The sequence below is a fragment of the Durio zibethinus genome, chromosome 1 (genome assembly GCF_047325235.1).
Source record: "Durio zibethinus cultivar Kanyao isolate XHJ-2024 chromosome 1, ASM4732523v1, whole genome shotgun sequence".
NCBI lineage: Eukaryota > Viridiplantae > Streptophyta > Magnoliopsida > Malvales > Malvaceae > Durio > Durio zibethinus.
This window is the reverse complement of record NC_143162.1, coordinates 15,490,980-15,563,068: the sequence shown is the minus strand read 5'-3', so window position 1 is coordinate 15,563,068 and position 72,089 is coordinate 15,490,980.

The window sequence follows — 72,089 nt, the reverse complement described above, 5'->3', positions numbered from 1 at the left end:
ATTCCCAGTCTAAGCATACGGAGTTCATTTCCAGTCTAAGATTGAAACTGGACTGAGGGTTGCGGCAGCACATGCTGGGCCCGGCATGTGCTGGTGCCGTATTTTTCTTCTTCGGGGCACCATTGTTGGAGCATCGTCGGAGAACCTGAACGACGGCATTGGGGTTCCGACGATCGGGTGGGCCGAGGGGGTGTTCACACATGATGTACGATGGGTGCTGGTACTTGGCCCATATATTGGCCCCTTATCCCTCATCAAACCTCAAGAACTCACACCCCCTTAAAGAGCATTTGAGATTTTACAGGTTTGCTGCCAGTAGCTATTAAACTGTCTGAAATGGGGACACTTTTTTCAAATGGTTAGAAAATCTTGTACACTTCGAGTTTCTAGCTGAATTTTTTTGTGCATGCCAATAAAAATACAAGGATCACGTCTACCAAGTTTGGGGCCAAAAATCTTTTCGAAAAAATTTTAAAACATCCCAAACCATAAAAAGTTTCGAAAATCGTGAAAAATAAAAAATGAGTGTCTTGCCATGAAACTTCACGTGAAGGCTTGAGGGACCATTGTATGAATTTTCAAGCCATAAAAATGGCATTGGCATGTAGAAATATGAATATGTGCCTAAACCCTCATACCACCCTATAGATCCATGGCTTGCGCATCCCGTCTCTCTGGCCGGCGTACTACCCGCCTGCCCGCCCGCTCGTTTCATCGATTGGCTTAGGCATATGAAGTTCATTCCCAGTGTAAGATCAGATCGGACTAAGGGTTCCGGCAGCAGGATTGGCAGCACGTAGAGGGGCACCCGGTCGATCCCCGGCTTGTGCATTCTGCCCCTCTGGCCGGCTGAGTGCCCACACGCTCATTTCGTGGGTTGACTTAGGCATACGGAGTTCATTCCCAGTCTAAGCATACGGACTTCATTCCCAGTCTAAGATCGAAACTGAACCGAGGGTTGCGATAGCAGATGCTGGGCTCGGCATGTGCTGGTGCCGTATTTTTCTTCTTCGGGGCACCATTGTCGGAGCATCGTCGGAGAACCTGAACAGTGGCATTGGGGTTCCGGCGATCGGGTGGGCCAAGGGGGTGTTTGCACATTATGTGCGATGGGTGCTGGTACTTGGCCCTTATATTGGCCCCCTATCCCTCATCAAACCTCGAGAACTCACACCCCCTGAAAGAGCATTTGAGATTTTACAGGTTTGCTGCCAGTAGCCATGAAAGTGTCTGAAATGGGGATACTTTTTTCAAGTGGTCACAAAATCTTGTACACTTCGAGTTTCTAGCTAAATTTTTTTGTGCATGCCAATAAAAATACAAGGATCACGTCTACCAAGTTTGGGGCCAAAAATCCTTTCGAAACAATTTTAAAACATCCCAAACCATAAAAAGTTTCGAAAATCGTGAAAAATAAAAAATAAGTGTCTTGCCATGAAACTTCACGTGAAGGCTTGAGGGACCATTGTATGAATTTTCAAGCCATAAAAATGGCATTGGCATGTAGAAATATGAATATGTGCCTAAACCCACATACCACCCTATAGATCCATGGCTTGCGCATCCCTTCTCTCTGGCCGGCGTACTACCCGCCTGCCCGCCCGCTCGTTTCATCGGTTGGCTTAGGCATATGAAGTTTATTCCCAGTGTAAGATCAGATCGGACTAAGGGTTCCGGCAGCAGCATTGGCAGCACGTAGAGGGGCACCCGGTCGATCCCCGGCTTGTGCATTCTGCCCCTCTGGCCGGCTGAGTGCCCACACGCTCATTTCGTGGGTTGACTTAGGTATACGGAGTTCATTCCCAGTCTAAGCATACGGACTTCATTCCCAGTCTAAGATCGAAACTGAACCGAGGGTTGCGATAGCACATGCTGGGCTCGGCATGTGCTGGTGCCGTATTTTTCTTCTTCGGGGCACCATTGTCGGAGCATCGTCGGAGAACCTGAACAGCGGCATTGGGGTTCCGACGATCGGGTGGGCCGAGGGGGTGTTTGCACATGATGTGCGATGGGTGCTGGTACTTGGCCCTTATATTGGCCCCCTATCCCTCATCAAACCTCGAGAACTCACACCCCCTGAAAGAGCATTTGAGATTTTACAGGTTTGCTGCTAGTAGCCATGAAAGTGTCTGAAATGGGGATACTTTTTTCAAGTGGTCACAAAATCTTGTACACTTCGAGTTTCTAGCTGAATTTTTTTTTTGCATGCCAATAAAAATACAAGGATCATGTCTACCAAGTTTGGGGCCAAAACTCTTTCCAAAAAAATTTTAAAATATCCCGAACCGCAAAAAGTTTTAAAAATTGTGAAAAATAGAAAACAAGTCGTCTTGCCATGAAACTTCACGTGAAGGCTTAAGGGACCATTGTATGAATTTTCAAAAATAAAAATGGCATTGGCACATAGAAATATGAAGATGTGCCTAAACCCAACTACCACCCTATCGATCCATGGCTTGCGCATCCCGTCTCTCTGGCCGGCGTAATGCCTGCCCGCCCACCCGCCCGATCGTTTCGTCGGTTGGCTTAGGCATACAGAGTTCATTCCCGTCTAAGATCCAACTGGTCAGAGGGTTGCAGTAGCAGGATCAACAACACGCAGAGGGGGACCCGACTGATCCTCGGCTTGCGCATCCCACCCCTCTAGCCGACTGAGCGCTTGCACGCTCATTTCGTGGGTTGACTTAGGCATACGGAGTTCATTCCCTGTCTAAGCATATGGAGTTCATTCCCAGTCTAAGATCGGATCGGACTGAGGGTTGCGACAGCACATGCTAGGCTCGGGCAAGTGCTGGTGCCGTATTTTTCTTCACTGGGGCACCATCGCCGAAGCATCACCGGAGAACCTAACCGACGGCATTGGGGTTCCGACGATCGGGGGGGCCGATGGGAGTGCGCGCACATGATGTGCGATGGGTGCTGATACTTGGCCCTTATATTGGCCCCCTATCCCTCATCAAACCTCGAGAACTCACACCCCCTTAAGGAGCATTTGAGATTTTACAGGTTTGCTGCTAGTAGCCATTAAAGTGTTTGAAATGGGGACACTTTTTTCAAATGGTCCGAAAATCTTGTACACTTCGAGTTTTTAGCTGAATCGAGTTTTTAGCTAAATTTTTTTGTGCATGCCAACAAAAATGCAAGGATCACATCTACCAAGTTTGGGGCCAAAACTCTTTCTGAAGAAATTTTAAAAAATCCCGAACAGCAAAAAGTTTCAAAAATCATGAAAAATAGAAAACGAGTCGTCTTGCCATGAAATTTCACGTGAAGGCTTAAGGGACCATTGGATGAATTTAGAAGCCATAAAAATTGCAATGGCATGCAGAAATATGAAGATGTGCCTAAACCCACCAACCACCCTATCGATCCACGGCTTGCACATCCCGTCTCTCTGGCCGGCGTAGTGCCCGCCCGCCCACCCACCCGCTCATTTCGTCGATTGGCTTAGGCATACGGAGTTCATTCCTAGTCTAAGATTGGACCGAACCGAGGGTTGCGGTAGCAGGATCGACAGCACGGTGAGGGGGACCCGATCGATCCCTGGCTTGTGCATCCTTCCCCTTGGCCAGTTGAGCGCCCGCACGCTCATTTCGTGGGTTGAGTTAGGCATACGGAGTTCATTCCCAGTCTAAGCATACGGAGTTCATTCCCTATCTAAGATCGGATCGAACCAAGGGTTATGGCAGCACATGCTGGGCTCTGGCATGTGCTGGTGCCACTTTTTTCTTCACTGGGCACCATCACCGGAGCATCGTCGGAGAACCTGATCGGCGGCATTGGGGTTCCGACATCAGGGGGGCCGGGGGGTGTGCTCACATGATGTGTGATGGGTGCTAGTACTTGGCCCTTATATTGGCCCCCTACCCCTCATCAAACCTCGAGAATGCACACCCCCTTAAAGAGCATTTGAGATTTTATAGGTTTGCTTCCAGTAGCCATTAAAGTGTCTGAAATGGGAACACTTTTTTCAAATGGTCACAAAATATTGTTCACTTCATGTTTTTAGCTGAATGTTTTTGTGCATGCCAACAAAAATACAAGGATCACGTCTACCAAGTTTGGGGCAAAAACTCCTTCCGAAGAAATTTTAAAAAATCCTGAACTGCAAAAAGTTTTGAAAATTGTGAAAAATAAAAAACAAGTCATCTTGCCATGAAACTTCACGTGAAGGCTTAAGGGACCATTGTACGAATTTACAAGCCATAAAAATGGTATTGGCATGCACAAATATGAAGATGTGCCTAAACCCACCTACCACCCTATTGATCCACGGCTTGCGCATCCCGTATCTCTAGTCGGTGTAGTGCCCGATCGCCCGTCTGTCTGCTCGTTCATTTCATCGGTTGGCTTAGGCATCGGAGTTCATTCCTAGTCTAAGATCGAACTAGACAGAGGGTTGCGGCAGCAGGATTGGCAGCACGCAGAGGGGGACCCGATCAATCCCTGGCTTGCGCATCCCGCCCCTCTGGCCGGCTGAGCGCCCACACGCATGTTGCGTGGGTTGACTTAGGCATACGAAGTTCATTCCCAGTCTAAGCATACGAAGTTCATTGCCAGTCTAAGATTGGACCGGACCGAGGGTTGTGGCAGCACATACTGGGCTCGGGCATGTGTTGGTGCCACTTTTTTCTTCTCCGGGGCACCATCACCGGAGCATCGCCGGAGAACCTGACCGATGGCATTGGGGTTCCGATGATCGGGGTGCCAGGGGGTGTGCGCACATGATGTGCAATGGGTGCTGGTACTTGGCCCTTATATTGGCCCCCTACCCCTCATCAAACCTCGAGAACTCACACCCCCTCAAAGAGCATTTGAGATTTTATAGGTTTGTTGCCAGTAGCCATTAAAGTGTCTGAAATGGGAACACTTTTTTCAAATGGTCACAAAATCTTGTTCACTTCGAGTTTTTAGCTGAATGTTTTTGTGCATGACAACAAAAATACAAGGATCACGTCTACCAAGTTTGGGGCCAAAACTCCTTCCGAAGAAATTTTAAAAAATCTTGAACCGTAAAAAGTTTTGAAAACTGTAAAAAATAGAAAACAAGTCGTCTTGCCATGAAACTTCACGTGAAGGCTTAAGGAACCATTGTATGAATTTACAAGCCATTAAAAAGGCATTGGCACTCACAAATATGAAGATGTGCCTAAACCCACCTACCACCCTATCGATCCACGGCTTGCGCATCCCGTCTCTCTGGCCAGTGTAGTGCCCGCCCGCCCGCCTGCCCGTTCGTTTCGTCGATTGGCTTAGGCATACGGAGATCATTCCCAGTGTAAGATCAGACCGAACCAAGGGTTGCGGCAGCAGGATTGACAACACGCAGAAGGGGACCCGATCGATCCTCGGCTTGCGCATCCCACCCCTTTAGCCGACTGAGCGCCCGCACGCTCGTTTCATGGGTTGACTTAGGCATATGGAGTTCATTCCCTGTCTAAGCATACAGAGTTCATTCCCAGTTTAAGATCGAATCAGACTGAGGGTTGCGGCAGCACATGCTGGGCTCGAGCAAGTGCTGGTGTCGTATTTTTCTTCACTGGGGCACCATCGCCGAAGCATCACCGGAGAACCTAACCGATGGCATTGGGGTTCCGACGATCGGGGGGGTCGAGGGGAGTGCGCGCACATGATGTGCGATGGGTGCTGGTACTTGGCCCTTATATTGGCCCCCTATCCCTCATCAAACTTCGAGAACTGACACCCCCTTAAAGAGCATTTGAGATTTTATAGGTTTGCTGCCAGTAGCCATTAAAGTGTCTGAAATGGGACACTTTTTTCAAATGGTCACAAAATCTTGTACACTTCGAGTTTTTAGCTAAAATGTTTTGTGCATGGCAAAAAAAATACAAGGATCACGTCTACCAAGTTTGGGGCCAAAACTTCTTCACAAAAAATTTTAAAAAATCCCAAACCGCAAAAAGTTTCAAAAATCGTGAAAAATAGAAAATGAGTCGTCTTGCCATGAAACTTCACGTGAAGGCTTAAATGACCATTTTATGAATTTACAAGCCATAAAAAAGGCATTGGCATGCAAAAATATGAAGATGTGCCTAAACCCAGCTACCACCCTATCGATCCATGGCTTGCGCATCCCGTCTTTCTGGCCGACGTAGTACCTGCCCGCCCGCTCGTTTCGTCGGTTGGCTTAGGCATACAGAGTTGATTCCCAGTCTAGGATTAGAGTAGACTGAGGGTTACGGTAGCAGGATCGACAGCATGTAGAGAGGGACCTGGCCGATCCCTGGCTTTGCTCATCCCGCCGCTCTGGCTGGCTGAGCGCTCGCTCGCTCGTTTCGTGGGTTTACTTAGGCATATAGAGTTAATTCCCAGTCTAAGCATACGGAGTTTATTCCCAATCTAAGATCAGACCAGATCGAGCATTACGGTAGCACAGCTGAGCTTGGGCATGTGCTCGTGTCGCTTTTTTCTTCACCGGGGCACCATCGTCGGATCATCATCGGAGAACCTAACCGGCGACATTGGGGTTCCGACGATTGGGGGGGCTGGGGGTATGCGCGCATGATGTGCGATGGGTGCTTATACTTGGCCCTTATATTGGGCTCCTATCCCTCATCAAACATGGAGAACTCACACCCCCTTAAAGAGCATTTGAGATTTTACAAGTTTGCTACCAATAGCCATTAAAGTGCCTGAAATGGGGACACTTTTTTCAAATGGTCACAAAATCTTGTACGCTTCGAGTTTTTAGCCAAATTTTTTTGTGCATGCCAACAAAAATACAAGGATCACGTCTACCATGTTTGGGGCCAAAACTCCTTCCAAAGAAATTTTGAAAAATCCTGAACAGTAAAAAGTTTTGAAAATTATGAAAAATAAAAAATGACTCGTCTTGCGATGAAACTTCACGTGAAGGCTTAAGGGACTATTGTATGAATTTACAAGCCATAAAAATGGCATTGGTATGCAGAAATAAGAAGATGTGCCTAAACCAACCTACCACCCTATCGATCCACAGCTTCTGCATCCCGTCTCTCTGGCCGACGAAGTGCCCGCCTGCCCGCCCGCCCGTTCGTTTCGTCGGTTGGCTTAGGCATACGGAGTTCATTCCCAGTCTAAGATTGGACCAAACTGAGGGTTGTGGCAGCAGGATCGGCAGCACGTAAAGCGGGACCCAGACGATCCCCGACTTACGCATCCCGCCCCTCTGGCTGACTGAGCGCCCGCACGCCCGTTTTGTGGGTTGACTTAGGCGTAGGAGTTCATTCCCAATCTAGGCATACGGAGTTCATTCCCAGTCTAAGATCGGATCGGACCGAGGGTTACGGCAGCACACGCTAGGCTCGGGCATTTGCTGGTTTCGTATTTTTCTTCGTCGGGGCACCATCGCCAGAGCATCATCGGAGAACCTGACCGCGACATTGGGGTTTCGGAGATCTGGGGGGCCGGGGTAGGTGTACACAGATGATGTGCGATGGCTGCTGGTACTTGGCCCTTATATTGTCCTCCAATCCCTCATCAAACCTCGAAAACTCACACCCCCTTAAAGAGCATTTGAGATTTTACAGGTTTGCTACCAGTAGCCATTAAAGTGTCTCAAATGGGGACACTTTATTCAAATGGTCGCAAAATTTGTGCACTTTGAGTTTTTAGCTAAATTTTTTTGTGCATGCCAACAAAAATACAGGGATCACATCTACCAAGTTTGGGGCCAAAACTCCCTCCGAAAAAATTTTAAAAAATCCCGAACCGTAAAAAGTTTTGAAAATCGTGAAAAATAGAAAACGAGTCGTCTTGCCATGAAACTTCACGTGAAGGCTTAAGGGACCATTGTATGAATTTACAAGCCATAAAAATGGCATTGGCACACAGAAATAAGAAGATGTGCCTAAACCAACCTACCACCCTATCGATCCATGGCTTGCGCATCCCGTCTCCCTGGCCAGCGTAGTGCCCGCCCACCCGTCCGCCCGTTCGTTTCGTATGAATTTACAAGCCATAAAAATGGCATTGGCATGCAGAAATATGAAGATGTGCCTAAACCCACCTACCACCCTATCGATCCACGGCTTGCGCATCCCGTCTCTCTGGCCGGCGTAGTGCCCGTCCGTCCGCTTATTTTGTCTGTCGACTTAGGCATACAGAGTTCATTCCCAGTCTGAGATCAGACTAGATCGAGGGTTGCGGTAGCAGGATCGGCAGCACGTAGAGGGGGACCCGGCCAATCCTCGGCTTGCGCATCCCGCCCCTCTGGTCGGTTGAGCTCTCGCACGCTCGTTTCGTGGGTTGACTTAGGCATACGGAGTTTATTCCCAGTCTAAGCATACGGAGTTCATTCCCAGTCTAAGATCGAACTGGACCGAGGGTTGCGACAGCACATGCTGGGTCGGGCATGTGCTGGTGCCGCATTTTTCTTCGTCGGGGCACCATCGTTGGAGAACCTGACCGGCGGCATTAGAGTTCTAGCGATCGGGGGGGCCGAGGGGGTGTGCACACATGATGTGCAATGGGTGCTGGTACTTGGCCCTTATATTGGCCCCCTATCCCTCATCAAACCTCGAAACTCACACCCCCTTAAAGAGCATTTGAGATTTTACAAGTTTGCTGCCAGTAGCATTAAAGTGTCTGAAATGGGGACACTTTTATCAAATGGTCACAAAATCTTGTACACTTCGAGTTTTTAGCTGAATTTTTTTGTGCATGCCAACAAAAATACAATGATAACATCTACCAAGTTTGGGGCTGAAACACCTTCCGAAAAAATTTTAAAAAATCCCAAACCGAGAAAAGTTTGAAAAATCGTGAAAAATAGAAAACGAGTTGTCTTGCCATGAAACTTCACGTGATGGCTTAAGGGACCATTGTATGAATTTACAAGCCATAAAAATGGCATTGGCACGCAGAAATATGAAGATGTGCCTAAACCCACCTACCACCCTATCGATCCACGGCTTGCGCATCCCGTCTCTCTGGCCGGCGTAGTGCCTGCCTGCCCACCTGCACGCTCGTTTTGTCGGTTGGCTTAGGCATACGGAGTTCATTCCCAGTCTAAGATCAGACCAGACCGAGGGTTATGGGAGCAGGATCGGCAGCATGCAGAGCGAGACCCGCCCGATCCTCGGCTTGCGCATCCTACCTCGCTGTCCGACTGAGTGCCCGCATACTCATTTCGTCGGTTGACTTAGGCATACGGAGTTCATTCCCAGTCTAAGCATACAGAGATCATTCCCAGTCTAAGATCAAACCAGACTGAGGGTTGCGACAGCACATGCTGGCCTCGAGCATGTGCTGGTGCCGTATTTTTCTTCACCGGGGCACCATCGTCGGAGCATCGTCGAAGAACCTGACCGACGGCATTGGGGTTCTGACTATCGGGGGGTGTGCGCACATGATGTGCGATGGGTGCTGGTACTTGGCCCTTATATTGGCCCCCTATCCCTCGTCAAACCTCGAGAACTCACACCCCCTTAATGAGCATTTTAGATTTTACAGGTTTACTGCCAATTGCCATTATAGTGTCTGAAATGGGGACACTTTTTTTTTAAATGGTCACAAAATCTTGTACACTTCGAGTTTTTAGCTGAATTTTTTTGTGCATGCCAAAAAAAATACAAGGATCACATCTACCAAGTTTGGGCTCAAAACTCCATCCGAAAAAATTTTAAAAAATCTCGAACCGTAGAATGTTTCAAAGATCGTGAAAAATAAAAAATGAGTCGTCTTGCCATTAAACTTCACGTGAAGGCTTAAGGGACCATTGTATGAATTTACAAGCCATAAAAATGGCACTGGCATGCAGAAAATATGAAGATATGCCTAAACCCACCTACCACCCTATCGATCCACGGCTTACGCATCTCGTCTCTCTGGCCAGCGTAGTGCCCACCCGCCCACCCGCACGCTCGTTCCATCGGTTGGCTTAGGCATACGGAGTTCATTCCTAGTCCAAGATCAGATCAGACCAGGGGTTACGACAACAGGATCGATAGCACGCAGAGGGGGACCCAGTCGATCCCCGGCTTGTGCATCCCACCCCTCTGGCCGGCTGAGCGCACGCACGCTCATTTCATGTGTTGACTTAGGCATACGGAGTTCATTCCCAGTCTAAGATTGGACCAGAACGAGGGTTATGGAAGCACATGCTAGGCTCGGGCATATGCTGGTGCCGTATTTTTCTTCACCGGGGCACCATCACCAAAGCATCGTCGGGGAACCTGACCGGTGGAATTGGGGTTCCGACGATCGGGGGGGCCGGGGGGGTGTACGCACATGATGTGCGATGGGTGCTGGTACTTGGCCCTTATATTGGCCCCCTATCCCTCATCAAACCTCGAGAACTCACACCCCCTTAAAGACCATTTGAGATTTTACAGGTTTACTGCCAGTAGCCGTTAAAGTGTCTGAAATGGGGATACTTTTTTCAAATGGTCACAAAATCTTGTACACTTCGAGTTTTTAGCTGAATTTTTTTGTGCACGCCAATAAAAATACAAGGATCACATCTACCAAGTTTCGGACCAAAAATCTTTCCAAAAAAATTTTAAAAAATCCCGAACCGCAAAAAGTTTCAAAAATCATGAAAAATAAAAAACGAGTCGTCTTGCCTTGAAACTTCACATGAAGGCTTAAGGGACTATTGTATGAATTTACTGGCCATAAAAATGGCATTGGCATGCAGAAATATCAAGATGTGCCTAAACCCACCTACCACCCTATCGATCCAAGGCTTGTGCATCCGTCTCTCTGGTCCGCATAGTGCCCACCCGCACGCCCGCCTGCTCATTTCGTCAGTTGGCTTAGGCATACGGAGTTCATTCCCAGTCTAAGATTAGACCAAACTGAGGGTTGTGGCAGCAGGATCGGCAGCATGCAAAGGGGGACCCGATCGATCCCTGGCTTGCGCATCCCGCCCCTCTGGCCTGCTGAGCGCCCGCACGCTCGTTTTGTGGGTTGACTTAGGCATACGGAGTTCATTCCCAATCTAGGCATACGAAGTTCATTCCCACTCTAAGATCGGATCAGACCGAGGGTTGCGGCAGCACATGCTAGGCTCGGGCATGTGCTGGTGCCGTATTTTTCTTTGTCGGGGCACCATCACCAGAGCATCGCCAGAGAACCTGACCGACGGCATTGGGGTTCCAGAGATCGAGGGGCCGAGGGGGGGTGTGCGCACATGATGTGCGATGGGTGCTGGTACTTAGCCCTTATATTGGCCTCCTATCCCTCATCAAACCTTGAGAACTCACACCCCTTAAAGAGCATTTGAGATTTTACAGGTTTGCTGCCAGTAGCTGTTAAAGTGTCTGAAATGGGAACACTTTTTTCAAATGGTCCCAAAATCTTGTACACTTTGAATTTTTGGCTGAGTTTTTTTGTGCATGCAAAAAAAAATACAAGGATCACGTCTACCAAGTTTGGGGCAAAACCACCTTCCGAAAAAATTTTAAAAAATCTTGAACCATAAAAAGTTTCAAAAATCATGAAAAATAGAAAACGAGTCGTCTTGCCATGAAACTTCACGTCAAGGCTTAAGGGACCATTGTATGAATTTACAAGCCATGAAAATGGCATTGGCACATAGAAATATGATGATGTGCCTAAACCCACCTACCACTGTATCGATCCACGGCTTGCGCATCTCATCTCTCTGGCCGGCGTAGTGCCCGCCCGCCCGCTCATTTCATCGGTTGGCTTAGGCATACGGAGTTCATTCCCAGTCTAAGATTGGACCAGACCAAGGGTTGCAGTAGCAGGATCGACAGCACGCAGAGGGGGACCCGACCGATCCCCGGCTTGCGCATCCCGCCCTCCTGGCCCGTTGACCGCCCGCACGCTCGTTTCATGGGTTAACTTAGGCATACGGAGTTCATTCCCTGTCTAAGCATACAGAGCTCATTCCCAGTCTAAGATCGGACCAGACTGAGGGTTGCGACAGCACATACTGGGCTCGGGCATGTGTTGGTGTCGTATTTTCCTTCCTCGGGGCACCATCACTGGAGCATCACCAAAGAACCTGACCGACGACATTGGGGTTCCGACGATCGGGGGCAGGGGGTTTGCGCACATGATGTGCGATGGGTGCTGTACTTGGCCCTTATATTGGCCACCTATCCCTCATCAAACCTCGAGAACTCACACCCCCTTAAAGAGCATTTGAGATTTTACAGGTTTGCTTCCAGTAGCATTTAAAGTGTCTGAAATGGGGATATTTTTTTCAAATGGTCACAAAATCTTGTACACTTCGAGTTTTTAGTTGAATTGTTTTGTGCGTGCCAACAAAATACAAGGATCACATCTACCAAGTTTGGGGCCAAAAGTCCTTCCGAAAAGATTTGAAAAAATCCCGAACCGTAAAAAGTTTCAAAAATCGTGAAAAATAGAAAACGAGTCATCTTGCCATGAAACTTCTCGTGAAGGCTTAAGGGACCATTGTATGAATTTACAAGCCATAAAAATGGCATTGGCACGCAAAAATATGAAGATGTGCCTAAACCCACCAACCACCCTATCGATCCACAGCTTGCGCATCAGGTGTCTATGGCTGGCGTAGTGCCCGCCCGCCCGCCCGCCTGCCTATTTCATAGTTTGGCTTAGGCATATAGAGTTCATTCCCAGTCTAAGATCAGACCTGACTGAGGGTTGTGGTAGCAGAATCGACAGCATGCAGAGGGTGGCCCGATCGATCCCCGATTTATGCATCCCACCCCTCTGGCCTGCTGATCGCCACACAATCATTTCGTGGGTTGACTTAGGCATACGGAGTTCATTCCCAGTCTAAGCATACGGAGTTCATTCCCAGTCTAACATCGGACTGGACCGAGGGTTGCGACAGCACATGCTGGGCTCGGGCATGTGCTGGTGTCGCATTTTTCTTCGTCGGGGCACCATCACCGGAGCATCACCGGAGAACCTGACCGACAGCATTGGGGTTCCGACGATCGGGGGGCCGGGGGTGTGTGTGCACATGATGTGCGATGGGTGCTGGTACTTGGCCCTTATATTGGCCCCCTATCCCTCATCAAACCTTGAGAACTCACACCCCCTTAAAGAGCTTTTGAGATTTTGCAGGTTTGCTGCCAGTAGCAATTAAAGTATCTGAAATGGGGACACTTTCTTCAAATGGTCACAAAATCTTGTACAGTTCGAGTTTTTAGCTGAATGTTTTTGTGCACGCCAAAAAAAATACAAGGATCACGTCTACCAAGTTAGGGTCCAAAACTCCTTCCGAAAAAATTTTAAAAAATCCTGAACCACAAAAAGTTTCAAAAATCGTGAAAAATAGAAAACGAGTCATCTTGCCATGAAACTTCACGTGAAGGCTTAAGGGAGCACTATATGAATTTACAAGCCACAAAAATGGCATTGGCATGCACAAATATGAAGATGTGCCTAAACCCACCTACCACCCTATCGATGCATGGCTTACGCATCCCGTTTCTCTGGCCGGCGTAGTGCCCACCCGCCTGCTCATTTTGTCGATTGGCTTAGGCATATGGAATTCATTCCCAGTCTAACATCAGTACGGACCGAGGGTTGTGGCAATAGGATCGACAGCAAGCAAAGGGGGACCCACCGATCCTCAGGTTGCGCATCCCGCTCCTCTGGCCGACTGAGCGCCTGCACGCTCGTTTCATGGGTTGACTTAGGCATACGAAGTTCATTCGTAGTCTAAGCATACAGAGTTCATTCCTAGTCTAAGATCAGATCGGACTGAGGGTTGCAACAGCACATGCTGGGCTCGAGCATGTGCTGGTGCCACATTTTTCTTCACCGGGGCACCATCGTCGGAGCATGGTCGGAGAACCTGACCGGCGGCATTGGGGTTCCGACGATCGGGAGGGCCGGGGGGATGTGCACACATGATGTGTGATGGGTGCTGGTACTTGGCCCTTATATTGGCCCCCTATCCCTCATCAAACCTCGAGAACTCACACCCCCTTAAAGAGCATTTGAGATTTTACAGGTTTGCTGCCAGTAGCCATTAAAGTGTTTGAAATAGGGACACTTTTTTCAAATTGTCACAAAATCTCGTACACTTCGAGTTTTTAGCTGAATTTTTTTGTGCTTGCCAACAAAAATCCAAGGATCACGTCTGCCAAGTTTGGGGCCAAAGCTCCTTCCAAAAAAATTTTAAAAAATCCCAAACCACAAAAAGTTTTGAAAATTGTGAAAAATAGAAAACGAGTCGTCTTGCCATGAAACTTCACGTGAAGGCTTAAGGGACCATTGTATGAATTTACAAGTCATAAAAATGGCATTGGAATGTAGAAATATGAATATGTGCCTAAACCCACCTGCCACCCTATCGATCCAGGGCTTGCGCATCCCGTCTCTCTGGCCGACGTAGTGCCCGCCCGCCCGCCTGCCCGCTCGAATCGTCGATTGGCTTAGGCATACAGAGTTCATTCCCAGTCTAAGATCCGACCAGACCGACGGTTGTGGCAGTAGGATCGACAGCACCCAAAGGGAGACCCGACCGATCCGACTTGCGCATCCCGCCCTTCTGGCCGGCTGAGCGCCCGTACGCTCGTTTTATGGGTTGACTTAGGCATATGGAGTTCATTCCCAATCCAAGCATATGGAGTTCATTCCCAGCCTAAGATCGGACCGGACCGAGGGTTACGGCAGCACATGCTGGGCTCGGGCATGTGCTGGTGCCGCATTTTTCTTCGTCGGGGCACCATCGTCAGAGCATCGTCGGAGAACCTGACCGACGACATTGGGGTTCCGACGATCGGGAAGGTCGGGGGGGTGTACACACATGATGTGCGATGGGTGCTGGTACTTGGCCCCTATATTGGCCCCCTATCCCTCATCAAACCTCGAGAACTCACACCCATTTAAAGAGCATTTTAGATTTTACAGGTTTACCGCCAGTAGCTATTAAAGTGTCTGAAATAGGGACACTTTTTTTCAAATGGTCACAAAATCTTGTACACTTGGAGTTTTAAGCTGAACTTTTTTGTGCATGCCAACAAAAATACAAGGATCACGTCTACCAAGTTTGGGCCAAAACGCCATCCAAAAAAATTTTAAAAAATCCCGAACCGTAAAAAGTTTTGAAAATCATGAAAAATAGAAAACGAGTCATCTTGCCATGAAACTTCACGTGAAGGCTTAAGGGACCATTGTGTGAATTTACAAGCCATAAAAATAGCATTGGCACGTAGAAATATGAAGATGTACCTAAACCCACCTACCACCCTATCGATCCATGGCTTGCGCATCCCGTCTCTCTGGCCGGTGTAGTGCCTGCCCGCCTGTCCGCTCGTTTCATCAGTTGGCTTAAGCATACGGAGTTCATTCCCAGTCTAAGATTCTTCCAGATCGAGAGTTGCAGCAGTAGGACTGGTAGCACACAGAGGGGGACCAGGTCGATCCCCGGCTTGCGCATCCCGCCCCTCTGGCCGTTTGAGCCCCCACACGCTCGTTTCGTAGGTTGACATAGGCATACGGAGTTCATTCCCAGTCCAAGCATACGGAGTTCATTCAGTCTAAGATCGGACCAGACCAAGGGTTGCGGCAGCAGATGCTGGGCTCGAGCATGTGCTGGTGCCGCATTTTTCTTCGCCAGGGCACAATCGTCAGAGCATCGCCGGAGAACCTGACCGATAGCATTGGGGTTCCGACGATCGGGGGGTCGAGGGGGAGTGCACACATGATGTGTGATGGGTTCTGGTACTTGGCCCTTATATTGGCCCCCTATCCCTCATCAAACCTTGAGAACTCACACCCCATTAAAGAGCATTTGAGATTTTATAGGTTTGCTGCCAGTAGCCATTAAAGTGTTTGAAATGGGGACACTTTTTTCAAATGGTCCCAAAATCTTGTACACTTCGAGTTTTTAGCTGAATTTTTTTGTGCATGCCAACCAAAATACAAGGATCATGTCTACCAATTTTGGGGCCAAAAATCCTTCCGAAAAAATTTTAAAAAATCCCGAACCGCAAAAAGTTTCAAAAACCATGAAAAATAGAAAACGAGTCGTCTTGCCATGAAACTTCACGTGAAGGCTTAAGGGACCATTGTATGAATTGACAAGCCATAAAAATGGCATTGGCATGGAAAAATATGAAGATGTGCCTAAACCCACCTACCACCCTATCGATCCACGACTTACGCATCCTATGTCACTGGCCGACGTAATGCCCGCCCGCTCGCCCGCCCGCTCATTTCGTCGGTTGGCTTAGGCATACGGAGTTCATTCCCAGTCTAAGATTGGATTGAACCGAGGGTTACTGTAGCAGGATCACCAGCATGCAGAGGGGGACTCGACTGTTCCTCAGCTTGCGCATCCCACCCCTCTAGCTGGCTGAGCGCCCGTACGCTCTTTTCATGGGTTGACTTAGGCATACGGAGTTTATTCCCTGTCTAAGCATATGGAGTTCATTCCCAGTCTAAGATCAGACCAAACCGAGGGTTATAGCAGCACATGCTAGGCTCGGGCATGTGCTGGTGCTACATTTTTCTTTGCCGAGGCACCATCGTCCGAGCATCGTCGTAGAACCTGATCGGAGGCATTGGGGTTCCAATGATCGGGGGGGCCAGGGGGGGTGTACACATATGATGTGCGATGGGTGCTGGTACTTGGCCCCCTATCCCTCATCAAACCTCAAGAACTCACAACCCCTTAAAGAGCATTTGAGATTTTATAGGTTTGCTACTAGTAGCCATTAAAGTGTCTGAAATGGGGACACTTTTTTCAAATGGTCACAAAATCTTGTACAGTTCGAGTTTTTAGGTAAATGTTTTTGTGCATGCCAACAAAAATACAAGGATCACGTCTACCAAGTTTGGGGCCAAAACTCCTTTCAAAAAAATTTTAAAAAATCTCGAACCGTAAAAAGTTTTGAAAATCGTGAAAAATAGAAAACGAGTCATCTTGCCATGAAACTTCATGTGAAGGCCTAAGGGACCATTGTATGAATTTACAATCCATAAAAATATCATTGGCATGCACAAATATGAAGATGTGCCTAAACCCACCTACCACCCTACCGATCCACGGCTTGCGATCCCGTCTCTCTGGCCGGCGTAGTGCCCTCCCGCCCGTCCGCCCGCCTGCCCGTTTCCTCGGTTGGCTTAGGCATACGAAGTTCATTCCCAGTCTAAGATGGGACAGACCGAGGGTTGTAGCAGTAGGATTGGCAGCACACAGAGGGGCACTCGGTCGATCCCCGGCTTGCGCATCCCGCCCCTCTGGCCGGCTGAGCGACCGCACGCTCGTTTCATTGGCTGACTTAGGCATACGGAGTTCATTCCCAGTCTAAGCAAACCGAGTTCATTCCCAGTCTAAGATCGAACTGGACCGAGGGTTGTGGCAGAACATGCTGGGCACGGGCATGTGCCGATGCCGTATTTTTCTTCGTCGGGGCACCATCACCGGAGAACCTGACCGACGGCATTTGGGTTCCGGTGATCGAGGGGGCCGGGGGGGTGTGCGCACATGATATGCGATGGGTACTGGTACTTGGCCCTTATATTGGCCCCCTATCCCTCATCAAACCTCGAGAACTCACACCCCCTTAAAGAGCATTTGAGATTTTACAGGTTTGCTGCCAGTAGCCATTAAAGTGTTTAAAATGGAGACACTTTTTTCAAATGGTCACAAAATCTTGTACACTTCGAGTTTTTAGCTGAATTTTTTTGTGCATGCCAAAAAAAATAAATGGATCATGTCTACCAAGTTTGGGGCCAAAACTCCTTCCGAAAAAATTTTAAAAAATCCCGAACCGCAAAAAGTTTCAAAAATCTTGAAAGATAGAAAACGAGTTGTCTTGCCATGAAACTTCACGTGAAGGCTTAAGGGACCATTGTATAAATTTACAAGCCATAAAAATGGTATTGGCACGTAGAAATCTGAAGATGTGCCTAAACCCACCTACCACCCTATCAATCCACGGCTTGCGCATCCCATCTCTCTGGCCAGCGTAGTGCCCGCCCGTTCGTCTGCCCGCTCGTTTCGTCGGTTGGCTTAGGCATACGGAGTTCATTCCCAGTCTAAGATCCGATCGGATCGAAGGTTGCGGTAGTAGGATCGGCAGCATGCAGAGGGGGACCCGACCAACCCTCAGCTTGAGCATCCCAGCCCTCTGGCCGACTGAGCGCCCACACGCTCATTTCGTGGGTTGACTTAGGCATACGGATTTCATTCCAAGTCTAAGCATACGGAGTTCATTCCCTGTCTAAGATCGAATCAAACCGAGGGTTATGGCAGCACATGCTGGGCTAGAGCATGTGCTGGTGTCGCATTTTTCTTCGTCGGGGCACCATCGTCGGAGCATCATTGGAGAACCTGACTGGCGGCATTGGGGTTCTGACGATCCAGGGCCCGGGGGGTCTGCGCACATGATGTGCGATGGGTGCTGGCACTTGGCCCTTATATTGGCCCCCTATCCCTCATCAAACCTCAAGAACTCAGACCCCCTGAAAGAGCATTTGGGATTTTACACGTTTGCTGCCAGTAGCCATTAAAGTTACTGAAATGGGGACACTTTTTTCAAATGATCACAAAATTTGTACACTTCGAGTTTTTAGCTGAATTTTTTTGTGCATGCAAAAAAAAAAAAAACAACGATCACGTCTACCAAGTTTGGGGCCAAAACTCCTTCCGAAAAAATTTTAAAAAATCCCGAACCGAAAAAAGTTTTAAAAATCGTGAAAAATAGAAAACGAGTCGTCTTGCCATGAAACTTCATGTGAAGGCTTAAGGGACCATTGTATGAATTTATAAGCCATAAAAAATGGCATTGGCATGCAGAAATGTGAAGATGTGCATAAACCCACCTACCACCCTATCGATCCATGGCTTGCGCATCTCGTCTCTCTGGCTAGCGTACTGCCCGCCTGCCCGCCTGCTCGTTTCATCGGTTGGCTTAGGCATACGGAGTTCATTCCCAGTCTAAGATTGGATCGGACTAAAGGTTGCAACAGCAGGATCGATAGCACGCAGAGGGGGACCTGGTCGATCCCCGACTTGCGCATCCCTCCGCTTTGGCCGGCTGAGCGCCCGCACGCTAATTTCATGGGTTGACTTACGCATACGGAGTTCATTCCCAGTCTAAGATTAGACTGGACCGAGGGTTGCGGTAGCACATGCTGGGCTCAGGCATGTGCTGGTGTCGTATTTTTCTTCACCAGGGCACCATCGTCGGAGCATCGTCGGAGCATCGTCGGAGAACCTGACCAGAGGCATTGGGGTTCTGACGATCGGGGGGGCCGGGGGGTGTGCGCACATGATCTGCGATGGGTTGTAGCAGCAGGATTGACAGCACATAGAGGGTGACCCAGTCGATCCCCGGCTTGCGCATCCCACCCCTCCAGCCGGCTGAGCACTCGCACGCTCGTTTCGTGGGTTGACTTAGGCATACGGAGTTCATTCCCAGTCTAAGATCGGACCTGACCGAGGGTTGCGACAGTACTTGCTGGGCTCGGGCATGTGCTGGTGTCGTATTTTTCTTCGTCGGGGCACCATCACCGGAGCATTGCCGAAGAACTTGACCGGCGGCATTGGGGTTCCGACGATCGGGGGGGCCGAGGGTGTGCGCACACGATGTGTGATGGGTGCTGGTACTTGGCTCTTATGTTGGCCCCCTATCCCTCATCAAACCTTGAGAGAATAGGGACGTATAGAGAGCTAAGAAAAGGTTTAGGAGTGTTCTAGGAGTGAGAAGAAATTTTTTGAGAATTTTTGGCGATTTTTTTTCTGGGAATTTCTGGAAAATTCCAGATTTCAGTGAATTTTTTGATGAAGATTGGATTTTTTGGTGAAAATTCTGGCCAACCTTAAAGTTTCTGGCGATCTGCTCAGTTTCCAGCAAAGAATCCCAGAAACCAGTGATCTTCTGGTGAACTTCTGGTGAAAAAACCCAGATTCCGATGACAAAACCCAAAATCTGGTGAATCTTCAACCGGAGTTCTTCGGCCTTTTAGAGAGAAGGGAGAGGAAAAAGGAAGAAGAGAGAGAGAGGGGAGGAGCGTTCTGTCGAAAAATAGAGGGAAGTGCCTTTTATACCCTCTCAAAACGACATCATTTTGGCCTTAAGTAACCCAGAGGATCCACGCGTTTTACCGTGACCCAACCCGACCCGAGTGTCGACCCGCTTTCTGACCCGCGCGTGCCTACCCCTCCAAGCCGAGCCGAGCTGAGCTCCAAGCCGCCCCCTGAGCCGTTTCTCTTCCTTGAGCCGAGCCGCGATCCGAGCCGCTCCAGGTTTTTTTTTTCTTTTTTTTTGAATTTTTTTTATTTTCATTTCTTTGTTTATTTGTTTATTTATTTATTTATTAGATTAGGTTTATTTAATATTCTTTTTATCTTTATTTTATTTTCATTTTTGTTTTACTTTTCTTTATTTTTTTTATTTTTATTTATTTTTTTTATTATTCTGTTTTCTTTAAATAAAAAATCAAAATTTCCAGAAAAAAATATTTTTAGGGAAAAGTTGAAAGTATCAATTTTCCTTAAAAATAAGTTTAAAAAAAAAGTATTTTTGAGGAAAAGTTGAAAGTATCAATTTTCCTTAAAAATAAATTTTCAAAAAAATATTTTTAGGGAAAAGTTGAAAGTATCAATTTTCCTTAAAAATAAATTTCCAAAAAATACTTTTAGGAAAAAGTTGAAAGTATCAATTTTTCCTACATAAGAACAATTATTCTTCCCTTCCTTTTTATTTTGATTTCGACTTTATTTTTCTTTAAATAATCCGACGATGAAGCCTCTGCAAGTGAAACAGTAGTTTTCTTGCATACTCCTGAGGTGAGGGAATTTTCTCAAATTTTTGCTAAAAGTATTAGAGTCAATTGAGAATAATTTCCAACAATTAATTACTTGGTAAATTTTAAGGCTTTTTGGATAACACAAATTTTAGCTGGTACCATCTTTTGATGGGCGTTGTGAGGGTGCTATAACCTTCCTTACACGTAACCGAACTCCCGAATCCTATTTTGGTTAGTAGACCTGAACCTATTCTTTTAGGGACCCTTAAACTTAGGTGTTCCCTAAAAGGACAGATTTTTTAGGTGGCCAATCGCACCTAGATAAAAAAGATTGATGGCGACTCCCTAAAGTCAATGTCTAGTGATAGATCCCCGGATCTAGACGTTATGACAGCCTGGCAACTCTGCTGGGGACGTCTGAGAGTCAGGCCAGCAAATAAATCTGTGTTATCCAAAAGCCTAATAAAATTAAACCTTTTGTATATATGTATTATTATTCATTCATGTTTATTTACTTTGTTAATTATGTCATTCATATGCATGTGGATAACATGAGCTCTACACCCGAGCTCCGTCCCTCTAGGAGGGAGTAAAGTACCTATTGCTTTCATGAGGTCTAATGCCTCTGCAGTGGCTAGCGAAATACTCCCACTCAAATTGAACCTTTTTCGCTTGTAGCCTGTAATGGGCGAGGATTAGGGTGCCTTAGTAGTCTGTGATGGACAAGGATGTAAGGAACAATTTGAGGACCTTTAGACTTTGACCCTAAAACCGCATATAGTGAACTTTAAGAGTGCCTAACCTATAGATAGAGCCATCATTTTTCCCTATTAGAATTGACCAAAAGCATAGGATTCATCCCTTTTACTTTGTGTGATGTTTAAATTTACTTAGTCATTTATTCTTTTTCTGGGTATACTAACCTTTTTTTCTTTTGCATTGGTTTATGTGCATATCATAAAGTTGCATAAAGAACATTTGCTTGAAAAATGCTCTTCAACAAATTTTTTTCATGGACACCAATGAACGCTTAGTCTGTTCTTCATCAGTATTAGCACCTTGTGGGACACCCAATAACGTAAGGGCCCAATCAGAAAAGACTCAACTGAAGATGGGAGATTGCTTGCCAATTGTGTATGAGTCTACTCTGTCTCAAGAAACATCTATCCTCCTCAAACAGAACAATTTAGAAGATTTGGTGGATATCTGGAAGAAGATGAGTCCATCAAAACAAGAGCAGTTTTGTCAGAAACATGGGCATATAGCACACCTTCTAGCAGTTGTTGTTGATGATCAACTAATTAGAGCTACAACATAATTCTGGGATCCTATATACAAGTGTTTCATCTTTAATGAAGCTGATATGACTCCCACCATCGAAGAATATTCGATCTTGGTAGGTTTGCATCTCAAGACTCCTAACAAGATATATGTCAAAAAGCATAAGTCAAGATTTCGTAAAAGTCTGGCTCAACTCATGGGGATAGACAAGGAAGTTGTGGATTCTCATACAAAGAAGAAACAGGAACAGGTTTGCCAACCTTGGAAGTTCTTTCATGAGTTTCTGATGCAACACGCCAATGAAGAACGGGGGTTAGACATATTTGCCCTGGCTATATATGGACTGGTAATCTTTCTAAAGGTTTTGGGACATATTGAGATAGCGGTGGTTGATTTCTTTGAAAGTGTGATTAATGGCTATAATCCTTCAATGGTAATATTAGCAGAGACTATCAGATCTTTGAGTTATTGTCGTCGAAATGGAGGGCACTTCATAGGATGCATACCGTTATTGTACGTGTGGATGAAAAGCCATTTTGAACAAGGAAATGGTGCTTTCTCGAAGATTTATATTCGTAATCGCTTTCCAATCAAGGAATTCTATGAAAGTGGATGGTCAAAGCGGAAGCCTAAACAAGAATGGATAACTTTCTTACAAAAATTAGAAAGTGCCAGGGTGAGATGGTTGGCCCCATGGATGAATCGTGAGCCTATGTTATACCAATGTGGGGATAGTACAGTGGTTTCACTTCTGGGTTTATGGGGAGACGAATTATGCACCACTCCTAGTGAGAAGGCAATTAGGGGGAGAATAGTTCATTCCTATGACCTATGGGCTTCATCAGTTAGATTTCTCTTACAATGAGCCTAAAGCATTTCAGAGGACGAATGAGATGATCAAAGCATGGAAAAATCCCTAAAGAGTGAGTCCTGGACCATTCACTGAAAAAGTCACCCCTGGTTACTTGGTTTGGAGAACAAAGAGAAGACAAGAAATGGTATTCACTTATGAAATCTCTCAACCACCAACAGAAGAAAAACTTGAAGAGACACCATCAGAGTTAGAACTGGCAACAAAAGAATTTGAGTTTGAAAAGACCAAGTTAAAGAAAGGGATTCAAGAACTTCAAGAAGAAAAAGCCCAGTGGAAAGGTAGAGCTGAAAGTTATGAAGTTAAAGTTCACAAGACTGCTAAAAAATGTGATACAGCTACTGAAGATCTAGCAAAGTTACACCAGGAGCATAAGAGGCTATGTGTGAGAGAAAGAGCCAAAGAGATAACCATTGTTGAGCTGACTGAGGAAAATACAAGACTAAAACAAGAGTATGCCGAGTTGGAAGAAGAAAATACTAAAGCACAGGCAGAAATTAACATGTTAAACAGTTATTTGAACAGGTTAAGTCAAAGGTTGAATGAACAAGGAGACCACATCACTGCATTGGTTAGAGAACATAGAGAATTATCATACCAAGTCTGGTGTGGTAAAAGAGAGAACCTAAGAAGGCAGAAATACATTGAGCACTTAACAACCCAAATTCATAAAGGGGTATGTAAGGCAAGAGAGATGGTGGAAGAGGCAGAGGCATTAAGACAAGTGGTGGCCCCAGTAGGAGAACATGGACAGCGTCTCTTGAACTTCATAGAAGAAGCCAAGGCCCAGTATGAATAGATCAAGCGATTTTATGGCTATAATTCTAGGATAATAAACTCAATGTAGATCAAAGTTTTTTGGAATAAATGAAATTTTTTAGTTAAATACCGTTTTAAGGCAAATGTTCTTTGTATACATGCATTTTTCATTCATTGCATTCTCATTCATTACACTTAACAAAGTAACCATGTGATGATCATGCAAATTTATTAATTCTGAGATATGGTACTCAAGGTTCCAGGATAGCTCTATCTAGCAAAAACCCTGCTCATCCATACAACACAAGATCCAAAGCAAGGCAAATGGAGGAGGAAAGTTCTCATAGATTTGAAAAGCTAAAAAAAGCTCAGGAGAAGATTGAAAGTGAACTAAGAAAGATTCTGGAGGCCCTTAATAACATGAATAAAGGAAAAAAAGTTGAAGGAAGTACAAGTCAGCAAGAAGTGGCTGACCTTTTGTACCCTCCAAGTTTTGGCCCACCTCAAGCCCAGTCTACCCAACAGGTCCCACCACAACATTTTGCATATCCAACATATCCTAGAATGTCATCAGCTTTCAACCCAGGGCAGTATAATAGCTATATAAATCCTGTCTTCACTGAAAAGGTAGCAGAACCAATTCCTGATCCAGATGATTTAAAAGAGAAGGAGAAGGAAAAGATAAAACGTGAAAACTGAGGAAAGCTCCAAAATTAGCATGCTAGAGCAGAGGCTACGGGCTATGGAAGGATTTAGCTTTTATGGGTCAATTGATGCTACTGGGCTCTGCCTAGTTCCTGATGTGGTTATCCCCCATAAGTTTAAAGTACCGAAATTTGAAAAATATGATGGTACAAAGTGCCCCAAAACCGACATCACCATGTATTGCAGAAAGATGGCAGCTCATGCACATGATGAAAAACTCTTAATGCATGTCTTCCAGGATAGCCTCACTGGTTCTGCTGCCAGGTGGTATGTTTAGTTGGATAGGACCCACATTCACTCTTGGAGTGATATGGCTCATGACTTCATCAGTCAATATCGACATATTATCAATTTGGCTCCTGATCATTTGTCTTTACAAAATCTAGAGAAAAAGGCAAATGAGTCTTTTAAAGAATACGCCCAGAGATGGAGAGATATAGCTTCACAGGTACAACCTCCACTGACAGAGAAAAAGACCACAGTGCTGTTTGTTAGCACTTTAAAACCTCCCTATTATGAAAAGATGATAGGGAATGCAATAAAAAATTTTACTGACATGGTAATCTTTGGAGAAATTATTGAAAGTGCCATAAAAAATGGCAAGCTGAAAGGAAGAGAAACCAAGAAGGCATCAAAAAAGAAGGAAGCTCAAGCTCAAGCTGTGAGCTTTGATAGACAACAATTTAAGGGTTATCAACCCTATCCATCTCAAGGTTACTCTCCATACTATCCTACTGTGAATAATGCCTCATCCTACCCATACCAGCTAGCTCCACAACCACCTTATTCATCCACTTATCAATCAACTATTAGCCCTCAAGATCTTACATACAGCTTCAACGTTCAAGCTCCTGTAAGAACCCAAGTTTGCCCTATTAACCCAGCAAGTGGTTCACGAGAACAACGAACTACTCGAGAAAAACCTGTATTTGATCCAATCCCTATGACTTATACAGAGTTATTTCGAGAACTCTATAATAGCCATTTGATTGCCCCTAGCCATGTGGAGCCGCTTAAACCACCTTACCCAAAGTGGTATGATCCTACAGCCCACTGCGACTATCACTATGGAATTACTGGCCATTCTACTGAAAATTGCACTACTTTAAAGTATAAGGTGCAACGGTTGATCAATGATGGAATGGTAAGTTTTGATCAAGGAAAAGCAACAACATCTAATGTTAGCACTCTGAGTGAAAGTCAAGAACAGAAAAGGTCCGGAGAGTCACAATGAATTGAGGGGCAAGATGTCAATAAAGATTCTTCACCTGATCGCATAGGGCGACAATTTTAAAATAGAGATAAGGCTGGTTGAAGGTTTCTTCTGTCATTTTAGGATTTCTTTTCAAATAATGTTAGATTTCTTTTTGCAATGTGACTTCACTTGTTATCATTTTAATAAAGGCAAGTTAATGCATTTCATTACATTTTTCTCTTTCACTTGACCATTACTCCATGCTCTGTTACCTTTCATAACTTTATACTCCCATTCTTAGATTTCAGATGATGAATATTAGACAATGATAAACAATAATTCTGGGATTTAATTTTGAGAACTCATCCATATTAATATGAGAAGATGATTTAAGCAAAAATAGGGTGTTATCGGAGGTGAAATAGATATGTCTTGAAGATGTGCAATATTTTATATAGATTCATGAGCTTTGTTTAATAGATGATGTTCAAGAAAGGTATTCACAATTGAGAAGAAAAATGGCCATCTTTCTTTTACCATTTGAAAAACCATTTATTGCTACCCCTTTGAGCTTGTTACGATTTCTTTTTTTAAAGAACCCTAACCAAGGATCACCCTCTACATTGGGGGGCAATTTTTGAAAAAAAAAATTTCACAAAAGGTCTCAAAAAAAAAAAAGAAAAGAAAAGAAAAAATAAATGCCACACATGACTTGGGGCAAAGTAATGAGAATCCTTTGTGTGAGGAAAAAAAAATGATGTGGGGGCAAAATGCCAAGCTGCATCAAATGATCCTTTGGTTTTGAACCTTTTTAATACATGTTTTGAGCTGATTATATCCATTTTTTTTATGACCCTTCACCTTGGCCTACGTTACAACCTTGAAAAGTCCATTTGGATTAAGTGTGAATACTCAACTTGAATGGTCATATGTTAAGCAAAGGTATACTTATGATGAAGCAATGGAATCATGCTACATTGCTCTAAAGTTTGATGTATGAAAGATATCAACAATGGATGAAAAATGAGAAAAGAAAAAAAAGATGATGAAAAAAGAAAAAAAAGAAAAAAAAAGAAATGAGAAAATGATAAAAAGATATTCAAATTGAAAACCTGAAAGGTTGATAGAAAAAGATCCAGGTCAAATGGCTCACATGAATGGAAGATCAAAGACATCTGAATATCCCTTAAAGACTGGGGCAAAGTTCGCCGAGCTCAAGTTGACTTCAACAGTAAATGGAATGAGTTTTTAGAAAAGAATCCTAGATTAATGTTGAGAATTGTCTGAATATTCATCATTTGGACATACCATCCATCCCAATGACATATGTCCAATTTATTTCCTTTCCCATTTGTTCTGTACCAAAATAGATTTTCATTGATTTTCTTTACCATAGTTCACCTTCTGTTCTCTTATTGTTACACCCTTAGAATGAATTGAGAAAATGCTTGATTGCATTGTATTTGTCAAGATTTGAAATGATAATGAATGAATGAATATGTGCTTAAAAGAGTCTTGTATTCATTTGAAAAGAAATCTAAGATGATGGTGGTGACGAAATGAAGAAATGGCAGAAACCTAAAAGAGATTATTTGGAAAGACATATGATGTGACCAAATAGAGAATATGATGGGGCAAATTTTGAAAAGTGGTATAACCAAGAAATGAGTACAAGGATGAATTGGTTGATATGACTTGTAAGTTATGATTGAATGGTGAGAACAATCAGTGGACAGAATTTGTTTTGGAATGGTTAATGCTGAGACAATGACCCAGTGATGGTGGATGAAACTTGTTTTAAAATTTGCTAGTGCTGAAAAATTCATTAAATGATGGTCAAGTGATGATCGATTGATGAAGCTTATTTCAAAGTATTGAGAAACTGAACAAGGAAGAATGTGAGTGGAAAGGACAATTGAGAGCTACACTGGTTCGATTGGATCTCTGAAGAATCAAAGGGCTTGATGCTTAAGAAAAAGCTTGAGAAACTTGAGTACCATACATTGAACAAGAATTAATTGGCCAACATTTGCATAGCATGCATTGAAATTCATGCACATTGCATAGCATACACTACTTTCAGGAAAGTATAGTGTATAAATTCAAGAAGCAGGGGTGTTCCAACATCCCACATAGAGAAGACAGATATGAAGATATTTTGCAATTTGTCAGGTAAGTTCTTAATCCTTGAAATAGGATGTCTTCTGGTATCGGGGTTAATTTATAAGACCTTTGGGCATAATCTCCTGAAATTCCTTCAAACACAACTTTCAAACTCCTTTGGACATGAAGGAGCAATTTACTTTTCCAAAGTCGTGGTGCCTCTGTTTAGAGGAGCAATTTATGTTTCTCAAAGTCGTTGAGCCTCTGTTTAGAGGAGCTTTGGTAAAAAAAAAAAAACAAAAAAACAAAAAAACAAAAACAAAAAAAACCACAAAAAAAAACACAAAAAAAAACAAAAAATGACAATGTTGAGTTGAGTCTTGATTGGGTGTCTACGTCTTTGCGCAATTTCTGTTTCACAGAAAATGTGCAAAGAGTGGCAGCTGTAGACACCCAATTGGGTCCTGGCCTAGATCAAATGAGGCTGACCCAAATGGGTAAGCCCAATCAATTTTTACTTTGTATTATTATTATTATTTTTCTTTTCTTTTGTATTTTATGTATTTTATTATTTATTATTATATGTATATTTTTATTTATTTTTTTCTTGTAATATTTTTTTTATTTATCTTATTGTATTATCTGTTAATAATTTTTTTTCTCTCTTGTTCTGTTTATCTGATTTTTTGTATATCTGATATTATTATTATTATTTTTTTATCATATCTTTTCTAATTATCTATTATTTTTTTATTTGATTTTGGAGGGCTGGGATTGAAAGTTGAAGAATCCCACTATGAAGGGGAATTCAATCAAGAGAGTCCAGATTGGATTCAAAGATTGAATCCCCGTCCAAGGAGGAATTGGGATTGATCAGGAACTCCTGATCAATCCCTATAAAAGGGACCTCTTGGAATAGATTGCAAACATAGAAAACAGTAAGCAAAAACTACTGATCGAGAGAATAGGGACGTATAGAGAGCTAAGAAAAGGTTTAGGAGTGTTCTGGGAGTGAGAAGAAATTTTTTGAGAATTTTTGGTGATTTTTTTTTCTGGGAATTTCTGGAAAATTCTAGATTCCGATGAATTTTTCGACGGAGATTGGATTTTTCGGTGAAAATTTTGACCAACCTTGAAGTTTCCAACGACCTGCCCAGTTTTCGGTAAAGAATCCCAGAAACCGGTGATCTTTCGGTGAACTTTCGATGAACTTCCGGTGAAAAAACCCAGATTTCGGTGACAAAACCCAGAATCCGGTGAATCTTCAACCGGAGTTCTTTGGCCTTTTAGAGAGAAGGGAGAGGAAAAAGGAAGAAGAGAGAGAGAGGGGAGGAGCGTTCTGCCGAAAAACAGAGGGAAACGCCTTTTATACCCTCTCAAAACGATGATGTTTTGGCCCTAAGTAACCAAGAGGATCCGCGCGTTTTGCCGTGACCCGACCGGACCCGAGCGTCAACCCATTTCCTGACCCACGCGTGCCTGTCCCTCCAAGTCGAGCCGAGCTCCAAGCCGCCCCCCTGAGCCATTTCTCTTTCTTGAGCCGAGCCAAGCCGAGCCGCGATCCGAGCCGCTCCAGGTTTTTATTTTCCTTTTTTTTTAATTTTTTTTATTTTCATTTCTTTGTTTATTTGTTTATTTATTTTTTTTATTTATTAGATTAGGTTTATTTAATATTCTTTTTATCTTTATTTTATTTTCATTTTTGTTTTACTTTTCTTTATTTTTTTATTTTTTTTATTTTTTTTATTTTTATTTATTTTTTTATTATTCTGATTTCTTTAAATAAAAAATCAAAATTTCCAAAAAAAAATATTTTTAGGGAAAAGTTGAAAGTATCAATTTTCCTTAAAAATAAGTTTAAAAAAAAGTATTTTTGAGGAAAAGTTGAAAGTATCAATTTTCCTTAAAAATAAATTTTCAAAAAAATATTTTTAGGGAAAAGTTGAAAGTATCAATTTTCCTTAAAAATAAATTTCCAAAAAATACTTTTGGGAAAAAGTTGAAAGTATCAATTTTCCCTACACAAGAACAATTATTCTTCCCTTCCTTTTTATTTTGATTTCGACTTTATTTTTCTTTAAATAATCTGACGACGGAGCCTCTGCAAGTGAAATAGTAGTTTTCTTGCATACTCCTGAGGTGAGGGAATTTTCTCAATTTTTTGCTAAAAGTATTAGAGTCAATTGAGAATAATTTCCAACAATTAATTACTTGGTAAATTTTAAGGCTTTTTGGATAACACAAATTTCAGCTGGTACCATCTTTTGATGGGCGTTGTGAGGGTGCTATAACCTTCCTCACACGTAACCGAACTCTCGAACCCTGTTTTGGTTAGTAGACCTGAACCTATTCTTTTAGGGACCCTTAAACTTAGGTGTTCCCTAAAAGGATAGATTTTTTAGGTGGCCAATCGCACCTAGATAAAAAAGATTGGTGGTGACTCCCTAAAGTCAATGTCTAGCCAAAGATCCCCGGATCTAGACGATATGACACCGCAAAAAGATTCAAAAATCATGAAAAATAGAAAACGAGTCGTCTCGCCATTAAACTTCACGTGAAGGCTTAAGAGACCATTGTATGAATTTACAAGCCATAAAAAAGGTATTGGCACGCAAAAATATGAAGATGTGCCTAAACTCACCTACCACCCTATCGATCCACGGCTTGTGCATCCCGTCTCTCTGGTCGACGTAGTGCCCGCCCACCCACCCGTTCGTTTCGTCGGTTGGCTAAGGCATACGAAGTTCATTCCCAGTCTAAGATCAGACTAGACCGAGGGTTACGGTAGCAGGATCAACAGCACGCAGAGTGGGACCCGGTCGATCTCCGACTTGCGCATCCCGCCCCTCTGGCCGACTGAGCGCCCGCACACTCGTTTCATGGGTTGATTTAGGCATACGGAGTTCATTCCCAGTCTAAGCATACGGAGTTCATTCCCAGTCTAAGATTGGACCGGACCGAGGGTTGCGGCAGCACATACTGGGCTCGAGCATGTGCTGGTGCCGCATTTTTCTTTGCCGGGGCACCATCGTCGGAGCATCACCGGAGAACCTGACCGCCCGCATTGGGGTTCCGATGATTGGAGGGGGTCGGGGGGGTGTGTGCACATGATGTGCGATGGGTGCTGGTACTTGGCCCTTATATTGGCCCCCTATCCCTCATCAAACCTCAAGAACCCACACCCTCTTAAAGAGCATTTGAGATTTTACAGGTTTGCTGCTAGTAGCCGTTAAAGTGTCTGGAATGGGGACACTTTTTTCAAATGGTCACAAAATCTTGTACCCTTCGAGTTTTTAGCTGAATATTTTTGTGCAAGCCAACAAAAATACAAGGATCACGTCTAACAAGTTTGGGGCCAAAACTCCTTCCGAAAAAATTTTAAAAAATCCTGAACTGCAAAAAGTTTCAAAAATCATGAAAAATAGAAAACGAGTCATCTTGCCATGAAACTTCACGTGAAGGCTTAAGGGACCATTGTATGAATTTACAAGCCATAAAAATGGCATTGGCACATAGAAATATAAAGATGTGCCTAAACCCACCTACAACCTTATCAATCGACGGCTTGCGCATCCCGTCTCTCTGGCCGGCATAGTGCCCGCCCGCCCGCCCGCTCGTTTCGTCGGTTGGCATAGGCATACGAAGTTCATTCCCAGTCTAAGATCAAATCAAACCGAGGGTTACGGCAGCAAGATCGGCAGCACGCAGAGGGCGAACCGATCGATCCTCGACTTATGCATCCCGCCCCACTAGCCGGCTGAGCGGCCGCATGCTCGTGTCATGGGTTGACTTAGGCATACGGAGTTCATTTTCAGTCTAAGCATACGGAGTTCATTCCCAGTCTAAGATCGGACCGGACCGAGGGTGTGTCGCATTTTTCTTCCCCGGGGCACCATCATCGGAGCATCGTCGAAGAACCTGACCGACGGCATTGGGGTTTTGACGATCGGGGGCCCGGAGGGGGTGTGCACACATGATGTCCGATGGGTGCTGGTACTTGGCCCTTATATTGGCCCCCTATCCCTCATCAAACCTCGAGAACTCACACCCCCTTAAAGAGCATTTGAGATTTTACAGGTTTGCTGCCAGTAGCCATTAAAGTGTTCGGAATGGGAACACTCTTTTCAAATGGTCACAAAATGTTGTACACTTCGTGTTTTTAGCTGAATTTTTTTATGCATGCCAACAAAAATACAAGGATCACATCTACCAAGTTTGGGGTGAAAACCCTTCCGAAAAAATTTTAAAAAATCTCGAACCGCAAAAAGTTTCAAAAATCATGAAAAATAGAAAACGAGTCGTCTTGCCATGAAACTTCACGCGAAGGCTTAAGGGACCATTGTATGAATTTTCAAGCCATAAAAAAGGAATTGGCACACTGAAATATGAAGATGTGCCGAAACCCACCTACCACCCTATCGATCCATGGCTTGTGCATCCTGTCTCTCTGGTCGGAGTAGTGCCCGCCCGCCCGCCCACCCGCTCGTTTTATCGGTTAGCTTAGGCATACGGAGTTCATTCCCAGTCTAAGATCGGATCAGACCGAGGGTTACGATAGCAGGATTGGCAGCACCTAGAGGGGGACCTGGCCGATCCTTAGCTTGCGCATCCCGCACTTCTGGCCGGCTGAGCGCCTGCACGCTCATTTCATGGGTTGACTTAGGCATACGGAGATCATTCCTAGTCTAAGCATATGGAGTTCATTGCCAGTCTAAAATTGGACCAGACCGAGGGTTGCGGCAGCACATGCTGGGCTCGGGCAAGTGCTGGTGCTGCATTTTTCTTTGCCGGGGCACCATCGCTGGAGCATCGTCGGAGAACCTGACTGGCGGCATTGGGGTTTCGGCGATCGGGGGGGCCGGGGGGTGTGGGCACATGATGTTCAATGGGTGCTGGTACTTGGCCCTTATATTGGCCCCCTATCCCTCATCAAACCTCGAGAACTCACACCCCCTTAAAGAGCATTTGAGATTTTACAGGTTTGCTGCCAGTAGCCATTAAAGTGTCTGAAATGGGGACACTTTTTTCAAATGGTCACAAAAACTTGTACACTTCGTGTTTTTAGCTGAATATTTTTGTGCACGCCAAAAAAAATACAAGGATCACATCTATGAAGTTTGGGGCCAAAAATCCTTCCGAAAAAATTTTAATAAATCTCGAACCGTAAAAACTTTCAAAAATCGTGAAAAATAGAAAACGAGTCGTCTTGCCATGAAACTTCACGTGAAGGCTTAAGGGACCATTGTATGAATTTACAAGCCATAAAAATGGCATTGGCATGCAGAAATATGAAGATGTGCCTAAACCCACCTACCACCCTACCGATCCACAGCTTGCGCATCCCGTCTCTCTGGCCGACGTAACGCCCGCCCGTCCGCTCATTTTGTCGGTTGGCTTAGGCATACGGAGTTTATTCCCAGTCTAAGATAGGACCAAATCGAGGGTTACGGCAGCAGGATCGACAGCACGCAGTGGGGGACCCGACCGATCCCCGGCTTACGTATCCCGCCCCTTTGGCCGGTTGAGCGCCTGCACGTTCGTTTCATGGGTTGACTAAGGCATACGAAGTTCATTCCTAGTCTAAGCATACGGAGTTCATTCCCAGTCTAAGATCGGACAGGACCAAGGGTTACAACAGCAAATGCTGGGCTCGAGCATGTGCTGGTGCCTCATTTTTCTTCACCGGGGCACCATCACCGGAGCATTGCCAGTGAACCTAACCGACGGCATTGGGGTTCCGACGATCGGCGGCCCGGGGGGTGTGCACACATGATGTGCGATGGGTGCTGGTACTTGGCCCTTATATTGGCCCCCTATCCCTCATGAAACCTCGAGAACTCACACCCCCTTAAAGAGCATTTGAGATTTTATAGGTTTGCTGCCAGTAGCCATTAAAGTGTCTGAAATGGGGACACTTATTTCAAATGGTCCCAAAATCTTGTACACTTCGTGTTTTTAGCTGAATTTTTTTATGCATGGCAAAAAAAATACAAGGATCACATCTACGAAGTTTGGGGCCAAAAATCCTTCCGAAAAAATTTTAAAAAATCCCGAACCGCAAAACGTTTCAAAAATCGTGAAAAATAGAAAACGAGTCGTCTTGCCATGAAACTTCACGTGAAGGCTTAAGGGACCATTGTATGAATTTACAAGCCATAAAAATCACATTGGCACGTAGAAATATGAAGATGTGCCTAAACCCACCTACCACCCTATCGATCCACGGCTTGCGCATCCCGTCTCTCTGGTTGGCGTAGTGCCCGCCTGCCCACCCGCTCGTTTCGTCGGTTCGCTTAGGCATACGGACTTCATTCCCAGTCTAAGATCGGACCGAACCAATGGTTGCGGTAGCAAGATCGATAGCACGTAGAGGGGGACCCGACCGATCCCCGGCTTGCGCATCCTGCCCCTCTGGCCGGTTAAGCGCCCGCACGTTCATTTCCTGGGTTGACTTAGGCATACGGAATTCATTCCCAGTCTAAGCATAAGGAGTTCATTCCCAGTCTAAGATCGGACCGGACTGAGGGTTGCGGCAACACATGCTGGGCTCAAGCATGTGCTTGTGCCGCATTTTTCTTCATCGAGGCACCATTGCCGGAGGCTTTGGGGTTCCGACGATCGGGGGCCCGGGGGGTGTGCGCACATGATGTCCGATGGGTGCTGGTACTTGGCCCTTATATTGGCCCCCTATCCCTCATCAAACCTCGAGAACTCACACCCCCCTTAAAGAGCATTTGAGATTTTATAGGTTTGCTGCCAGTAGCCATTAAAGTGTCTTAAATGGGGACACTTTTTTCAAATGGTCACAAAATCTTGTACACTTCGAGTTTTTAGCTAAATTTTTTTATGAGTGCCAACAAAAATACAAGGATCACGTCTACCAAGTTTGGGGCCAAAACACCTTTCGAAAAAATTTTAACAAATCTCAAACCGTAAAAAGTTTAAAAAATTATGAAAAATAGAAAACGAGTCGTCTTGCCATGAAACTTCACATGAAGGCTCAAGGGACCATTGTATGAATTTACAAGCCATAAAAATGGCATTGGCACATAGAAATATAAGGATGTGCCTAAACCCACCTACCACCCTATCGATCCACAGCTTGCGCATCCCGTGTCTCTGGCCGGCGTAGTGCCCGCCCGCCCGCTCATTTCGTCAGTTGGCTTAGGCATACGAAGTTCATTCCCAGTCTAAGATCTGATCGGATCGAGAGTTGTGGTAGCAGGATCAGCAGCACGTAGAGGAGGACCCGATCGATCCTCGGCTTGCGCATCCCGCCCCTCTGGCTGGCTGAGTACCCGCACGCTCATTTCGTGGGTTGACTTAGGCATACGGAGTTCATTCCCAGTCTAAGATCAGACTGGACCAAGGGTTGCGACAGCACATGCTGGGCTCGAGCATGTACTGGTGCCGCATATTTCTTCGCCAGGGCAGCATCGTCGGAGCATCGCCGAAGAATCAGACCAGCGGCATTGGGGTTCCAGCGATCGGGGGGGCCATGGGGTGTGCACACATGATGTGTGATGGGTGCTGGTATTTGGCCCTTATATTGGCTCCCTATCCCTCATCAAACCTCGAGAACTGACACCCCCTTAAAGAGCATTTCAGATTTTACAGGTTTGCTGGGGACACTTTTTTCAAATGGTCACAAAATCTTAACACTTCGAGTTTTTAGTTGAATTGTTTTTGGTCATGCCAAAAAAAATACAAGGATCACGTCTACCAAGTTTGGGGCCAAAAATCCTGCCGAAAAAATTTTAAAAAATCCCAAACCGCAAAAGGTTTCAAAAATCATGAAAAATAGAAAACTAGTCGTCTTGCCATGAAACTTCACGTGAAGGCTTAAGGGACCATTGTATGAATTTACAAGCCATAAAAATGGCATTGGCACGCAAAAATATGAAGATGTGTCTAAACCAACCTACCACCCTATCGATCCACGGCTTGCGCATCTCGTTTCTCTGGCTGGCGTAGTGCCCGCCCGCCCACCCGCTCATTTCGTCAGTTGGCATAGGCATAAAGAGTTCTTTACCAGTCTAAGATCAGACCGAACCAAGGGTTGCGGCAGTAGGATCGACAGCACGTAGAGGCAGACCCAGCCGATCCTCAGCTTACGCATCCCGCCCCTCTGGCCAGCTGAGCAGCCGCACGCTCATTTCATGGGTTGACTTAGGCATACGGAGTTCATTCCCAATCTAAGATCGAACCGGACTAAGGGTTACGGTAGCACATGCTAGGCTCGGGCATGTGTTGGTGCCGTGTTTCTCTTCATCGGGGCGCCATCGCCGGAGCATCACCGGAGAACCTGACCGGCAGCATTAGGGTTCCGGCGATCGGGGGGGCCGGGAGGGGTGTGCACACATGATGTGCGATGGGTGCTGGTACTTGGCCCTTATATTGGCCCCCTATCCCTCATCAAACCTCGTTAACTCACACCCCCTTAAAGAACATTTGAGATTTTACAGGTTTGCTGCCAGTAGCCATTAAAGTGTTTGAAATGGGGACACTTTTTTCAAATGGTCACAAAATCTTGTACACTTCGAGTTTTTAGCTGAAACTTTTTGTGCATGCCAAAAAAAATACAAGGATCACGTCTACCAAGTATGGGGCCAAAAATCCTTCCGAAAAAATTTTAAAAAATCCCGGACCGCAGAAGGTTTCAAAAATCGTGAAAAATAGAAAAGGAGTCGTCTTGCCATGAAACTTCACGTGAAGGCTTAAGGGACCATTGTATGAATTTACAAGCCATAAAAATGGCATTGGCACACAGAAATATGAAGATGTGCCTAAAACCACCTACCACCCTATCAATCCACGGCTTGTGCATCTCGTCTCTCTGGCCAGCATAGTGCCCACCCGCTCGTTCCATCGGTTGGCTTAGGTATACGGAGTTCATTCCCAGTCTAAGATTGGACCGGATTGAGGGTTGTGGCAGCAGGATCGGCAGCACGCAAAGGTGGACCCGGTCGATCCCCGGCTTGCGCATCCTGCCCCTCTGGCCGACTGAGTGCCCGCACGCTCGTTCCGTGGGTTGACTTAGGCATACGGAGTTCATTCCTAGTCTAAGCATATGAAGTTCATTCCCAGTCTAAGATCGGACAACACCGAGGGTTGTGGCAGCACAAGCTGGGCTCGGGCATGTGCTGGTGCTGCATTTGTCTTTGACGGGGTACCATCGCTGGAGCATCATCGGAGAACCTGACCGACGGCATTAGGGTTCCGGCGATCGGGGGGGCTGGGGGGGTGTGCGTACATGATGTACGATGGGTGCTGGTACTTGGCCCTTATATTGGCCCCCAATCCCTTATCAAACCTCAAGAACGCAAACCCCCTTGAAGAGCATTTGAGATTTTGCAGGTTTGCTGCCAATAGCCATTAAAGTGTCTGAAATTGGGACACTTTTTTCAAATGGTCACAAAATCTTGTACACTTCAATTTTTTGGCTGAATATTTTTGTGCATGCCAACAAAAATACAAGGATCACGTCTACCAAGTTTGGGTCCAAAATGCCTTCCGAAAAAATTTTAAAAAATCACGAACCGCAAAAAGTTTCAAAAAACATGAAAAATAGAAAACGAGTCATCTTGCCATGAAACTTCACATGAAGGCTTAAGGGACCATTGTATGAATTTACAAGCCATAAAAATGGCATTGGCATGCATAAATATGAAGATGTACCTAAACCCACCTACCACGCTATCGATCTACGGCTTGCGCGTCCCGTCTCTCTGGCCGGCGTAGTACCTGCCCGTCCGTCTGCCCGCTCGTTTTATCGGTTGGCCTAGGCATACAGAATTAATTCCTAGTCTAAGATCAGACCAGATTGAGGGTTCCGACAGCAGGATCGACAGCATGCAGAGAGGGACCCGACCGATCCCCGACTTGCGCATCCTGCCCCTCTGGCCGACGGAGCACCCGCATGCTCGTTTCGTGGGTTGACTTCGGCATATGAAGTTCATTCCCAGTCTAAGCATATGGAGTTCATTCCCAGTCTAAGCATATGGAGTTCATTCCCAGTCTAAGATCAGACCGGACCGAGGGTTGCGGCAGCACATGCTGGGCTCGAGCATGTGCTGGTGTCGTATTTTTCTTCGCCGAGGCACCATCGTCGGATCATCGTCGGAGAACCTGACCCACGGCATTGGGGTTTCGATGATCGGAGGTGTCCGGGGGGTGTGCGCACATGATGTGCGATGGGTGCTGGTACTTGGCCCTTATATTGGCCCCCTATCCCTCATCAAAACTCGAGAACTCACACCCCCTTAAAGAGCATTTGAGATTTTACAGGTTTGCTGCCAGTAGCCATTAAAGTGTCTGAATGGGGATACTTTTTTCAAATGGTCACAAAATCTTGTACACTTCAAGTGTTTAGCTGAATTTTTTTGTGCATGCCAATAAAAATACAAGGATCACGTCTACCAAGTTTGTTGCCAAAAATCCTTCCGAAAAAATTTTAAAAAATCACGAACCGTAAAAAGTTTTGAAAATCGTGAAAATGGAAAAGGAGTCGCCTTGCCATGAAACTTCACGTGAAGGCTTAAGGGACCATTGTATGAATTTACAAGCCATAAAAATGGCATTGGCATGCAGAAATATGAAGATCAGCCTAAACCCACCTACCACCCTATCGATCCACGGCTTGCGCATCCCATCTCTCTAGCCGACGTAGTGCCCGCCCGCCCGCCGGCCCGTTTCGTCGGTTGTCTTAGGCATACGGAGTTCATTCCCAGTCTGAGATTGGACTGGACCGAGGGTTATGGCAGCAGGATCGACAACACGTAGAGGGGGACCCGATCTATCCTCGGCTTGCGCATCCCTCCCCTCTGGTCGGTTGAGCGCCCGTACGCTCATTTCGTGGGTTGACTTAGGCACACGGAGTTCATTCCCAGTCTAAGATCGGATCGGACCGAGGGATACAGCAGCACATGCTGGTGTCGCATTTTTCTTCGTCGGGGCACCATCGTCTAGGCATCATCAGAGAACCTGACCGGCGGTATTGGGGTTCCGACGATCGGGGGCCGGGGGGTGGGCGCACATGATGTGCGATGGGTGCTGGTACTTGGCTCTTATATTGGCCCCCTATCCCTCATCAAACCTTGAGAACTCACACCACCTTAAAGAACATTTGAGATTTTATAGATTTGCTGCCAGTAGACATTAAAGTGTCTGAAATGGGGACACTTTTTTCAAATGGTCACAAAATCTTGTACACTTCGAGTTTTTACCTGAATTTTTTTGTGCATGCCAAAAAAAATACAAGGATCACGTCTACCAAGTTTGGGGCAAAAATCATTCCAAAAAAATTTTTAAAAATCTCGAACCGTAAAAAGTTTTAAAAATCGTTAAAAAAAGAAAACGAGTGGTCTTGCCATGAAACTTCACGTGAAGGCTTAAGGGACCATTGTATGAATTTGCAAGCCATAAAAATGGCATTGACACGTAGAAATATAAAGATGTGCCTAAACCGACCTACCATTCTATCGATCCACGGCTCGTGCATCCCGTCTCTATGGCCGACGTAGTGCCCGCCTGCCTGCTCGTTTCGTTGGTTGGCTTAGGCATACGAAGTTCACTCCCAGTGTAAGATCGGACCGAATCGAGGGTTACAGTAGCAAGATCAGCAGCACGTAGAGGGGGACCCGACCGATCCCCGGCCTGTGCATCCCGCCCCTCTGGCCGGTTGGGCAACCGCACGCTCATTTCATAGATTCACTTAGGCATACGAAGTTCATTCCCAGTCTAAGCATACGGAGCTCATTCCTAGTCTGAGATCGCACCAGACCGAGGGTTGTGGAAGCACATGCTGGGCTCGGGCATGTGCTGGTGCTGCATTTTTCTTCATCGGGGCACCATCGTTGGAGCATCGTCGGAGAACCTGACCGACGGCATTGGGGTTTCGACGATCGGGGGGGCCGAGGGGGGTGTGCGCACATGATGTGCGATGGGTGCAGGTACTTGGCCCTTATATTGGCGCCCTATCCCTCATCAAACCTCGAGAACTCACACCCCCTTAAAGAGCATTTGAGATTTTACAGGTTTGCTACTAGTAGCCACTAAAGTGTCCGAAAATGGGGACATTTTTTTTGAAATGGTCACAAAATCTTGTACACTTCGAGTTTTTGCTGAATTTTTTTTGTGCATGCCAAAAAAAATACAAGGATCACGTCTACCAAGTTTGGGGCCAAAACTCCTTCCGAAAAAATTTTCAAATATCGTGAACCGCAAAAAGTTTCAAAAATCGTGAAAAAAAGAAAACGAGTCGTCTTGCCATGAAACTTCACGTGAAGGCTTAAGGGACCACTATATGAATTTACAAGCCATAAAAATGGCATTGGCACGTAGAAATATGAATATGTGCATAAACCCACCTACCACCCTATCGATCCATGGCTTGCGCATCCCGTCTCTCTGGCCGGCGTAGTGCCCGCCCGCCCGCCCTTCGGCTCGTTTCGTCAGTTGGCTTAGGCATACGGAGTTCATTCTCAGTCTAAGATCAGACCGGACCAAGGGTTGCGGCAGCAAGATCGACAGCATGTAAAGGGGGACCTGGCCGATCCCCGACTTACGCATCCTGCCCCTCTGGCCGACTGAGCGCCCGCACGCTCGTTTCGTGGGTTGACTTAGGCACACAGAGTTCATTCCCAGTCAAAGATCGGATTGGACCAAGGGTTGTGGCAGCATATGCTGGGCTCGAGCATGTGCTGGTGCCACATTTTTCTTCAACGGGGCACCAATCGTAGGAGCATCACCGGAGAACTTGATCGGCGGCATTGGGGTTCTGGTGATCGGGAGGGCCAGGGGGTGTGCGCACATGATGTGCGATGGGTGCTGGTACTTGGCCCTTATATTGGCCGCCTATCCCTCATCAAACCTCGAGAACTAACACCCCCTCAAAAAGCATTTGAGATTTTACAGGTTTGCTGCCAATAGCCATTGAAGTGTCTGAAATGGGGACACTTTTTTCAAATGGTCACAAAATGTTGTACACTTTTTTCAAATGGTCACAAAATCTTGTACACTTCGAGTTTTTAGCTGGATTTTTTTGTGCGCACCAATAGAAATACAAGGATCACGTCTACCAAGTTTGGGTTGAAAACTCCTTTCAAAAAAATTTAAAAAAATCTCGAACCACAAAAAGTTTCAAAAATCATGAAAAATAGAGAACGAGTCGTCTTGCCAAGAAACTTCACGTGAAGGCTTAAGGGACCATTGTATGAATTTACAAGCCATAAAAATGGCATTGGAACGTAGAAATATGAAGATGTGCCTAAATCCACCTACCACCCTATCGATCAACGGCTTGCACATCCCGTCTCTCTGGCCGACGTAGTGCCCGAACACCCGCCCTTCCGCTCGTTTTGTCGGTTGGCTTAGGCATATGGAGTTCATTCCCAGTCTAAGATCGGACCGAACTGAGGGTTACGATAGCAAGATCGGCAGCACGCAGAGTGGGACCCAGTTGATCCCCGACTTGCACATCTTGCCCCTCTGGCCAGCTTAGTGCCCGCTCGCTCGTTTTGTGGGTTGACTAAGGCATATGGTGTTCATTCCCAGTCTAAGCATATAGAGTTCATTCCCAGCCTAAGATCGGAACAGCCCGCCTGCCCGTACGTTTCATCGGTTGGCTTAGGCATACGGAGTTCATTCCCAGTGTAAGGTTGGATCGGACTGAGGGTTGCTGTAGCAGGATCGACTGGACACAGAGGGGCACTCGACCGATCCCCGGCTTGCGCATCTTGCCCCTCTGGTCGACTGAGTGCCCGAACACTTATTTCGTGGGTTGACTTAGGCATACAGAGTTCATTCCAAGTATAAGCATACGGAGTTCATTCCCAGTCTAAGATCATACCAGACCGAGGGTTGCGACAGCACATGCTGGGCTCGGGCATGTGCTGCTGCCGTATTTTTTTTCACCGGGGCACCATCGTCGGAGCATCACCGGAGAACCTGACCGGCGGTATTGGGGTTCCGAGGATCAGGGGGGCCGGGAGGGGTGTGTGCATATGATGTGCGATGGGTGCTGGTACTTGGCCCTTATATTGGCCCCCTATCCCTCATCAAACCTTGGGAACTCACACCCTCTTAAAGAGCATTTGAGATTTTACAGGTTTGCTGCCAGTAGCCACTAAAGTGTCTGAAATGGGGACACTTTTTTCAAATGGTCACAAAATCTTGTACACTTCAAGTTTTTAGCTGAATTTTTTTATGCATTCCAACAAAAATACAAGGATCACGTCTACCAAGTTGGGGCCAAAATTCCTTCCGAAAAATCTTGAACCACAAAAAGTTTCAAAAATCGTGAAAAATAGAAAACGAGTCGTCTTGCCATGAAACTTCACGTGAAGGCTTAAGGGACCATTGTATGAATTTACAAGCAATAAAAATGGTACTGGCAGCCAGAAATATGAAGATGTGCCTAAACCCACTTACCGCCCTATCGATCCACGGCTTGCGCATCCCGTCTCTCTGGCTGACGTAGTGCCAGCCCGCCCGCCCGCTCGTTTCGTCGGTTGGCTTAGGCAAACGGAGTTCATTCCTAGTCTAAGATCGAACCGGACCGAGGGTTGTGGTAGCGGAGGGGGACCCGGTGATCCCCGGCTTGCGCGTCCCGCCCCTCTGATCGGCTGAGCGCCCGCACGCTCGTTTCATGGGCTGACTTAGGCATACAGAGTTCATTCCTAGTCTAAGCATACAAAGTTCTTCCCCAATCTAAGATCGGACCAAACTGAGGTTTGCGGCAGCACATGCTGGGCTGGGCATGTGTGGGTGCCACATTTTTTTTTGTCGGGGCACCATCACTGGAGCATCGTCGGAGAACCTGACCGGAGGCATTGGGGTTCCGGCGATCGGGGGGGCCGGGGGGTGTGCGCACATGATGTGCGATGGGTGCTGGTACTTGGCCCCTATATTGGCCCCCTATCCATCATCAAACCTTGAGAACTCACACCCTCTTAAGGAGCATTTGAGATTTTACAGGTTTGCTACCAATTGCCATTAAAGTGTCTGAAATGGAGACACTTTTTTCAAATGGTCACAAAATCTTGTACACTTCAAGTTTTCAGGTCAATTTTTTTGTGCATGCCAACAAATATACAAGGATCACGTCTACCAAGTTTGGGGCCAAAAGTCCTTTCGAAAAAATTTTAAAAAATCTCGAATCGTATAAAGTTTCAAAAATCATGAAAAATAGAAAACGAGTCGTCTTGCCATGAAACTTCACGTGAAGGCTTAAGGGACCATTGTATGAATTTACAAGCCATAAAAATGGCATTGGCATGCAGAAATATGAAGATGTGCCTAAACCATCCTACCACCCTATCGATCCACGGCTTGCGCATCTCGTCTCTCTGGCCGGCGTAGTGCCCGCCCGCCCACCCTCCTGCTCGTTTCATCAGTTAGCTTAGGCAGATGGAGTTCATTCCCAGTCTAAGATCAGACTGGACCACAGGTTGCGGCAGCAGGATCAGTACCACACAGAGGGGGACCCGGTCGATCCCCGGCTTGCGCATCCCGCCCCTCTGGCCGGTTGAGCACCTGTACGCTCGTTTCGTGGGTTGACTTAGGCATACGAAGTTCATTCCTAGTCTAAGCATACGAAGTTCATTCTCAATCTAAGATCAGACCGGACCGAGGGTTGCGGCAGCACATGCTGGGCTCGAGCATGTGATGGTGCCACATTTTTCTTCATCGGGGCACCATCGTCGAAGCATCGTCGGAGAACCTGACCGACGGCATTGGGGTTCCGACGATCGGGAGGGCCTTAAGGGGTGTGCGCACATGATGTATGATGGATGCTGGCACTTAGCCCTTATATTGGCCCCTTATCCCTCATCAAAGCTCAAGAACTCAGACCCCCTGAAAGAGCATTTGGGATTTTACATGTTTGCTGCCAGTAGCCATTAAAGTTACTGAAATGGGAACACTTTTTTCAAATGGTCACAAAATCTTGTACATTTCGAGTTTTTAGCTGAATTTTTTTGTGCATGCCAACAAAAATACAAGGATCACGTCTACTAAGTTTGGGGCCAAAAATCCTTTCGAAAAAATTTTAAAAAATCCCGAACAAAAAAAGTTTTGAAAATCATGAAAAATAGAAAACGAGTCGTGTTGCCATGAAACTTCACGTGAAGGCTTAAGGGACCATTGTATGAATTTACAAGCCATAAAAATGGCATTGGCATGTAGAAATATGAAGATCTGCCTAAACCAACCCACCACTCTATCGATCCACAGCTTGTGCATCCTGTCTCTCTGGCCGGCGTAGTGCCCGCCTGCCCGCCCGCTCGTTTCGGCGGTTGGCTTAGGCATATGGAGTTCATTCCCAGCCTAAGATCAGATCAGATCGAGGGTTGCGACAGCAGGATTGGCAGCACACAGAGGGGGACCCAACGATCCCCGGCTTGTGCTTCCCACCCCTCTGGATGGTTGAGCGCCCGCACGCTCGTTTCGTGGGCTGACTTAGGCATACGGAGTTCATTCCTAGTCTAAGCATACGGAGTTCTTTTCCAGTCTAAGATCAGACCAGACCGAGGGTTGCGGTAGCACATGCAGGGCTCAGGCATGTGCTAGTGCCCACATTTTTCTTCGTCGGGGCACCATCACCGGAGCATCGTCGTAGAACCTGATCGGAGGCATTGGGGTTCCGACGATCGGGGGGGCCGGGGGGGTGTGCGCACATGATGTGCGGTGGGTGCTGGTACTTGGCCCTTATATTGGCCCCCTATCCCTCATCAAACCTCGAGAACTCACACCCTCTTAAAGAGCATTTGAGATTTTACAGGTTTGCTACCAATTGCCATTAAAGTGTCTGAAATGGGGACACTTTTTTCAAATGGTCACAAAATCTTGTACACTTCGAGTTTTCAGCTGAATATTTTTGTGCATGCCAACAAAAATAGAAGGATCATGTCTACCAAGTATGGGGCCAAAACTCCTTCCGAAAAAATTTAAAAAAATCCTGAATCGTAAAAAGTTTCAAAAATCGTGAAAAATAGAGAACGAGTCATCTTGCCATGAAACTTCACATGAAGGATTAAGGGACCATTGTATGAATTTACAAGCCATAAAAATGGCATTGGCATGCAGAAATATGAAGATGTGTCTAAACCCACCTACCAGCCTATCGATACACGGCTTGCGCATCCCGTCTCTCTGCTAAATGTAATGCTTGCCCGCCCGCCCGCCTGTTCATTTCATCGGTTGGCTTAGGCATACGGAGTTCATTCCCAGTCTAAGATCAGACCAGACTGAGGGTTGCAGTAGTAGGATTGGTAGCACGCAGAGGGGGACCCGGCCGATCCCTGGCTTGCGCATCCTACCCCTCTGGCCGACTGAGCGCCCGCACGCTCGTTTCGTGGGTTGACTTAGGCATACGGAGTTCATTCCCAGTCTAATATCAGACCGGACTAAGGGTTACGGTAGCACATGCTGGTCTCGGGCATGTGCTGGTGTCACATTTTTCTTCGTCGGGGCACCATCGTCGGAGCATCGTCAGAGAACCTGACCGACGGCATTAGGGTTTCGACGTTCAGGGGGGCCGGGGGGTGTGTGCACATGATGTGCGATGGGTACTGGTACTTGGCCCTTATATTGGGCCCCTATCCCCCATCAAACCTCGAGAACTCACACCCCCTCAAAGAGCATTTGAGATTTTACAGGTTTGCTACGAATAGCCATTAAAGTGTCTGAAATGAGGACACCTTTTTCAAATGATCACAAAATCTTGTACACTTTGAGTTTTTAGCTGAATTTTTTTGTGCATGCCAAAAAAAATACAAGGATCACGTCTATGAAGTTTGGGGCCACAACTCCTTCCGAAAAAATTTTAAAAAATCTCGAACCGTAAAAAGTTTTAAAAATTATGAAAAATAGAAATCGAGTCGTCTTGCCATGAAACTTCACCTGAAGGCTTAAGGGACCATTGTATGAATTTACAAGCCATAAAAATGGAATTGGCATGCAGAAATAGGAAGATGTGCCTAAATCCACCTACCACCCTATCGATTCATGACTTGCGCATCCCGTCTCTCTAGCCGGTGTAGTGCCCACCCGCTCGCTCATTTCGTCGGTTGGCTTAGGCATACAAAGTTCATTCCCATTCTAAGATCAGACCGAATCAAGGGTTGCGGCAGCAGGATTGGCAGCATGTAGAGGGGGACCCGATCGATCCCCGGCTTGCACATCCCGCCCCTCTGGCCGGTTGAGCGCCCGTACGTTCGTTTCGTGGGTTGACTTAGGCATATGGAGTTCATTCCCAGTCTAAGCGCATGGAGTTCATTCTCAGTCTAAGATCGGACCAGACCAAGGGTTGCGGCACCACATGTTGGGCTCGGGCATGTGCTGGTGCCACATTTTTCTTCGTCGAGGCACCATCACCGGAGCATCGTCGAAGAACCTGACCGACGGTGTTGAGGTTCCGACGATCGGGGGGGCCGGGGGGTGTGCGTACATGATGTGCAATGGGTGCTGGTACTTGGCCCTTACATTGGCTCCCTATCCCTCATCAAACCTCGAGAACTCACTCCCCCTTAAAGAGCATTTGAGATTTTACAGGTTTGCTGGCAGTAGCCATTAAAGTGTCTAAAATGGAGACACTTTTTTCAAATGGTCACAAAATCTTGCACACTTCGAGTTTTTAGCTAACTTTTTTTGTGCGTGCCAAAAAAAAAATACAAGGATCACGTCTACCAAGTTTGGGGCCAAAAATCCTTTCGAAAAAATTTTAAAAAATCTCGAACCGCAAAAAGTTTTGAAAATCGTGAAAAATAGAAAACGAGTCGTCTTGCCATGAAACTTCACGTGAAGGCTTAAGGAACCATTGTATGAATTTACAAGCCATAAAAATGGCATTGGCATGGAGAAATATGAAGATGTGCCTAAACCCACCTACCACCCTACTGAGCCACGGCTTGCGCATCCTGTCTCTCGGCCGACGGGCGGGCGGGCTCGTTTCGTCGGATGGCTTAGGCATATGGAGTTCATTCCCAGTCTAAGATCAGACCGGACTGAGGGTTGTAGCAGCAGGATCGACAGCACGCAGAGGGGGACCCGACCAATCCCCACTTTGCGCATCCCGCCGCTCTGGCCGGCTGAGCCCCTGTACGCTCGTTTCGTGGGTTGACTTAGGCATACGGAGTTCATTCCCAGTCTAAGCATACGGAGTTCAATCCCAGTCTAAGATCGGATCAGACCGCGGGTTACGACAGCACATGCTGGGCTCAGGCATGTGCTGGTGCCGCATTTTTCTTCGCCGGGGCACCATTGCCGGAGCATCGTCGGAGAACCTGACTGATGGCATTGGGGTTCCGACGATAGAGGGGCCAAGGGGTGTGCGCACATGATGTGCGATGGGTGCTGGTACTTGGCCCTTATATTGCCCCCTATCCCACATCTAACCTTGACTCACACCCCTTTAAAGAGCATTTGAGATTTTACAGGTTTGCTGCCAGTAGCCATTAAAGTGTCTGAAATGGGGACACTTTTTTCAAATGGTCAGAAAATCTTGTACACTTCGAGTTTTTAGCTGAATTTTTTTGTGCTTGCCAACAAAAATACAAGGATCACGTCTACCAAGTTTGGGGCCAAAACTCCTTCCGAAAAAATTTTAAAAAATCTCGAACCACAAAATGTTTTGAAAATCGTGAAAAATAAAAAACGAGTCGTCTTGCCATGAAACTTCACGTGAAGGCTTAAGGGACCATTGTATGAATTTACAAGCCATAAAAATGCCATTGGCATGCAGAAATATGAAGATGTGCCTAAACCCACCTACCACCCTATCGATCCACGGCTTGCGCATCCTGTCTCTCTGGCCGGCGTAGTACCCGCCCGCCCACCCACTCGTTTCGTTGGTTGGCTTAGGAATACGTAGTTCATTCCCAGTCTAAGATCAGATCAGACCAATGGTTGCAACAACAGGATGAACAGCATGTAGAGGGCAACCCGATCAATCCCCGGCTTGCGCATCCCGCCCCTCTGCCCGTCTGAGCACCTGCACGCTCGTTTTGTGGGTTGACTTAGGCATACGGAGTTCATTCCCAGTCTAAGCATACGGAGTTCATTCCTGGTCTAAGATCAGATCGGACCGAGGGTTACGGCACCACATGCTGGGCTTGGGGATGTGTTGGTGCCATATTTTTCTTCGTCGGGGCACCATCATCGGAGCATCGTCGGACAACTTGATCGGCGGCATTGGGGTTCCGACGATCGGGAGGGCCGGGGGGGTGTGCAGACTCGATATGCTTGGCTCTTATGTTGGCTCCCTATCCCTAATCAAACCTCTAGAACTCACACCCCTTTAAAGAGCATTTGAGATTTTACAGGTTTGCTGCCAGTAGCCATTAAAGTGTCTGAAATGGGGACACTTTTTTCAAATGGTCACAAAATCTTGTACACTTTGAGTTTTGAGCTGAATTTTTTTTCGCATGCCTACAAAAATACAAGGATCACGTCTACCAAGTTTGGGACCAAAACTCCTTCCGAAAAAATTTTCAAAAATCCCAAGCCATAAAAGGTTTCAAAAATCGTGAAAAATAGAAAACGAGTCATCTTGCCATGAAACTTCACGTGAAGGCTTAAGAGACCATTGTATGAATTTAGAAGCCATACAAATGGCATTGGCATGCAGAAATATGGAGATGTGCCTAAACCACCTACACCCTATCGATCCACGGCTTGCGCATCCCATCTCTCTGGCCGACGTGGTGCCCGCCTGCCCGCTCGCCTGCTCGTTTCGTCGGTTGGCTTAGGCATACAGAGTTCATTTCCAGTCTAAGCATACGGAGTTCATTCCCAGTCTAAGATCAGATCGAACCGAGGGTTACGCCAGCACATGTTGGGCTCGAGCATGTGCTGGTGTCACATTTTTCTTCGCTAGGGCACCATCGTCGGAGAACCTGACCGGCGGCATTAGGGTTCCGACGATCGGAGGGGCCGGGGGGTGTGCGCACATGATGTGCGATGGGTGCTGGAACTGGGCCCTTATATTGGCCCCCTATCCCTCATCAAACCTCGAGAACTCACAACCCCTTAAAGAGCATTTGAGATTTTACAGGTTTGCTGCCAGTAGCCATTAAAGTGTCTGAAATGGGGACACTTTTTTCAAATGGTAACAAAATCTTGTACACTTCGATTTTTTAGCTGAAGTTTTTTCTACATGCCAACAAAAATACAAGGATCACGTCTACCAAGTATGGGGCCAAAAATCCTTCCGAAAAAATTTTAAAAAATCCCAAACTGCAAAAAGTTTCAAAAATCGTGAAAAATAGAAAACGAGTCATCTTTCCATGAAACTTCACGTGAAGGCTTATGGGACCATTGTATGAATTTACAAGCCATAAAAAAGGTATTGGCATGCATAAATATGAAGATGTGCCTAAACCCACCTACCACCCTATCGATCCACGGCTTGCGCATCCCATCTCTCTGGCTGGCGTAGTGCCAGCCTGCCCGACCACTCACTCGTTTCGTCGGTTGGCTTAGGCATATAGAGTTCATTCCCATTCTAAGATTAGACCGGATCGAGTGTTGCGATAGCAGGATCGACAGCACGCAGAGGGGGACCCAGTGGATCCCCGACATGCACATCCTGCCCCTCTGGCCGGCTAAGTGCCCGCACGCTCGTTTCGTGGGTTGACTTAGGCATACGGAGTTCATTCTCAGTCTAAGATCAGTCCAGACCGAGGGTTACGGCAGCACATGCTAGGCTCGAGCACGTGCTGGTTTCGTATTTTTCTTCGTCAGGGCACCATCGTCGGAGAACCTGATCGGCGGCATTTGGGTTCCGATAATCGGGGGGGCCGGGGGGGTGTGCGTACAAGATGTGCGATGGGTTCTGGTACTTGGCCCTTATATTGGCCCCCTATCCCTCATCAAACCTCAAGAACTCACACCCCCTTAAAGGGCATTTGAGATTTTACAAGTTTGCTGCCAGTAGCCATTGAAGTGTTTGAAATGGTGACACTTTTTTCAAATGGTCACAAAATCTTGTACACTTTGAGTTTTTTGCTGAATTTTTTATGCAATTCAACAAAAATACAAGGATCACGTCTACCAAGTTTTGGGCCAACACTCCTTCTGAAGAAATTTTAAAAAATCTCGAACTGTAAAAATTTTTGAAAATTGTGAAAAATAGAAAACGAGTCGTCTTGCCATGAAACTTCACGTGATGGCTTAAGGGACCATTGTATGAATTTACAAGCCATAAAAATGGTATTGGCATGCAGAAATATGAAGATGTGCCTACACCCACATACCACCCTATCGATCCACGGCTTGCGCATCTCGTCTCTCTGGCCGGCGTAGTGCCTGCCTGCCCGCCCGCTCGCTCGTTTCGTCGGTTGGCTTGGGCATACAGAGTTCATTCCGAGTCTAAGATCAGACCGGACTGAGGGTTACGGTAGTAGGATCGATACCACATAGAGGGACACCTGGCCGATCCCTGGCTTCCGCATCCCACCCCTCTGGCCGGTTGATCGCCCGCACGCTCGTTCCGTGGGTTGACTTAGGCATACAGAGTTCATTCCCAGCCCATGATGTGCGATGGATGCTGGTACTTGGCCCTTATATTGTCCCCCTATCCCTCATCAAACCTCGAGAACTCACACCCCCTAAAAGAGCATTTGAGATTTTACAGGTTTGCTGCCAGTAGCCATTAAAGTGTCTGAAATGGGGACACTTTTTTCAAATGGTCACAAAATCTTGTACACTTCGAGTTTTTCGCTGAATTTTTTTGTGCATGCCAACAAAAATACAAGGATCACGTCTACCAAGGTTGGGGCCAAAACACCTTTCGAAAAAATTTTAAAAACTTTTGAACCGAAAAAAGTTTTGAAAGTCGTGAAAAATAGAAAACGAGTCGTCTTGCCATGAAACTTCACATGAACGCTTAAGGGACCATTGTATGAATTTACAAGCCATAAAAATGGCATTGGCATGCAAAAATATGAAGATGTGCCCAAACCCAGCTACCACCCTGTGATCCACGGCTTGCGCAACCCATCTCTTTGGCCGGCGTAGTGCTCGCCCGCCCGCCTGCTCGCTCGTTTCGTCGGTTGGCTTAGGCATACAGAGTGCATTCCCAGTCTAAGATCAGACCGGACTGAGGGTTGTGGCAGCAAGATCGGCAGCATGCAGAGGGGGGCCCGACCCATCCCCGACTTGCGCATCCCGCCTCTCTGGTCAGCTGAGCGCCCGCATGCTCGTTTCGTGGGTTGACTTAGGCATACAAAGTTCATTCCCAGTCTAAGCATACGGAGTTCATTCCCAGGCTAAGATCGGACCAAACCGAGGGTTGCGACAGCACATGCTGGGCTCGGGCATGTGCTGGTGCCGCATTTTTCTTCGTCGGTGCACCATCGTCGGAGCATCATTGAAGAACCTGACCAACGACATTAGTGTTCCGGTGATCGGGGGGCCGGCGGGGTATGCGCACATGATGGGTGATGGGTGCTGGTACTTGGCCCTTATATTGGCCCCCTATCCCTCATCAAACCTCGAGAACTGACAACCCCTTAAAGAGCATTTGAGATTTTACAGGTTTGCTGCCAGTAGCTAATAAAGTGTCTGAAATGGGGACACTTTTTTCAAATGGTCACAAAATCTTGTTCACTTCGAGTTTTTAGCTGAATTTTTTTGTGCATGCCAAAAAAAATACAAGGATCACGTCCACCAAGTTTGGGGCCAAAACTACTTTCGAAAAAATTTTAAAAAATCCCAAACCGTAAAAAGTTGTGAAAATCATGAAAAATAAAAAACGAGTCGTCTTGCCATGAAGCTTCACGTGAAGGCGTAAGGGACCATAATATGATTTTACAAGCCATAAAAATGGCATTGGCATGCAGAAATATGAAGATGTGCCTAAACACACCTACCACCCTATCGATCCACGGCTTGCGCATCCCGTCTCCCTGGCCGGCGTAGTGCCCGCCCACTCATTTCGTCGGTTGACTTGTGCATACGGAGTTCATTCCCAGTCTAAGATCAGACCGGACTGAGGGTTACAGCAATAGGATCGGCAGGGTCGATCCCCGGCTTGCACATCCTACCCTTCTAGCCGGCTGAGCGCCCGTATGCTCGTTTCATGGGTTGACTTAGGCATACGGAGTTCATTCCCAGTCTAAGCATACAGAGTTCATTCCCAGTCTAAGATCGGACCGGACCAAGGGTTGTGGTAGCACATGCTAAGCTCGGGCACGTGCTAGTGTCGCATTTTTCTTCGTCGGGGCACATTCGCTGCAACATCACCGGAGAACCTGACTGGCGGCATTGGGGTTCCGACGATCGGGCGGGCCGAGGGGGTGTGCGCACAAGATGGGCGATGGGTGCTAGTACTTGGCCCTTATATTGGCCCCCTATCCCTCATCAAACCTCAAGAACTCGCAACCCCTTAAAGAGCATTTGAGATTTTACAGGTTTGCTGCCAGTAGCCATTAAAGTGTCTAAAATGGGGACACTTTTTTCAAATGTTCACAAAATCTTGTACACGTCGAGTTTTTAGCTGAATTTTTTTGTGCATGCCAACAAAAATACAAGGATCATGTCTACCAAGTTTGGGGCCAAAACTCCTTCTGAAAAAATTTTAAAAAATCCCAAACCGTAAAAAGTTGTGAAAATCATGAAAAATAGAAAAAAATAGTGCCCGCCCATTCGTTTCGTAGGGTGGCTTAGGCATACAAAGTTCAGTCCCAGTTTAAGATCAGACCGGACCGAGGATTGTGGCAACAAGATCGGTAGCACGTGGAAGGGGACCCGACCGATCCCCAGCTTGTGCATCCCGCCCCTCTGGCGAGCTGAGCGCCCGCACGCTCGTTTCGTGGGTTGACTTAGGCATACGGAGTTCATTCCGAATCTAAGCATACGGAGTTCATTCCCAATCTAAGATCAGATTGGATCGAGGGTTGCGGCAGCACATGCTGGGCTCGGGCAGGTGCTGGTGCTGTATTTTTCTTCGTCGGGGCACCATCACCGGAGAACCTGACCGGTAGCATTGGGGTTCCGGCGATCGGGGGGACCGGGTGGGGTGTGCCCACATGATGTGCGATGGTTGCTGGTACTTGGCCCTTATATTGGCCCCCTATCCCTCATCCAACCTCGAGAACTCACACCCCCTTAAAGAGCAATTGAGATTTATAGGTTTGCTGCCAGTAGCCATTAAAGTGTCTGAAATGGGGACACTTTTTTCAAATTGTCACAACATCTCGCACACTTCGAGTTTTTAGCTGAATGTTTTTGTGCATGCCAAAAAAAATAAAAGGATCACGTCTACCAAGTTTCGGGCCAAAACTCCTTCCGAAAAAATTTTGAAAAATCCCGAACCGTAAAAATTTTGGAAAAATGTGAAAAATAGAAAACGAGTCGTCTTGCCATGAAACTTCACGTGAAGGCTTAAGGGACCATTGTATGAATTTACAAGCTGTAAAAATGGCATTGGCATGCAAAAATATGAAGATGTGCCTAAACCCACCTACCATCCTATCGATCCACGGCTTGCGCATCCCGTCTCTCTGGCCGGTGTAGTGCCCGTCCGCCCGCCCACCCGCTCATTTCGTTAGTTGGCTTAGGCATACAGGGTTCATTCCCAATCTAAGATCAAACCAGATCGAGGGTTGCGGCAGCAGGATAGACAGCACGTAGAGGGGGACCCGATCGATCCCCGTCTTGAGTATCCCGCCCCTCTGGCCGACTGAGCGCCCGCACGCTCGTTTCGTGGCTTGACTTAGGCATACGGAGTTCATTCCTAGTCTAAGATCGGATCAGACCGAGGGTTACGGTAGCACATGCTGGGCTCGGGCATGTGCTGGTGCCGAATTTTTCTTCGTCGGGGCACCATCACCGGAGCATCGCCGGATACCTGCACGCTCGTTTCGTCGGTTCGCTTAGGCATACGGAGTTCATTCTCAGTCTAAGATCGAACCGGACTGAGGGTTGCGGTAGCAAGATCGGCAGCACGCAGAGGGGGACCCGATCAATCCCCGGCGTGCGCATCCCGCCCCTATGGCCGGTTGAGCGCCCGCACCCTAGTTTTGTGGGTTGACTTAGGCATACGGAGTTCATTCCCAGTCTAAGCATACGGAGAGCATTCCCAGTCTAAGATAGGACCAGACTGACTGTTGCGGCAGCACATACTGGGCTCGGCCATGTGCTGGTGCTGCATTTCTCTTTGCTGGGGTACCATCGTCGGAGCATCGCCGGAGAACCCGACTGACGGCATTGGGGTTCTGACGATCGGGGGGGCCGAGGGGGTGTGCGCACATGATGTATGATGGATGCTGGTACTTGGCCTTTATATTGGCCCGCTATCCCTCATCAAACCTCGAGAACTCACAACCCCTTAAAGTGCATTTGAGATTTTATAGGTTTGTGGCCAGTAGCCATTAAAGTGTTTGAAATGGGGACACTTTTTTCAAATAGTCACAAAATCTTGTAAACTTAGAGTTTTTAGCTGAATTTTTTTGTGCATACCAACAAAAATACAAGGATAATGTCTACGATTTTTGGGGCCAAAACACCTTCTGAAAAAATTTTAAAAAATCCTGAACCACAAAAGGTTTTGAAAATTGTGAAAAATAGAGAACGAGTCGTCTTGCCATGAAACTTCACGTGAAGGCTTAAGGGACCATTGTATGAATTTACAAGCCATAAAAATGGCATTGGCACGTAGAAATATGAAGATGTGCCTAAACCCACCTACCACCCTATCGATCCATGGCTTGCGCATCCCGTCACTCTGGTCGGCGTAGTGCCTGCCCCCCCGCCCGCCCGCATGCTCATTTCATCGGTTAGCTTATGCATATGAAGTTCATTCCAAGTCTAAGATCAGACCGGACCGAGGTTTAGGGCAGCAGGATCGGCAGCACGTAGAGGGGGACCCGATCAATCCTCGGCTTACGCATCCTGCCCCTCTGACTGGCTGAGCGCCCGCACACTCGTTTCGTGGGTTGACTGAGGCATACGGAGTTCATTCCCAGTCTAAGCATACGAAGTTCATTCCCAGTCTAAGATAGGACCGAACTAAGGGTTGCAGTAGCACATGCTAGGCTCGGCCATGTGCTGGTGCTGCATTTTTCTTCGTCGGGGTACCATCGTCAGAGCATCGCCGGAGAACCCGACCGGCGGCATTGGGGTTCCAACGATCGGGAGGGCCGGAGGGGTGTGCGCACATGATGTACGATGGGTGCTGGTACTTGGCCTTATATTGGCCCCCTATCCCTCATCAAACCTTGAGAACTCACACCCCTTAAAGCGCATTTGAGATTTTATAGGTTTGCTGCCAGTAGCCATTAAAGTGTCTGAAATGGGGACACTCTTTTCAAATGGTCACAAAATCTTGTAAACTTAGAGTTTTTAGTTGTGCATGCCAAAAAGAATACAAGGATCACGTCTACCATGTTTGGGGCCAAAACACCTTCTGAAAAAATTTTAAAAAATCCTAAACTGCAAAAAGTTTTGAAAATTGTGAAAAATAGAGAACGAGTCGTGTTGCCATGAAACTTCACGTGAAGGCTTAAGGGACCATTGTATGAATTTACAAGCCATAAAAATGGCATTGGCACGTAGAAATATGAAGATGTGCCTAAACCCACCTACCACCCTATCGATCCATGGCTTGCGCATCCCGTTTCTCTGGCCGGCGTAGTGCCTGCCCACCCACCCGCCCGCCCGCATGCTCGTTTCGTCGGTTGGCTTAGGCATATGAAGTTCATTCCAAGTCTAAGATCAGACCGGACCGAGGGTTGCGGTAGCAGGATTGGCAGCACGTAGAGGGGGACCCGATCGATGCTCGGCTTACGCATCCCGCCCCCCTGGCCGGCTGAGCGCCCGCACGCTCGTTTCGTGGGTTGACTGAGGCATACGGAGTTCATTCCCAGTCTAAGCATACGGAGTTCATTCCTAGTCTAACATAGGACTGGACCAAGGGTTGCGGCAGCACATGCTGGGCTCGGCCATGTGCTGGTGCTGCATTTTTCTTCATCGGGGTACCATCGCCGGAGCATCGCTGGAGAACCCGACCGACGGCATTAGGGTTCCGATGATCGGGGGGGCCGGGGGGGGTGTGCGCACATGATGTACGATTGGTGCTGGTACTTGGCCTTTATATTGGCCCCCTATCCCTCATCAAACCTTGAGAACTCACACCCCCTTAAAGCGCATTTGAGATTTTATAGGTTTGCTGCCAGTAGCCATTAAAGTGTCTAAAATGGGGACACTTTTTTCAAATGGTCACAAAATCTTGTAAACTTAGAGCTTTTAGTTGAATTTGTTTGTGCATGCCAAAAAGAATACAAGGATCACGTCTAGCATGTTTGGGACCAAAACACCTTCTGAAAAAATTTTAAAAAATCTTGAATCGCAAAAAGTTTTGAAAATTGTGAAAAATAGAGAACGAGTCGTCTTGCCATGAAACTTTACGTGAAGGCTTAAGGGACCATTGTATGAATTTACAAGCCATAAAAATGGCATTGGCACGTACAAATATGACGATGTGCCTAAACCCACCTACCACCCTATCGATCCATGGCATGCGCATCCCGTCTCTCTGGCCAGCGTAGTGCCTGCCCGCCCGCCCGCCCGCATGCTCGTTTCGTCGGTTGGCTTAGGCATTTGAAGTTCATTCCAAGTCTAAGATCAGACCGGGCCGAGGGCTACGGCAGCAGGATCGGCAGCACATGCTGGACTCGGCCATGTGCTGGTGCTGCATTTTTCTTCGCCAGGGTACCATCACCGGAGCATCGTTGGAGAACCCGACCGGTGGCATTGCGGTTCTGACAATCGGGGGGGCCGGGGGTGGTGTGCGCACATGATGTACGATGGGTGCTGGTACTTTGCCTTTATATTGGCCCCTTATCCCTCATCAAACCTCGAGAACTCACACCCCTTAAAGCGCATTTGAGATTTTATAGGTTTGCTACCAGTAGCCATTAAAGTGTCTGAAATGGGGACACTTTTTTCAAATGGTCACAAAATCTTGTAAACTTAGAGTTTTTAGCTGAATTTTTTTGAGCGTGCCAAAAAAAATACAAGGATCACGTCTACCATGTTTGGGGCTAAAACACAATCCGAAAAAAGTTTTAAAAATTGTGAAAAATAGAGAACGAGTCATCTTGCCATGAAACTTTAAGTGAAGGCTTAAGGGACCATTGTATGAATTTACAAGCCATAAAAATGGCGTTGGCACGTACAAATATGAAGATGTTCCTAAACCCACCTACCACCCTATCGATCCATGGCTTGCGCATCCCGTCTCTCTGGCCGGCATAGTGCCTGCCCGTCCGCCCGTCCGCCCGCATGCTCGTTTCGTCGGTTGGCTTAGGCATATGAAGTTCATTCCAAGTCTAAGATCAGACCGGACCGAGGGTTGTGGCAGCAGGATCGGCAGTAGGTAGAGGGGGACCCGATCGATCCTTGGCTTACGCATCCCGCCCCTCTGGCCGGCTGAGCGCTCGTACGCTCATTTCGTGGGTTGACTTAGGCATAGAGAGTTCATTCCTAGTCTAAGCATACGGAGTTCATTCCCAGTCTAAGATAGGATCAGACCGAGGGTTGCGGTAGCACATGCTGGGCTCGACCATGTGCTGGTGCTACATTTTTCTTCGTCGGGGTACCATCGCCGGAGCATCGTCGGAGAACCCGACCGACGGCATTGGGGTTCCAATGATCGGGGGGGCCGAGGGGGTGTGCGCACATGATGTACGATGGGTGCTGGTACTTGGCCTTTATATTGGCACCCTATCCCTCATCAAACCTCGAGAACTCACACCCCTTAAAGCGCATTTGAGATTTTATAGGTTTGCGGCCAGTAGCCATTAAAGTGTTTGAAATGGGGACACTTTTTTCAAATGGTCACAAAATCTTGTAAACTTAGAGTTTTTAGCTAAATTTTTTTGTGCATGCCAAAAAAAATACAAGGATCACGTCTATCATGTTTGGGGCCAAAACACCTTTCGAAAAAATTTTAAAAAATCCTGAACCGTAAAAAGTTTTAAAAATTGTGAAAAAGAGAGAACGAGTCGTCTCGCCATGAAACTTCATGTGAAGGCTTAAGGGACCATTGTATGAATTTACAAACCATAAAAATGGCATTGGCACGTAGAAATATGAAGATGTGCCTAAACCCACCTACCACCCTATTGATCCATGGCTTGCGCATCCCGTCTCTCTGGCCAGCGTAGTGCCCGCCCGCCTGCCCGCATGCTCGTTTCGTCGGTTGGCTTAGGCATATGAAGTTCATTCCAAGTCTAAGATCAGACCGGATCGAGGGTTACGGCAGCAGGATCGGCAGCACGTAGAGGGGGACCCGATCGATCCTCAGCTTGCGTATCCCACCCCTCTGGCCGACTGAGTGCCCGCACGCTCGTTTCGTGGGTTGACTTAGGCATATGGAGTTCATTCGCAGTCTAAGCATACGGAGTTCGTTCCCAGTCTAAGATAGCACCGGACCGAGGGTTGTGGCAGCACATGCTGGGCTCGGCCATGTGCTGGTGCTGCATTTTTCTTCGCCAGGGTACCATCACCGAAGCATCGTCGGAGAACCCGACCGGTGGCATTGGGTTCCGACGATCGGGGGGGCCAGGGGTGGTGTGCGCACATGATGTACGATGGGTGCTGGTACTTGGCCTTTATATTGGCCCCCTATCCCTCATCAAACCTCGAGAACTCACACCCCTTAAAGCGCATTTGAGATTTTATAGGTTTGCTGCCAGTAGCCATTAAAGTGTCTGAAATGGGGACGCTTTTTTCAAATGGTCACAAAATCTTGTAAACTTAGAGTTTTTAGCTAAATTTTTTTGTGCATGCCAAAAAAAATACAAGGATCATGTCTATCATGCTTGGGGCCAAAACACCTTCCGAAAATATTTTAAAAAATCCTGAACCGTAAAAAGTTTTGAAAATTGTGAAAAATAGAGAACGAGTCGTCTTGCCATGAAACTTCATGTGAAGGCTTAAGGGACTATTGTATGAATTTACAAGCCATAAAAATGGCATTGCCACGTAGAAATATGAAGATGTCCCTAAACCCACCTACCACCCTATCGATCCATGGCTTGCGCATCCCGTCTCTCTGGCTGACGTCGTGCCCGCCCGCCCGTCCGCCCGCATGCTCGCTTCGTTGGTTGGCTTAGGCATACGAAGTTCATTCCTAGTCTAAGATCAGACCGGATCGAGGGTTGTGGCAGCAGGAACGGTAGCATGTAGAGGGGGACCCGATCGATCCTCGGCTTGCTCATCCCGCCCCTCTGGCCTGCTGAGCGCCCGCACGCTCATTTCGTGGGTTGACTGAGGCATACGGAGTTCATTCCCAGTCTAAGCATACGGAGTTCATTCCCAGTCTAAGATAGGATCGGTCCAAGGTTTGCGACAGCACATGCTGGGCTCGGCCATGTGCTGGTGCTGCATTTTTCTTCGTCGAGGTACCATCACTGGAGCATCACCGGAGAACCTGACCGGCGGCATCGGGGTTCCGACGATCGTAAGGGTTAGGGGGGTGTGCGCACATGATGTACGATGGGTGCTGGTACTTGGCCTTTATTTTGGCCCCCTATCCCTCATCAAACCTTGAGAACTCACACCCCCTTAAAGCGCATTTGAGATTTTATAGGTTTGCTGCCAGTAGCCATTAAAGTGTCTAAAATGGGAACATTTTTTTTCAAATGGTCACAAAATCTTGTAAACTTAGAGTTTTTAGCTGAATTTTTTTGTGCATCCAAAAAAAATACAGGGATCACGTCTACCATGTTTGGGGCCAAAACACCTTCCAAAAAAATTTTAAAAAATCCTGAACCGCAAAAAGTTTTGAAAATTATGAAAAATAGAGAACGAGTCGTCTTGCCATGAAACTTCACGTGAAGGCTTAAGGGACCATTGTATGAATTTGCAAGCCATAAAAATGGCATTAGCACATAGAAATATGAAGATGTGCCTAAACCCACCTGCCACCCTATCGATCCATGGCTTGCGTATCCCGTCTCTATGGCCAGCGTAGTGCCCGCCCGCCCACCCGACCGCATGCTCGTTTCGTTGGTTGGCTTAGGCATATGAAGTTCATTCCAAGTCTAAGATCAGACTGGGTCGAGGGTTGTGGCAGCAGGATTCACAACATGTAGAGGGGGACCCGGTCGATCCTCGGCTTACGCATCCTGCCCCTCTGGCCGGCTAAGCGCCCGCACGCTCGTTTCGTGGGTTGACTTAGGCATATAGAGTTCATTCCCAGTCTAAGATAGGACCGGACCAAGGGTTGCGGTAGCACATGCTGGGCTCGGCCATGTGCTGGTGCTGCATTTTTCTTCATCGGGGTACCATCATCGGAGAACCCGACCGGCAGCATTGGGGTTTTGGTGATCGGGGAGGCCGGGGGGTGTGCGCACATGATGTATGATGGGTGCTGGTACTTGGCCTTTATATTGGCCCGCTATCCCTCATCAAACCTCGAGAACTCACACCCCTTAAAGCGTATTTGAGATTTTATAGGTTTGCTGCCAGTAGCCATTAAAGTGTCTGAAATGGGGACACTTTTTTCAAATGGTCACAAAATCTTGTAAACTTAGAGTTTTTAGTTGAATTGTTTTGTGCATGCCAACAAAAATACAAGGATCACGTCTACCATGTTTGGGGCCAAAACACCTTCCAAAAAAATTAAAAAAAATCTTGAACCGTAAAAAGTTTTGAAAATTGTGAAAAATAGAGAACGAGTCATCTTCCTATGAAACTTCACGTGAAGGCTTAAGGGACCATTGTATGAATTTACAAGCCATAAAAATGGCATTGGCACGTAGAAATATGAAGATGTTCCTAAACCCACCTACCACCCTATCGATCCATGGCTTGCGCATCCCGTCTCTCTGGCCGGCATAGTGCCCGCCCGCCCGCTCGCCCGTTCGTTTCGTCGGTTGGCTTAGGCATACGGAGTTCATTCCTAGTCTAAGATCTGATTGGATCAAGGGTCATGCCAACAGGATCGACAGCACGCAGAGGGGGACCCAGCCGATCCCCGGCTTGCGCATCCCGCCCCTCTGGCCGACTGAGCGCCCGTACGCCTGTTTCGTGGGTTGGCTTAGGCATACGGAGTTCATTCCCAGTCTAAGATCGAATCGAATCGAGGGTTGCGGCAGCACATGCTGGGCTCAGGCATATGCTGGTGCCGTATTTTTCTTCACCAGGACACCATCGTCGGAGCATCGTCGGAGAACCTGACCAGCCGTATTGGGGTTCTGGCGATCGAGGGGGCCAGGGGGGTGTGTGCACATCATGTGCGATGGCTACTGGTACTTGGCCCTTATATTGGCCCCTATCCCTCATCAAACCTTGAAAACTCACACCCCGTTAATGAGCATTTGAGATTTTACTGGTTTGCTGCCTGTAGCCATTAAAGTGTCTGAAATGGGGACACTTTTTTCAAATGGTCACAAAATCTTCTACACTTCGAGTTTTTAGCTGAATTTTTTTTTGCATGCCAACAAAAATACAAGGATCATGTCTGCCAAGTTTAGGGCGAAAACTCCTTCCAAAAAAATTTTAAAAAATCCCGTACCCCAAAACGTTTCGAAAATCATAAAAAATAGAAAATGAGTCTAAGATCGGATCGGACTGAGGGTTGTGACAGCAAGATCAACAGCACGCAGAGGGGGACCCGGCCGATCCCCGGCTTTCGCATCTCGCCCCTCTGGCCGGCTGAGCGCCCGCACGCTCATTTCGTGTGTTGACATAGGCATACGGAGTTTATTCCCAGTCTAAGCATACGGAGCTCATTCCCAGTCTAAGATCGAACCAGACCAAGGGTTGTGGTAGCACATGTTGGGCTCGAGCATGTGCTGGTGTCGCATTTCTCTTCGTCAGGGCACCATCACCGGAGCATCGTCGGAGAACCTGATCGACGATATTGGGGTTTCGGCGATAGGGGGTCGGGGGGGTGTGCGCACATGATGTGTGATGGGTGCTGGTATTTGGCTCTTATATTGGCCCCATATCCCTCATCAAACCCTGAGAACTCGCACCCCCTTAAAGAGCATTTGAGATTTTGCAGGTTTGCTGCCAGTAGCCATTAAAGTGTCTGAAATGGGGACACTTCTTTCAAATGGTCACAAAATCTTGTACACCTCGAGTTTTTAGCTGAAGTTTTTTGTGCTTGCCAACAAAAATACAAGGATCACATCTACCAAGTTTGGGGCCAAAACTCCTTCCGAAAAAATTTTAAAAAATCCCGAACCCCAAAAAGTTTCGAAAATCATAAAAAATAGAAAATGAGTCGTCTTGCCATGAAACTTCACATGAAGGCTTAAGGGACCATTGTATGAATTTACAAGCCATAAAAATGGCAGTGGGATGCAAAAATATGAAGATGTGCCAAAACCCACCTACCACCCTATCGATCCACGGCTTGCGCATCCCGCCCCTCTGGCCAGCTGAGCGCCCGCACGCTTGTTTCGTGGGTTGACTTAGGCATACGGAGTTTATTCCTTGTCTAAGCATATGGAGTTCATTCCCAGTCTAAGATCATACCAGACCGAGGGTTGAGCCAGCACATGCTGGGCTTGGGCATGTGCTGGTGCCGCATTTTTCTTCACCGAGGCATCATCACCGGAGCATCGTCGGAGAACCTGACTGGCGGCATTGAGGTTCCGGCGATCGGCGGGCCGGCAGGGGGTGTGCACACATGATGTGCGATGGGTGCTGGTACTTGGCCCTTATATTGGCCCCCTATCCCTCATCAAACCTCGAGAACTCACACCCCCTTAAAGAGCATTTGAGAATTTATAGGTTTGCTGCCAGTAGCCATTAAAGTGTATGAAATGGGGACACTTTTTTCAAATGGTCACAAAATCTTGTACACTTCGAGTTTTTAGCTGAATTTTTTTGTGCATGCCAACAAAAATACAAGGATCACGTCTACCAAGCTTGGGGCCAAAACCTCTTCCGAAAAAATTTTAAAAAATTTCGAACCACAAAAAGTTTCAAAAATCATGAAAAATAGAAAACGAGTCGTCTTGCCATGAAACTTCACGTGAAGGCTTAAGGGACCATTGTATGAATTTACAAGGAATCGAAATGGCATTGGCACGTAAAAATATGAAGATGTGCCTAAACCCACCTACCACCCTATCGATCCACGGCTAGCGCGTCCCGTCTCTCTGGCCGGCGTAGTGCCCGACCGCCCGCTCGTTGACTTAGGCATACGGAGTTCATTCCCAGTCTAAGATCGAACCAAACCGAGGGTTGTGGCAGCACATGCTGGGCTCAGGCAAGTGCTGGTGTGGCATTTTTCTTCGTCGGGGCACCATCGCAGGGGAACTTGACCGGTAGCATTAGGGTTCCGACGATCGGGGGGGTCGGGGGGTATGCGCACATGATGTGCGATGGGTGCTGGTACTTGGCCCGTATATTGGGCCCCTATATATCATCAAACCTCGAGAACTCACACCCCCTTAAAGAGCATTTGAGATTTTACAGGTTTGCTGCCAGTAGCCATTAAAGTGTCTGAAATGGGGACACTTTTTTCAAATGGTCACAAAATCTAGTACACTTTGAGTTTTTAGCTAAATTTTTTTGTGCATGCCAACAAAAATACAAGGATCACGTCTACCATTTTTGGGGCTAAAACTACTTCTGAAAAAAGTTTAAAAAATTTTGAACCGTAAAAAGTTTTAAAAATCGTGAAAAATAGAAAACGAGTCATCTTGCCATGAAACTTCACATGAAGGCTTAAGGGACCATTGTATGAATTTACAAGCCATAAAAATGGCATTGGCATGTAGAAATATGAAGATGTGCCTAAACCCACCTATCACCCTATCGATCCACGGCTTGCGCATCCCATCTCTCTGGCCGGCGTAATGCCCGCCCGGTCGTCCGCTCGTTTCATCAGTTGGCTTAGGCATACAGTGTTCATTCCTAATCTAAGATTGGACCAGACTAAGGGTTGCAGCAGCAGGATCAGCAGCACGCAGAGGGGGACCAGACCGATCCCCGACTTGCACATCCAGCCCCTCTGGCCGGCTGAGCGCCCGCAAGCTCATTTCGTGGGTTGAGTTAGGCATACGGAGTTCATTCCAAGTCTAAGATCGGATTGAACCGAGGGTTGTGGCAGCACATGCTAGGGTCGGGCATTTGCTGGTGCCACATTTTTCTTTGCCAGGGCACCATCATTGGAAAATCGTCGGAGAACCTGACCGGTGGCATTGGGGTTCCAACGATCGGGGGGCCCGGGGGGTGTGCGCACATAATATGTCATGGGTGCTAGTACTTCTCCCTTATATTGGCCCCCTATCCCTCATCAAACCTAGAGAAGTCACACCCACTTAAAGAGCATTTGAGATTTTACAGGTTTGCTGCCAGTAGCCATTAAAGTGTCTGAAATGGGGACACTTTTTTCAAATGGTCACAAAATCTTGTACACTTCGAGTTTTTAGCTGAATGTTTTTGTGCATGCCAACAAAAATACAAGGATCACGTCTACCAAGTTTGGTTCCAAAACTCCTTCCAAAAAATTTTAAAAAATCCCGAACCGTAAAAAGTTTCAAAAATCGTGAAAAACAGAAAACGAGTCGTCTTGCCATGAAACTTCACGTGAAGGGTTAAGGGAGCATTGTATGAATTTACAAGCCATAGAAATGGCATTGGCACATAGAAATATTAAGATGTGCCCCAACCATCCTATCGATCCACGGCTTGCGCATCCCGTCTCTCTGGCCGGCGTGGTGCCCGCCCGCCCGCTCGTTTCGTCCGTTGGCTTAGGCATACGGAGTTCATTCATAGTCGAAGATTGGACCGGATCGAGGGTTGTGGCAGTAGGATTGACAGTACGTAGAGGGGGACCCGACCGATCCCCGGCTTAGGCATCCCGCCCCTCTGGCCGGCTGAGCACACGTACTCTCATTTCGTGGGTTGACTTCAGCATACGGAGTTCATTCTCAGTCTAAGCATACGGAGTTCATTCCCAATCTAAGATTGGATCCGACCGAGGGTTACGACGGTACATGCTGGGCTGGGGCATGTGTTGGCACCGCATTTTTCTTCCTCGGGGCACCATCGCCGGAGCATCACTGGAGAACCTGACCGGCGGCATTGGGGTTCCGACGATCGGGGGGCTGGGGGGCTGTGCGCACATGATGTGCGATGGGTGCTGGTACTTGGCCCTTATATTGGCCCCCTATCCCTCATCAAACCTTGAGAACTCACACTCCCTTAAAGAGCATTTGAGATTTTACAGGTTTGCCGCCAGTAGCCATTAAAGTGTCTGAAATGGGACACTTTTTTCAAATGGTCACAAAATCTTGTACACTTCGAGTTTTTAGCTGACTTGTTTTGTGCATGCCAACAAAAATACAAGGATCACGTCTACCAAGTTTGGTGCCAAAACTCCTTCCGAAAAAATTTTAAAAAATCCCAAACCGTAAAAAGTTTTGAAAATCGTGAAAAATAGAAAATGAGTCGTCTTGCCATGAAACTTCACGTGAAGGGTTAAGGGACCACTGTATGAATTTACAAGCCATAAAAATGGCATTGGCACATAGAAATATGAACTTGTGCCTAAACCTACATACCACACTATCGATCCACAGCTTGCGCATCCCGTCTCTCAGGTCGGCGTGGTGAGCGCCCGCATGCTCGTTTCGTCGATTGGCTTAGCCATATGGAGTTCATTCCCAGTGTAAGATTAGATTGGATCGAGGGTTGTGGCAGCAGGATTGATAGCACGCAGAGGGGGACCCGCCCGATCCCCGGCTTGCGCATCCCGCCCCTATGCCCGATTGAGCGCCCGCACGCTCGTTTCGAGGGTTGACTTAGGCATGCGGAGTTCATTCCTAGTCTAAGATCAGACCAGACCGAGGGTTACAACAGCACATGCTGGGCTCGAGCCTATGCTGGGCTCGAGCCTATGCTGGTGTCGTATTTTTCTTCACCGGGGCACCATCGTCGGAGCATCACCAATGAACCTGACCGACAACATTGGGTTCTGACAGTCGGGGGGGCTGGGGGGTGTGCACACATAATGTGTGATGGGTGCTGGTACTTGGCCTTTATATTGGCCCCTTATCCCTCATCAAACTCAAGAACTCACACCCCCTTAAAGAGCATTTGAGATTTTACAGGTTTGCTGTCAGTAGCCATTAAAGTGTCTGAAATGGGGACACTTTTTTCAAATGGTCACAAAATCTTATACACTTCGAGTTTTTAGCTGAATTTTTTTGTGCCTGGCAAGAAAAATACAAGGATCATGTCTACCAAGTTTGGGGCCAAAACTATTTTCGAAAAAATTTTAAAAAATTACAAATCGTAAAAAGTTTCAAAAATCGTGAAAAATAGAAAATAAGTCATCTCGCCATGAAACTTCACGTGAAGGCTTAAGGGACCATTGTATGAACATACAAGCCATAAAAATGGCATTGGCACATAGAAATATGAAGATGTGCCTAAACCCACCTACCACCTTATCGATCCACGACTTGCGCATCCTGTCTCTCTGGTCGGCGTAGTGCCCGCCCGTCCGCTCGTTTCGTCGATTGGCTTAGGCATACGTAGTTTATTCCCAGTCTATGATCGAATCAGACAGAGGGTTGCAGCAACAGGATCGACAACACACAGAGGGGCACCCGGTCGAACCCCGGCTTGCGCATCCCGCCCCTTTGGCCGCCTCAGCCCCTGCACGCTCGTTTTGTGGGTTGACTTAGGCATACGAAGTTCATTCCCAGTCTAAGCATACGGAGTTCATTCCCAGTCAAAGATCGAATTGGACCGAGGGTTGCAGCAGCACATGTTGGACTTGGGCATGTGCCGGTGCCGCATTTCTCTTCACCAGGGCACCATCGTCGGAGCATCACCGGAGAACCTGATCGGCGGCATTGGGGTTCCGACGATCGGGGGGGCCTGGGGGGTGTGTACATGATGTGCGTTGGGTGCTGGTACTTGGCCCTTATATTGGCACCCTATCCCTCATCAAACCTCAAGAACTAACACCCCCATAAAGAGCATTTGAGATTTTACAAGTTTGCTACCAATAGCCATTAAAGTGTCTAAAATGGGGACACTTTTTTCAAATGGTCACAAAATCTTGTGCACTTCGAGTTTTTAGCTGAATTTTTTTGTGCATGCCAACAAAAATACAAGGATCACGTCTACCAAGTTTGGGGCCAAAACACCTTTCAAAAAAATTTTAAAAAATCCTCAACCGCAAAAAGTTTCAAAAATCATGAAAAATAGAAAACAAGTCGTCTTGCCATGAAACTTCATGTGAAGGCTTAAAGGACCATAGTATGAATTTACAAGCCATAAAAATGGCATTGGCATGAAGAAATATGAAGATGTGCCTAAACCCACCTACCACCCTGTCGATCCACGGCTTACGCATCCCGTCTCTCTGGCCGACGTAGTGCCCGCCCGCTCGCCCACCTGCCCGCTCATTTCGTCGGTTGGCTTAGGCATACGGAGTTTATTCCCAGTCTAAGATTAGACCAGATTGAGGGTTACGGTAGCAGGATCAGCAGCACACAGAGGGGGACCCAGTCGATCCCCGGCTGAGCGCCCGTACGCTCGTTTCGTGGGTTGACTTAGGCATACAGAGTTCATTCCCAGTCTAAGCATACGAAGTTCATTCCCAGTCTAAGATCGGACCGGACCATCCAGCACATGCTAGGCTCGGGCTTCTGCTGGTGCCACATTTTTCTTTGTCGGGGCACCATCGTCGGAGCATCGTCGGAGAACCTAATCGACGGCATTAGGGTTCCGGCAATCGGGGGGCCTGGGGGGTGTGCGCACATGATGTGTGATGGTTGCTGGTACTTGGCCCTTATATTGGCCCCCTATCCCTCATCAAACCTCGAGAAGTCACACCCCCTTAAAGAGCATTTAAGATTTTACAGGTTTGCTGCCAATAGCCATTAAAGTGTCTGAAATGGGGACACTTTTTTCAAATGGCCACAAAATCTTGTACACTTCGAGGTTTTAGCTGAATGTTTTTGTGCATGCCAAAAAAAAATACAAGGATCACGTCTGCCAAGTTTGGGGCCAAAACGTTTTCTGAAAAAATTTTAAAAAATCCCGAACCGTAAAAAGTTTCAAAAGTTGTAAAAAATAGAAAACGAGTCGTCTTGTCATGAAACTTCACGTGAAGGCTTAAGGTACCATTGTATGAATTTACAAGCCATAAAAATGTTTTGGCATGCAAAAATATGAAGATGTGCCTAAACCCACCTACGACCCTACCGATCCACGGCTTTCGCATCCCGTCTTTCTGGCCGGCGTAGTGCCCGCCCGCCCGCCCACTCGTTTCGTCGATCGGCTTAGGCATACGGAGTTCATTCCTAGTCTAAGATCGGACCAGACCAGGGGTTGCAATAGCAAGATCTGCAGCACGCAGAGAGGGACCCGGCCGATCCCTGGCTTGCGCATCCCGCCCCTTTGGCCGACTGAGCGCCCGCACGCTCGTTTCGTGGGTTGACTTAGGCATACGGAGTTCACTCCCAGTCTAAGCATATGGAGTTCATTACCAGTCTAAGATCGAACCAGACCGAGGGTTGTGACAGCACATGCTGGGCTCGGGCATGTGCTGGTGCCGTATTTTTCTTCGTCGTGGCACCATCGCCAGAGCATCGCCGGAGAACCTGACCAACGGCATTGGGGTTTCGGCAATCAGGGGGGTTGGGAGGGGGTGTGCGCACATGATGTACGATGGGTGCTGGTACTTGGCCCTTATATTGGCCCCCTATCCCTCATCAAACCTCGAGAACTCACACCCCCTTAAAGAGCATTTGAGATTTTACAGGTTTGCTGCCAGTAGCCATTAAAGTGTCTGGAATGGTGACACTTTTTTCAAATGGCCACAAAGTCTTGTACACTTCGAGTTTTTAGTTGAATATTTTTGTGCATCCCAACAAAAATACAAGGATCACGTCTACCAAGTTTGGGGCAAAAACTCCTTCTGAAAAAGTTTTAAAAAATCTCGAACTGTAAAAAGTTTTAAAAATCATGAAAAATAGAAAACGAGTCGTCTTGCCATGAAACTTCACGTGATGGCTTAAGGGACCATTGTATAATTTATAAGCCATAAAAATGGCATTGGCACGCAGAAATATGAAGATGTGCCTAAACGCACCTACCAACCTATCGATCCAAGGCTTGCGCATCTCGTCTCTCTGGCTGGCGTAATGCCCACCCGTCCGCCCGCCCGTTCGTTTCATCGATTGGCTTAGGCATACAGAGTTCATTCCCAGTCTAAGATCAGACCAGACCGAGGGTTGCGGCAGTAGGATCGACAGCATGTAGAGGGGGACCGGTCGATCCCCGGCTTGCGTATCCCACCCCTCTGGCCAGCTGAGCGCCTGCACGCTCGTTTCGTGGGTTAACTTAGGTATACGGAGTTCATTCCCAGTCTAACCATACGGAGTTCATTCCCAGTCTAAGATCAGATCGGATCGAGGGTTGCGGTAGCACATGCTGGCCTCGGGCAGGTGCTGGTGTCGTATTTTTGTTCATCGGGGCACCATCGTCGTAGCATCATCGGAGAACCTGATCGACGACATTAGGGTTCCGACGATCGGAGGTCCGGGGGGTGTGCGTACATGATCTGCGATGGGTGCTAGTACTTGGCCCTTATATTGGCCTCTTTTCCCTCATCAAACCTGGAGAACTCACACACCTTTAAAGAGCATTTGAGATTTTACAGGTTTATCGCCAGTAGCAATTAAAGTGTTTGAAATGGGGACACTTTTTTCAAATGGTCACAAAATCTTGTACACTTCGAGTTTTTAGTTGAATGTTTTTGTGCATGCCAACAAAAATACAAGGATCATGCCTACCAAGTTTGGGGCCAAAACTCCTTCCGAAAAAATTTTAAAAATTCTCGAACCGTAAAAAGTTTCAAAAATCATGAAAAATAGAAAACGCATCGTCTTGCCATGAAGCTTCACATGAAGGCTTAAGGGACCATTGTATGAATTTACAAGCCATAAAAATGGCATTGGCACACAGAAATATAAAGATGTGCCTAAACCCACCTACCACCCTATCGATCCACAGCTTGCGAATCCCGTCTCTCTGGCCGGCGTAGTGCCCGCCCGCCCGCTCATTTAATCGGTTGGCTTAGGCATATGGAGTTCATTCCCAGTCTAAGATTGGATTAGACTGAGGGTTGCGGTAGCAGGATCGGTAGCACGCAAAGGGGGACCCGACTGATCCCCGGCTTGCGCATCCCGCCCCTCTGGCCGGTTGAGCGCCCGCACGCTCGTTTCGTGGGTTGACTTAGGCATACGGAGTTCATTCCCAGTCTAAGCATACGGAGTTCATTCCCAGACTAAGATCGAACCGGATCGAGGGTTGTGTCGTAACGTCTAGAGCCGGGGATCTATCGCTAAACATTGACTTAAGGGAGTCACCACCAATCTTTTTTATCTAGGTGCGATTGGCCACCTAAAGAATCTATCCTTTCAGGGAACACCTAAGTTTAAGGGTCCCTAAAAGAATAGGTTCAGGTCTGCTAACCAGAACAAGGTTCGGGAGTTTGATTACGTGTGAGGAAGGTTATAGCACCCTCACAATGCCCATCAAAAGATGGTACCAGCTTAAATTTGTGTTATCCAAAAGCCTTAAAATTTTACCAAGTAATTAATTATTGGAAAATTTTCTCAATTGACTCTAATACTTTTAGCAAAAAATTGAGAAAATTCCCTCACCTCAAGAGTATGCAAGAAAAACTACTATTTCACTTACAGAGGCTCCGTCGTCTGATTAGTTAAAGAAAAACCAAAATAAAAATCAAAATAGAAAGGAAGGAAAGAATGATTGTTTTTCGTGTAGGGAAAATTGATACTTTCAACTTTTCCCAAAAATATTTTTTTTGAAATTTATTTTTAAGGAAAATTGATACTTTCAACTTTTTCTCAAAAATCCTTTTTCTTTTGAAAATTTATTTTTAAGGAAAATTGATACTTTCAACTTTTCCCTAAAAATGTTTTTTGAAAATTTATTTTTAAGAAAAATTGATACTTTTCCCAAAAATGTTTTTTTGAAAATTTATTTTTAAGGAAAATTGATACTTTCAACTTTTCCCCAAAAATATTTTTATTTTTATTTTTATTTAAAGAAAATAGAACAAAATAAAAGTGAAAATAAATAAAGATTAAAAAAATAAAGAAAAGTAAAACAAAAATAAAAATAAGATAAAGGTAAAAAATATTAAATAAATCTAATCTAATAAATAAAATAAAAAAAATTCCAAAAAAAAAAACCTGAAGCGGCTCGGCTATCGGCTCGACTCGGCTCAAGGCAGGGAAACGGCTCGGGGGGAGCGGCTTGGCAGCTTGGCTAAGCTCGGAGGGGGGGCTGGCACGCGCGGGTCAGGAAGTGGGTCGACGCTCGAGTCGGGTCGGGTTTCGGCAAAACGTGCGGATCCTCTGATTAACTTAAAGCCAAAACGACGTCGTTTTAGGGCAGTTCCCTTTGTTTTTCGATAGAGCGCTCCTCCCCCCTCTCTCTCTTTTTCTTTTTTCCTCTCCCTTCTCTCTAAAAGGCTGAAGAACACTAGTGGAATTTTCATCGGATTCTGGAAAATGTCACCGAAATCTGGAAATTTCGTCGGAAGATCATCGATTTTTGGGATTCTTCACCGAAAACTGGGCAGGTCATCGAAAACTTCAAGGTTGGCCAAAATTTTCGCTGAAAAATTCAAATTTCGTCGGAAAATTCACCGAAATCTGAAATTTCCAGAATTTCGCAGAAAAAAAATCAACAAAAAATTTTAAAAAATTTCTGCTAGCTCCCAGAACACTCCTAAACTTTTCTTAGCTTCCTATACGCCTCATTTTCTCTCAAGTCAGTAGCTTTGCTCACTGTTTTCTCTGTCTCCTTGCATCTGTTCCAGGGGTCCTTTATATAGGGATTGATCAGGAGTTTCTGATCAATCCCAATTCCCCTTTGGACGGGAATTCAATCTTTGAATCCAGCCTGGACTCTTCTGATTGAATTTCCACTCACAGTGGGATTCTTCAACTTTCAATCCCAGACCTCCAAAATCAAATAAAAAAAATAATAGATAATTAGAAAAGATAGGAAAAGAAAAAAAATAATCAGATAATAAAAAAGGATCAGATAAAATTAACAGCTAATTTAAAAAATAAAATAAGATAAACCCAAAAATATATTACAAAAAATAATAATAATAATAATAATATAATAATATATAACTATATACATATAAATCTATACTAAATAAAAATAAATAAATATAGATATACAAAAGGAAAAAAAATACAGGATAAAAATTATAATTGGGCCTTACCTATTTGGGCCAGGCCCAATTGATCTGGGCCTGGACCCAATTAGGTTAGGCCCAATTGATCTGGGCCTGGACCCAATTGGGTGTCTACAACTGCCTCTCTTTGCACATTTTTTGTGAAACAGAAATTGCGCAAAGACGTAGACACCCAATCAAGACTCAACTCAACATTGTCATTTTTTGTTTTTTGTATTTTTTTTGTGTTTTTTTTTGTGTTTTTGTGTTTCTTTTTTGTTTTTTTG